This window comes from Cibotium barometz, chromosome 18 (assembly GCF_041138505.1).
Source record: "Cibotium barometz isolate CiBa-2024 chromosome 18, ASM4113850v1, whole genome shotgun sequence".
NCBI classification, from domain to species: domain Eukaryota; kingdom Viridiplantae; phylum Streptophyta; class Polypodiopsida; order Cyatheales; family Cibotiaceae; genus Cibotium; species Cibotium barometz.
The window spans coordinates 14116004-14184810 of record NC_141063.1 but is presented as its reverse complement, the minus strand read 5'-3'; the positions used below and the strand labels follow the sequence as shown (position 1 = coordinate 14184810).

The 68807-nt window shown below is 42.8% G+C and overlaps 1 pseudogene across 1 annotated transcript; it reads right to left on the bottom strand.

Moving 5' to 3' along the window:
- Window positions 1-8289: 8289 nt before the first annotated feature.
- Window positions 8290-45374, bottom strand: LOC147628974 (single-stranded DNA-binding protein WHY1, chloroplastic-like; annotated as a pseudogene). The gene is made up of 8 exons (XR_015267866.1): window positions 45244-45374; window positions 45049-45139; window positions 42625-42709; window positions 42413-42505; window positions 41779-41870; window positions 9138-9212; window positions 8951-9039; window positions 8290-8831 (listed from the first exon to the last, which is right to left on the bottom strand). The product of XR_015267866.1 is annotated as a single-stranded DNA-binding protein WHY1, chloroplastic-like (transcript).
- Between the last annotated feature and the right edge of the window lie 23433 nt (window positions 45375-68807).

The following is a 68807-nucleotide window of genomic DNA, read 5'->3' as shown; positions in this document are numbered from 1 at the left end:
AATCAAGCAAACAAGCATTCACAGACACAAGCATGCAACCATAAGCACGAGAGAGAGAGAGAAAGATAAAGACTCAATTGTGACAAATGGGATTGTCCCTTTTCATATTCCATAAAATCATTTATATGTATGAGCTCACTTTTTACAATGGTCGACCGCCCATTTATAATTGGGGGCCCAAAATTGGCTTCCTAGCTCTATGTACATCTAGCTCACTACGATCGGCATTACACAAGCCGTAAGCTCGGTCATCCCATATATCTTTTTTCAATAAGCACTTAGCGCGGTTACAAAATGGTAGATTACAAGAAGCATAACCACGCTTGAAAAATGATGTTAACCAGAGTGGTTAACATTAAGCTCTAGACTCAAGCACAATTAGGTTACAAGATTAAGACTTGTACTCATAAAGAGGCTTGAGAGCTTGCTTCATTTGATTGCTTGAAAGTGACCCCTTTTATATGAGGTGGATACATCTTGGCTTTGATAGCTCACAAGTAGAATAATTCCAGCTTGCTCATGTGGCTTCTTACTAGGTTTGGTACATGTTCGGCCCTACTCATACTCACTCCCTATCTTTCTTGTGCTCGCGGCACCACATTTCTCAACACCCCACGTTGGTGCCATATTCTTAGGCTTTTGCAAGGTGATTAGATGTGAGGTTTGTAAATACTTCACCCCTTCCAAGTGTAGGTGATTAGATGTGAGGTTTGTAAATACTTCACCCCTTCCAAGTGTAGGTGATAGGTGTATTGACATTTGAAATTGGACATTGAACATCTCCCCCCCTGGGTGCTTGACTAGCTACTCTCAAGTGGTTCAAATTGTTTATATTTGCATCACTGCCCCTAGGTGGTCTCTGGCTACTCTTAGGTGATAAAGCGTACTTACAAACACATAGATTTGCATACTCATTTGGTAGCTTACAACATATAAAATTGATTAGGTAAGGTAGTGGTTGGTAGCTCCTTTGTTGCTTCCTTGGCTCTCGGTCTTTCTCTTGGAATGGACTCCAGCTTTTGACGACTTCTTTGACGTGAAGATATAACCAAACATGTTCCCTAAGCTAAGGTGGATGATGTCTAAGTGCAATCATAATTATGAATAAACTAAACTAATTGATCTCTAGACTCAAGCACATTTAGGTTACAAGATTAAGACTTGTACTCATAAAGCGGCTTGAGAGCTTGCTTCACTTGATTGCTTGAAAGTGACCCCTTTTATATGAGGTGAGTATATCTTGGCTTTGATAGCTCATGTGGGATAATTCTAGCTTGCTCATGTGGCTTCTTGCTAGGTCTAGTACATGTTCGGACTTACTCATACTCACTTCCTACCTTTCTTGTGCTCAGTGAAACCACATTTCTCAACAGCTTTTTCTCACAAGCATTAAAGATCTTAGAGAGCAACTTGCATGTATTAATGAGAGATCTATTTAAATAATTCATTAGTATCTAATTTTTCTTAGAGCTTTATCGTATTCATACCAAGGTTTTACATCCACACTTTGGCTTATGATAAAAGGTAATCCTAATGTTCTTACATTTGATAAATTGGTAGCAGTGCTCTTGCAAGAAGACCCCAAAAAACCAAACTAGTATTTTCTTTAGAATTTATAGTTAGTCCAAATTGAATGACAAGAAAATACTTAAAAGACATGAGTAGATATGTCCTTACAAGTCTTTGATGAGAGATGATTAAGAATCCTAATTCTAGTTAATTATGATTATATTAGTGTTTGCATATTTATTCATTGTTTTTATTAGTTATGCATGGTTTTAAGTTACCAATTCAAATAATGCATGAAATAATATGAAATGCATGAACAAAAATTACTTGTCCCACTCTAATTCACACATAATAGAGCTTAACGCTTATTTTTGGGTGAATTTCACTCCTAATCACAATTGCTAAGCTATTCCTTGGCTCAATGCAATGAAATCTAAGACTTTTGGGCTCCAAAACCTTGCAAATCACCAAGAAACTAGAGTTTTTTCATCCAAGAGGTGAACATAGAATGCCCTAATATAACAAGCTTAAAAAATAAAACAAAAACAACAACCTAAACACATCGAAGGCTCCAAAACCATATGTTTCTCAGACTATGACGATTAATCCCAATAGTTGGAATGTGTAGATAGACGAAGCTAAGCCTTAGACTAGTCCCCATTGGTGGCCCTGAATATATTCAAGTCATGAGCTTACCTTAGCGCTGTCAAATCATGTGTCGTTGGGTTTACCTTAGAGCCACAACTACAATGTCCATGTGTGGATGCGCTAGTTCGTCCAGTGCATCCTTACTCCATTGCCACACTAAAATGCTCCTTTACCAATGAGGTAAAGGTAGAGATCTTAGTATGTCTAGATAGATACAAAAGGAGATTTTCCTTCACGATAGTTCTCTCTTTCACAAAAGGGGGGGAAATAAGGGAAAACTAATGAAACAAGAAGAAAACCTACGAACAATCCTATCAAGCATGCATCCATCAAGAAAGCAAGATTCAATAGCATATGTGCAAGCTAGAAGAGGGAAGAGGAGAGCTCACAAGTATTTGATTGCAAGGGTATTCCTTAATCTCAGTAATTTTCACACTAAACCGACCAAACTTAAATATGGTTCAACCACTATTACTAGTCTTAAGCAAGTATGTACATGAAGTCCTTATATTTTTCCTATTTGACATTAAGCACAAGGTAAGGCTACTTTATATGTTCTAGTGCCATCTTACAAAAGATAAGTGCTTGTTTTGAGCAAGTAAGATGGCAAAGCACCTCATGGTAGGTCAATCGAGTAAAACCATATTAACCTACAAAGTGGTTAACAAAGCTTTAGGAGTCATGAAGGAGGTAAATCACTTTTGAGAACAAGTTACAAACAAACAAAAAAAACAAAAAAAAAAATCAATGCTTCTATTGTGCCTCTCTTTAACTCCAGGAATAGTAAAAATGAGAAGCTACCCCAAGTGATATAAGTATTTATCAGCTCTTTCTCCCTCAAATTGTAGCGTCTCAAGAATAGAAACTCCTCCACATTTATCTATACCAATCTATATCAGTTCATGAGGCTTGTGTACACCAAATCTAGTAACATAGTCAAGGAGGATAGCTCACCACACCACGAGTAAGTATACAGCATTCACATGGCAAAGTTATATTTTTAATCTTGATTTATTGTGTGTCCATGTTTTTCCCACGTTTTAAACTTCAACTCCAAGTTAGGTATATTATGATTCATCACTTGTTTATTTTTAATCCTCTTTAATATTGTTAAAAATTTAAGATGACTTTTTAATTGAAAAAGTAAGGAATCATTATTAGACACCTTCAGGTAACCATCCATAGTTAACTTGCATTTAAAGCATCCCATGTCCCCCCACACACACATATGTAGAGGACTCACAAGCAACTCGAAGTCTCACCCAATCCAAACCATAGGTTCGACAACTCTAGACCATTCAGAAGGACTACATAGTTGTGTAAGAAGGGGAATATATTTAATCACAATGCATCTAGACCCAAATCCAAACCATACGTTTGACAACTCTAGACCATTCACAAGGCCTAAATAGTTGTTAAAGGTGGATATATTTAATCACAAGGCTTCTAGACCTTCTACCATTTTACCTATGTATGACTACCAGATGTGACCCCATACCGCACACATGGTGACCACTTAGTAGTTTGGAATTACATTATTGCTTCTACAATTATACTATAGATAAAGGCATACGTTGTGGTCCTACATTGAGCAATACATGCATGTGATTTACTATATAGAAGAGCATTACTATATATAGCAAAAAAAACAACATTATTTTACTACTTCATTAAATTTTGCCACTTAGAAGTGAAAGGGCATGTAGGAAAAATTAGAGAATCCCCAATCACACATTAGTGCAGTGGTAAGGAAGGAGTTTGAGAGGGTTCAAGTCTTCCTTATACAAGTGATGGCATCTAGTGTGTGTGAGTAGTGCACTTTCAAATTTCTAGACAAGCTGAAACATAACACCCCACCCCAACCCCCCCCCCTCCCCCCCCCCCCCAAAAAAAAAAGGAGAGAACCAAAATTTGCTAATTCTAACTACAATTTACCACTACTACAAGGCAATTTTCTATATAGCAAAGGGTTAAGAGTTCCGGGTGAGAGACATTAGATTAGTGGCGATAAACAACTCTTAAACAATGATTGCTAAGGGATTTTGGCAAAGAGGATTATACAAGCACAATGCCTCTATTCTTAGTGGCAATGCAGATCATGGCAACATAAAATCCCAAGGAGGATTAATGATAGGTTAATTCAACCATATTTAAGATTTCCAGATCAACATGCAGGCAACGTAAGCTCACCAAAAGGTTGGCAAGGAAATTGAAGCCATTTTGCTTACCTGGAAGCTTGAACAGCCATTTGCCTTGATGACACAATGTGTAATTGGAAAGGCTACACATTGCAAAAGTCTACATAATAGGGACATACAATGTGTGAAAAAAGGAATTCAATTAAATAGTTGGGATGATGTATTATCATTATTGTTGAAGGTTTTCTAAAACCTTAATTTGAATTTGATTTATACGGGAGAGGGAGTTGAACAGTTATCAAATCGTCTCGCATCTCTCGTCTACAAGAAAAAGCCAAACGACACGTCGTTCGCGTCCGCCACCTTCTCTCTCTCTCTCTCTCTCTCTCTCTCCTATGTATACATGCCCCATTTCCACCAACTGCCAGGAAGATGAGGAGGCGACACCAACTGCCATGAAGATGAGGAGGCGAGGCGACAAATCTTAGCAGTGTAGTATCCTGCTCGTTTTCGAAAGATACTCCCCATATTCTTGCAAGGAGGCACAATGGCGTTCTCGAGGGTGGTGTGCAAGTCATAGCGAGTGTCTAAGAAGGCGGTGCTGGGGTGCAAGCTACGGCTGTAGTGCACCATTGGCATGCGAAAAACATCACGAAGCTCGTTGTAAGCCGCTATGGCGAGGCGCGATATGAGGGTTCCAGAGTCCATGATGGTTTTCTCGTCACCATCAGGAGCAATGTCAAAGGCGAAATGAGGTATGTCAAGGAACTGATCGGACACAGTAAGGCCAATCAAGGGGGCGTAATAGAGGGAGGTGTTGGCGGGGTGGGAGTAGTAAGCGACGATGTGGCGCCGCCGCCGCGTGCGATGGCCAATGAAGAAGACGAGTACAATGCCCCCAAGGAAGACGGTAGCAGAGCAATGGCAGCTTCGATGACCTCGGGGTGGAGGTGCCCCCGCCTTATCGGAGCGCGTTCGATCATGATCTAGGCGATAGCCAGTCCCCCGCCATGTCCTCCCCCTTCGGCCAAGGAACGCGTGCTCACAATAGTATCTTCGCCAATGTTGTTAGTGCTTTTTCTCTTAAAAATTATATATTAATTTAATAATTTTAAAACTAAATGGTTGGAATAGGGACCTGCGTTGATGAGTGTGAGAAGAGCTTTTACGTTATTTTTTTAAAATTTGTGTATTCAAGCTCGTTATTTTGGAGTCTCACATTTCATGGTATGATAGGCTATTGTATGAAGGATCTTGATAAGCCTCATTATAAAAATGTATCACATAATATTAGTGCTGAAGATATTTCTATGGGAATAGAAATTTACATGCAATATGGTGCAGATGATTTGAAGAACAAAGTGTCTTACTCCAACAAGCATTTTTGATAGAGCATTGATGTTTTGGAAGTTCTTTTTAAAGCATTCTTTAGGCAATAATTTATGCACCACCATTCATAAAATGATCAAGAAGACAGGAAAGTACTACCCATCTTCTAATTGGATAACACCATATCAAGGAAGAGGAATGGAGCTTCAAAAAGTTGATGCTTTATGGAGGACAATGGTATATCCATCCAACACAACAATGAAAGATATCTTTGACATTCTTATTAATAAACATAATTTTGAGGCTTCACATCCAAGATTAGATTGGTTCAAGAATAGATGGAAAAGAAATGAGAATGAAGTTGACGATTTGAGGTATGCCTTTAATGAGGATGAAATAGTAGAGAATTTATATAAGACAAATAAGCAAACAATTGAGATAATAGATGAAGAGCAAACACATAGACCGGGTAAAGAAATAGAAAAAGAGAGACATTCCTATTGATATTGAAGGTGATGATAGTGACAATGAGGAGAACATCCACAAGCTAGAATATATTCCTTTATGCCAAAAAAGAAAAATTGATATTGTAATCACATGAAAGATCAATAAATGACATTGTAAATATGTTTCTACCAAATGTGAATCCATATGAATTTTTGTCATGAAAAATAAAAATATCTATGGTTTTATTATGGTTGTCGTCTTTCTTAAAGTAAGAGTGAATATTTTTTCCCAAATAGTAGAGTGAATATGTTTGTTTATGATTCATATAACGTAATTGGAAAGTCTGTTTCTACTTTATATTAACGTGTATTAGCATATAGGATGTACTATTTTGTCAAGAATAGTAGAACAATAGTTTACCCCCCCCCCCCCCCCCCCACACACACACACATACCCACATGTCAAATGTCCTCATTCATGAGGAGTTGTACAAACACATCAAATATTAGGATATTAGCACAGTGTTAAAACTACTACATCTTCACAAAGGGATCCACAAGGACATTCATAGAACCTATCCCCGGCCACAATAAGCCTTCGAGCCTCACCAACAATAGCATCCACCTTCTGTTCTTTTTGTGCTTCTTAAAATCCAGACGACTCTTAGGGAAGGTTCCATTTGCAGTTCAGGGAACAAAACGACATCATCTGGTGGTGAGTTTTGTATGAAGCCCTTCTACACAAGCATAAGTCGAGCACAAAACTCATAAACTAAATGTTTGTTTGGGAGTGCATATGCAATAATGATTGTTATGCTTTTCTTAATATTGCCTTAAGATCTTAGCTCGTTCAATTGTGCTGATGAAACATAAGGCTAATCAACCTTAGGGAGAAACGATAGTGTTTACTTAGTATAGAGTGCTTTATGGTTCTTGGGGAGGCATTTTAAACGGGACACTGACTGGCCACAACCAGAAGCTGTTTCTTGAAATATGGCCTTCACACCCATCATGGGTTGCCAGAACACCACATCAGCAAGAAAAATGCACGGTTTATGAAATGCAATAGAGGAGCCATGTCAATGATCAATCAAATGTATGTACTCCCCAGATCTTGAAAGGGCATCTTGGTCAAAATGTGCAAAAAGTCGTCTAATTGTACATGACCTGCAGACTGCAAGGCTCAAATCAAGTTGACCAACAATAATAGTAGCCAATCAGAGTAGCATCCAAAAAACAAGTTGAAAAATGCATTTGCAAATGGACTCCTACCTAATCATTAAATGAAGATGCTGTTGATTGCCCAAGCCATCAAACTCTTCACTAAAGCAGGAGGAAAAAAAGTATATTATGTGTTCTTTCAGTAAAGCCTCTTAGTTTGTTCTTTGACAAGATGGCATTTAGTGGTGGTTGAAGCATTGGACCCAAAAGGTGGCCACAGGTTCAATCCATGGCTGCTGCAGTGCCCAATTTTCATAATCTTCATGCACTCCAAATTTCTTTTTGATGCCTCAAGGTTTTGCCTTCCGAGTGTAAAGGAGAGTTTCGCAATAGTGTAAGAACCGAAAGCGTACAAGAAAAGCAACCCAAGACGGGAACCGACGAAGCTACGGAAGCGTAACCAGGCAAGCGGGCAAGCCAAGATTGCAGGGTCATTTGACGGGAATGGAGAGGCCGGTTTCTTCTGTTCAAGCTGGAGAAAGGAGTGAGAATGAGGAGCCAGCCTTACCGCGGCTAGACCTAACTAAGCATAGGTTCTCTTTTAGAGGAAGGTTGTGTGTTTCTAGGAAGAAAGCAAGGTGTTGTAAAAGGACTTTTCTCAGAAAGAATAAGGAGGCACAAAATTGCCATTATTGAGCGACTTGAGTCTCAAAGTAAATGGTCATTTGATATTGCACAATTACCATCACGAAGCAACCAGTCACACTAGCTACACCAAGTCCGAGTTCCATTTAAGGACATTTTTATCTTCAAAAATGGTACCATCTCATTGAAGAAAGCAGAGGTTTGTCCCAACCTCCCCCCCCCCCCCCCCCCTCCCTTTCTTGTATGAGGGTAGTTTCCAAAGGAGAGAGTAGGGGGTTGTCTCAGCATCACATAAATCACATAGCCAATCGATCTCAGAACTCATCCTAAACTTTCATATAGGTTTTTCCCTATGACTATATCCACCTAGGGGCAGACTTAATTAACAATGTTACACAATGTAGAGAGAAAACTAGCTCAAGCAGCAAAGGCATAGCCTTGCTGATAATTAAGGCCTGTTAATATAAGCAAGTTAAGCCTTCATTGCTAGGAACAAACTTATCTGTACAAAATTCACTTTTGTAAACATCAAAATGATAGCTATCTGGATATTAAATGGCAACCTCAATAATAGAAGAAAACCCACAGTAGGTGGGACTTCTTGTACCCAAACAAAAATTTGATGTGTACACCATCTGGTTGTGACACACCGTAGCGATATTTACATGCACACGGAACTATCAATATGATCAAATTAAGCTCTTGTACCACTAGATCTCCACAGTAAGCTGCTTTGACCACTCTGCTCTGGATTGACCTGGACAATATTGCTAGATCTCCACAATACACTACTTTGACCACTCCTGCTCTGGATTGACTTGTAACACTGCTAGATCTCCACAGTGAGCTACTTTTCCCGCTCTAGCTCCGGACTGACTTTACCATCGGAAGTACCAAGTTGGATTAGAGAGGGATTGGCATATGCATGCCAACCCATTAAGTATGGTATGATGAACTGTCAAGGACGAGAAGCACCTTAGTTTGTTGTAAGGTGACAATTAATCATAGTAAATGATCAGCCAAGCAATCAAATTAAAGAAACACTCCAAGTAGAACACACTTAAGTAGACCCACATTGAAAGATGATCTCATTACAGCAAATTCTGCCTTTGTCACAGGCACCGTGAAGTGCTCCTCCACGTTCTCAAGCTTGTTCACAACCACTAAAAAGTACACAAATCACATGTCATTGATTAAAATCAATTATGGAGAATCCAGTGACACTAACAAAACATGAAACAGGCATTGTAGTCCATCTTACTCATGTTGAAGAAGAAGCCTGCTCTATCAGAGCATGCCTTCCACTTTCAAAGTTTTCCTCACCATCCCAGCATTACTGCAAGAGACATGGCATCATGGCAGTTAGTTTTTGACCCCTCTTCCTCCCCCTCTCTCTCTCTCTCATGACACATAAGGTGATGCAAGGCACCTTGGATGATGAGAGATGCAGGCAGACAAGGCACTAAACCTTAGGTTCCTCTCAAATAAATACCAGAAAGAGACATCTTCATTAGAAAAACAAAATGAAAGTTATTAAAGAAACTGTGGGCATATAGGAGCTGGACTACAGGCCAGCCCACCTCCTGCGATGTTGGCACAGCAGTTCTCCTTCCCATAATCCCAGACAGGAAGTGGGACAGCACTTCTGTGGCCTCCACCATCCCGGAACAAGATTTAATGCATGTGAAATGTCCACAAGCTTTGAGGACGCCTGAAAATCTCAAGGATGGAGTGAATCTAGCATTATGGGTGTTTTATGGGTTTCACAAGTGGTGAGTATGAAATCGAGCTCTTTATTATTTTTATTATTCTGTGTTCTCAGGTGTAGACACCAAAGTGGCCATGACTAAAAGTTGGGAACAAGTGTTCAGGCACAATCCTTAGAGAAGTTCGACTAGCTTGGGAGAAGAAAAGGTGCCAACTTGTAGGAGAACAAGATAGCCCACAACTTGGCCAGCCTCTCTACCAAAGCCCTAACCACTGTATGGCCGGTTCTCAAATCTTAAAAGATAATCTCCATCCAGCTGTTTGAGAATAGTATTCTGTTTGGAATTGTTTATTGGGTTATCTTGAAAATCCATTTTCAGGTGAATTGTGACTGGGAAACCCCACATTCTTTCATTGTATATGATACAAGGATTAGGTTGAGATTACTGTGTATGATTGTGCTTGCAAGTCTTTTCCATTGCACATGTAAAACCAAGGTTATGACATTTAATACCACACAAGCATGGGTGACTAGAACACAGACGCAGTTTACGTTTAGAGGAGAGCCAGTTGAGTATGTCAGATCCTATGTGTACCTGGGGGTGACCTTCAGAGGGCCGCGGTTTTCTATGAGGGAGGCAGCAGAGGCTAGACTAGCATGAGGATTTGCAGCTTTGGGGACACTTGACAGAGTGCGCAGACATACAGTTTCAGGAGCCACGCACGAAACTACGGCTATTTGACATCTGGGCCTAGTCTTCTCCATAAGAGGAGGGAGCCATTGGCAGGACAGGACGGACCAGAGAGAGACTGTTACGATGGATGGCAGCATAAGGAGAGGCCATTAGTGATGATGATTGCACGCATGATTCGGAGCAAGTCATCTGTACCACATGAGATCATCAGGGCAGAGATGGGGGCTGCCCCAGTGGTTACTGAGGCTTTGTTCCGTGCAGTTACTTTTATCCATAGAATATGGGAGCTCCCTCAGCAGAAATACCCTCGCCTAGCAATCACTTCCTCCAAACAGCTTGCAGATGAGGGAGACACCCAGTGTTGGTATCCCAGATGCGCACATGGCTGGCCTTGCATGGCATGAGTATTGATGCACTCCCGCCCTTTGCTTACAGCCTGGACTGCCCGTTCTTAGATCTCAGCCGTTCAGAGCTGAATCAGGTGATCAGGATGGACATTGTGAGACTAGATACAGAGAGGACATGGGTCAGGCCCCCGCAGCCGTTGGGCACAAAAATGGCACACTACCATAGTCATTTTCTACGCCTCTTCGGACGGGTTTATTATACGCCATGCTTACATGGACACACACTTCTCACATGGTATTCAGAGTGCTATTGGACAGATTCGCACCTCTTCACACCGGCTGAGAATAGAGACAGGTCGATATGAGGATATATCACTAGAGGACCGCATATGCCAGCTTTGCCATCAGGAGGTGGAGTCGGAGGAACACTATATATGTCGTTGTACTGTCTACTATGAGATCCGAGGGAGGTACCACTGCCTGTTCCGTTAAGGCATTGGACCTTTGCGTCAGATCATGGACTTTGAGGTCCAAAGGTGCTTAGGGCTCTTGATACTTGAGCTTAGATGCCACAAAGAGAGCCTATTGAGGGACAGGAGGGCAGTGGGACCAGAGCCGCCTAGACAAAGAGCCCTCACAGATTTTTTCAGAGCCAGCACTGACCCCCATCTACAGGCCTACCTGGCAGACCACCCTCCAGAGGAGTCACCCTGGACATAGCCATTGCCATCTGTAGAGCGAGACACCCACGACCACGAGGATTGCGTCCACGACTCCCTCACCATCGGCAGATTCGAGCCATCATTGCCCGCCACTGGAGGAGTTTACCACGACGATTCAACGGTTCAGCTTTCAGCTCTTAGCTCTCTTAGGATGTTACTATTTTCATTCTTTCTTTCAGATTTGTTATGATGAGACATCATCATCATCAGTTGTACCTTGTTTTGGTCTCATGGGCCATTTCGGCCTTTAGGAGATGTTAATATATCTTTCTTTCTTTCTCTCTCTCTCTCTTAGCACTCTGAAGGCACTGGTAGTCTTTACATTTGGTAAAAGAGCCTAAGGTAATGGCAAAAAAAAAATCCCATGGGTGCTGCGTGTCTGACTAGCGAAGAATCACGGGAACATTAGGGTTTGGGAAGAGTCGGTTTTGAATATCTTGCTCATCCACAGTTTTCAAGTTCTTCGTCATGTCTTCCAAAAAACGGATGGCGGCTTCCATCTATATGCTGGCAGCGAAGATCGCATCTATGGCCCGCTCCCATGCAAAGCCATGGCCAGCCTACAAGCAGGAGATTGCTATGGGTCAAAAAGAACAACTACCTTTGGACGCTCCCAAATTGTCATCCATTGCTACCCATCACTCGCAGCAAGAGGATGATGGCCCAGGGCAGCAAGCCAGTTCCCTCCAGATTGCAATTAGAGCGCCACTCCCAGCCCCGAGAGCATTCTAAGATTCACTTGAGCCAACAAGGGAGCTGCCATTTGATGGAGCATCACTGAGGATCCCCTTCACAACCCCCAGCCCCACCATAAAACAATGTGCCCATCCCCAATTCATCGCGGCCACATTATAGGAATTCCGTCCCAACTCACATGCCATGAAAGGAGCCAAAGCAATTATTGAAGCTGGTTAAACCATAAAAGTTCACCACCGGGAAGGTGGATGGCAAAGTGGTCACAAAATGGACGAAAGAAATGTCCGCTACTCTCGCTCCTGAATGCTTTTCTGCAGTATCTTGTGCAGACAGTGTTGACTGGAACTGTGCTACTTTGGTGGGAAGACTATCTAGAACACTATGCAGTGGAGAACCGGCATGATTGCCATCACACAATTCTGGAGGAATTTACTCCCATGGATTAACGAAACAATCAGAGACTCTTTCCCAAAAGCAAGGCAAACAGATAGTCGGCCAATCCAAGTGGTCTTCAAAGGCTTATAAATAGCATTTGGCTGAGCTCTTGTGATTCATTCAGTCCTTCCTTGGATTGGGTCATAGACTTAGGATTAGATTAGGTGTTTCACCACATTTTGATGGGGCAGCCAGTTGGCTAGCCAAGATGTACCTTTTTGTACTATAGAATATACTGAATACTCAGCTATCTCTCTCTCTCTTCTCTATCTTTTGTATGCGTTTTGCATCAAGCATGTTCAAAGATGGTGTTTAGGGCTGAAAGAAGACTCCCAAAGCTTCCGCATGTGACAACCATCTCTCCACCTATGAGGGCCTACAATCTCAAAGAAGTCCCCCATAACTCTATCTCCAGCCTGGGTCGAGAAGGAGGCTCTGACATGCTATCTGTACTCCACCCTCCTCTCCTCCATGAATCTAATCTCTGTACTGGCGGCAGTAAGCTGACTCTCAATCCACGGGCTATCGGGAAAACTCTCCTGAAGACGCTGGAGAGAAGTAAGACCCCTCCAAATGCTCCTCTTCTGCTCACAAACCCCTCCAATATGCTTTGTGCTGCCTCCTACAAAAAACTGTTGATCTCGCCGAGACCCACATCCAAGGTGCACGCGGCAGAACCTGAGATAAAATCTAGTCCCACCCATATCTGCTCTATCCTGCTATAGATCTTAGGGTCCTGTATAAGGCTGTCCAGAATCCTAGTGCTCTGCTCACATGCTTGTCTTGCCTCCACGGGTCCTACAAGGATTGAATACCCGGAGCAGGATCAGAGAAAGTGGTGCCCGCCAAGATGCCAATCATGCCCCCGCAACCACAATCCCACTCATCCACATAGAATCTATCAACTTGAGGGAGGTTGGACAGCGAGAAGCACAGGCTCCAGGGGCTACACCCAAACTCTGGCAAATGCCAAGGGTCCTGTCCCTTGCGTGCCAGGATCAACTCCTCTCAAGCAGAGTACTATGCGCCTACAACTGTAGCCGTGTCTCCTCCGAGTCTGTCCTCTGTTGACTCGATCATGTTAAAGTCTCCACCCATGTGTAACTAGGGGAACCCGGAGCAAAAGACCAACACTTCAAATACCAAACAAAGCATGAAAACACAACGGAATAACCATAAACAATATAATAACACCGCGCTGAGCCGGAACGGCCGGCCCCTGTAGAAACTTCTTTATTCCAATGAATAAACTGTTACAAACAGACCAAGGTGCGGGTGCAATCCAGCACCGGATTTTCCACAAAGCTTAGCAAACACTTGCTCAAAGATCTGAGTACCAATCAGCACCATAAACCAGTACAAATCAGCCTCAAAAACAACAGCCCGGTATGGTGCCAAATACAACCCCGATCTCCGTATCAAAACAGCCCCCAAAACAGAGCCTCAAATCAGTCCCAAAAGAGCTCTCAAAACTGCCCCAGATTTCTCCATAACAGCCCCTGAAAAGCTCTCAAAACAATTCCAGATTTCTCCCAAAAGCAGACCCAAAAAGAGTGGCCAGAAGGGAGTGATGAAGAGAGAGAGAGAGAGAGAGAGAGAGAGAGAGAGAGAGAGAGAGAAACCTGTTGTACGACCAGCCTCAGTGGAGAAGTTGCTGTACGACCAGCACTGTACAGCCAGTAGCTGTACTTGTTGTACGGCCAGATGAGAGAGAGAGAGAGAGAGAGAGAAGAACCTACTGCTGTATGGTCAGCAAATCAGGAGAGGTGAAGAGGCTAGCGAATCAGAGTGGTGAAGATGCTGCTGTACAGCCAGCACAAGGCAGCCCAGCGCACAGCCACCCACTGCAGAGTACGGCCAACGCAAGGGGGGAGAGAAAAAGGACTGCTGTGGCTAGAGATAACAGGTCGCCTACTGATGATGCACATAACTCAACCCTTCTCCTGCTTTAATACAAGCAACCAGCACTGATTTTGGCCGGGTGCTTTTCCTTTTTCTGCCAAAAGTAGCTGATGTGCCCAAAATACCAGCTTTATGCTTTTTCCCTAGCTTGTTGGCCAAGTTTGCTCTAGGCGCCTCCTTTTGTCCACATAAAGATGCCCAAAATAACGAGTCCAACTTGTCTTTAGCACACACCAACTTATAAACGTTATAAGTCACTTTATTGATAAAAATCCCATATTGCTCATGTTCTATAGCCATCTTTCAGGCCAAACTTTGCCAGTGAATGCTTCAGCTTTCTTCTTTGGAAAATCCCCGTTCACACTTTCGTTTCAGACAGTGTGTGAAACACTGCTCAAGACTGGTGAAGGTACCAAATGGTGACACAATGCACCAAAAGTCAGCCTGAGAAAGGGCTTGATGGACTGACTGTACCCCAGAAGGTGGCTCTATCTACTGCGACGTTCGAGGCATAAACATTGAGAAAGCCCAAACAATGCTCTCCAATCCTAATGGTAACCCGCTACGCTCGCCCAATGACTATGACACCTGAGCCAGCCACTACCGGCGAGAGCTCCTCATTGATAGAAACACAAACTCCTCTCTGTGTCCATAAGGGACCGATAGAGGTAGACCAAAAAGTGTGGCTCCTGCCTGGTAAAATCTTCCCACAACGACAAGTACACCCCTCGGAAAAATGGTGCTCCTAGAGAAAGAGAATGTTGATGGGTCCCCCAACTGTAGCTCTATGAAGCTCTCCCCTCGCCTCTGAAATCACTGAGGCCGTCATGTGCACAGTGTGTATCTACCGTGTGCTATACGCACACAAGACTAGCTTCGAGGTTTGGGGAAGCTTGGAGCTAGGCAGGCTGATTGGCGAGCTGAGTTAGGGATAGACTAACCGGCGGGCACCCAAGTATGGACGGGCGGGCGCCCAAGTGTGGACGCTCGATGACCGGCCAAGAGCCTATAAAAGGGTGGCCAAGGTTAGTCATTAGTCATATAGAGTCTCGCGTGATTTGTGAGCTCTATGGTCAGGAGCCTGGATCTAGTGTAGACGTGCACCTGCTTCATGCAGCCGAGGCCGACAGCAGTCTCGAGGCCCGCGAGGGTAGCTTCGTGGCGGTATGGGACGTCATGAGGAAGGGATTGGTCGGTACGTCCATCTAGTTAACTCAGCTCATGGCTCGGTGGGGACAACCAAGTCTTATGGGCTTGCACACGGCTGTCGTGGTTGGGAGGTGAGTCATGCCTGCACCGCCTTCTAGTTCGTTTGTTTGTTGCAGGTTTTGAGTCATGTACCAGGAGGGTTCCACGAGGAGATCCGGTGGGGATTTGACAGTGGTATCAGAGCATGCCTCGTGAACGAGCAAGTCGGTAGGTAGAGAAGATGAGGTCGAATAAAAGGTATGAGTTCAAGAAGCTTGCTGTTTTTTCTATGCATACTGCTGTTTTTTCAGATTAGTATGTTGCTTTTTCATCGAAGAAACCCGTGATGATGGAGATGGTGGTCTAGTAGGGTTAATTTGTTTAGCAAGAAGAAGGCTAGATGCGCTTTTTGCAGCCGTATGAACAGTTGAGAGAGAGAAAACAAAAAGCATGTCGGCTTTTGTTTGTAAGAGAAAGAGAGAGAGAGAGAGAGAGAGAGAGAGAGAGGGGGGGTCGCCGACTGTTGTTGTGCAGCGCTGGTATGCGCAAGGCGGGTGCTCATCTGCAGACGCTGGCTAGGTCTTGCACACGAACAGTGGGCGCAATCTGTATAGGCGGGCATCACCAGATGTGTAGGCGGCGCTGGCGCACAGGTGTGCAGTCGGTAGCTTGGACAGGCAATTCAGCCGTATGCAGGCGACCAAGCCTATGTGCAAGCGGCCAAGCACGTGCGCAGGCGACGGTAGATTACAAGCGTGTACTCCCAGTTCGACGGGTGACAGGAAGGAGGCAATGGATTTAGCGAAAAGCAACGTAGCGTGGAGTTTTTTTTTTCTCATGCATTCGTTTTTTTCCTAAACCTTAGTAAAAGCTTTAAAAAACCTACTTTATGCTTAAAGGTGTTTTTTTAGAAAACAGAATATATATGTGTGTGTGTGTGTGTGTGTATGTGTGTGTGTCATGTGCACAGTGGGTATCTACCGTGTGCTATACGCATGCAAGACTAGTTTCGAGGCTTGGGGAAGCTTGGAACTAGGCAGGCTGATTGACGAGCTGAGTTAGGGAAATACTAACGGGCGGGCACCCAAGTATGGACGGACGGGCGGCCAAGTGTGGACGCCCGATGACCGGCCAAGAGCCTATAAAAGGGTGGCCAAGGTTAGTTATTGGATATAGAGAGTCTCGCGAGTTGGTGAAAGCACGGTATGTGTTAAAAAACTTGCTATTTTTTCTGTGCATTCTGCAGATTTCAGAAATAGTATGTGTTTTCCTTCATCAAAGAAACCCATGTTGTTGATGGGAGATGGTAGTGTAATAGGGTTGCTTGCTTTGCAAGGAAGAGAGGGAGTTTTGTGCATTCGCATGAGAGAAAACAGAAAAAAAGAAAAAAAAAGCATGATGCTTTTCGTTGTTTTTTGGCGAACGAGAGAGAGAGAGAGAGAGAGCGAGAGACGTGCTGTTCGTTTGTTTGGCTGGCGAGTATTACAGGCGGTGGTTATCCGCGAGCTAAAGGCGCCTAGGCCAGGCATGGCGGATGCCCAGGCCACGTGGCCTTGGCCAGGCTAGCGCAGCCAGCCCACGCGGCGCCTAGGCCAAGCGGGCAGCGCCCAGGCCTGCCCAGGCCTACGCAGGCGCCCCAGCCAGGCCTACGCAGCCTAGCGCAGGCGGCTCACGCCAGGCCGGCCAGCGCTCACGCCAGGCAGGCCAGCACCTAGACCAGGCCAGGCCGACGCTCTTGCCTCGATGCCCGGCCATTTCAGGCGCACGCGCAGAATGGCGCAAGAAAGCAAGCCGGCAGCAGCAAAGACGGCGACCACGGCACGTGTGACGCCTGCAACCAGCCGACGAGCGAATCCAGGGGGAGAAAAAAAAAACTAAGGAAAGCTTTCGTTTTTTTTTAGCTTTCAGTTTTTTGGAGTTTAAAATTTATTTATTTTTTTAAAGTTTTAAAAGAACCCCCTCCTCCAAGGTTTCTAAGGTTTCTAAGGTGTTTTATTTTTTTTAAGAAAAGAGAATATATATATCCATATATATGTATATTAATATATATATATATATATATATATATTCAAGAAAGAAAAAAAAAACACAAAAGCTAAAGCAAAAGCTAAGCCTAGCTTTTGTAGATTTTTGGCTTTTGGGAAACCTTTATAAACCCCCTCGAAGTGGGCTTCTTGCCACACATCTCTCAAGTTCTCAAGTTTTCAAGCTCTCAAGCTCTCAAGCTCTCAAGTTCACTCGCACTTTTGTTGTGCAAAGATCGAATTTTCTCTCCACGTACCCTCTTCACGATGTCGACCCAAGAATCAGAGTTGGAGCCCCTTGTGGAATGCGAAGGCTTGCCGGCTACGGAAGGTACCGATGCCGATCTTTTTGACGATTTTGTGTCAAAATCGGATTTCCAAGAGTTCAAAGTAGCTCTTGAAGCTTCTTCGACGGAACGTCAGGCACAAATCGTAGCCCAGATGCAGGCTTTGCAGAACTCCATCGCTCTATTGACCACTACCCTCTCTACTTTCTCAGGTATGGAAACCTTGGCTTCAGCTTTAGGCCCCAATATTACTCCGGAACCGTTTGGGGGCGAGCAAAAGCAGAGAACCAAGGAGATCGTGGACACGTGGCTACACAAGTGGCAAGTTCACTTTCAGTTTCATCCATATGATGATGGAAAAGAATCCAGTTAGCAGCAGGTTTCCTGTCCGGCAAAGCTTTGCTTTGGTGGAAGGAACTCAATCCTAAGCCAACGACTTGGGCACAATTTGAAGATATCTTCAAGAAAGAATTCCTCAAGAAAGAGGATGACTACGATGTTGTTGCCCGGTTTTCAGCTTTGACCATGACCTCGCAGCACCTCACTTATGACGTCTACCTCCAGAAGTTTCGTGACTTGCAGATGAAAGCTACAAAGATGGATCCCACTACTCTTTTGGGGTTTTTCGTAGCTGGTTTACCAGACTCGTACCGATTACAGGTTAAAAATAACAAATGTAAAACATTGGATGAGGCCATTCATTCAGCTCGTATCTATGATGATACGATGGTCTCTTCCAAGTCGAAACCCGTTACCGAGCAAGGGAACAAGCATAAAAGAAAGTTCTCCGCACCTATGGCTAACACGACAGAAGGCAAGTCTTCGGACCAACCTTCGAAGAATTCAAGTTCGACACCAGCGAAGAAAAAATGACTCCTTAGGGCTTTGAAGCTCAAGAAGGAAAGACGTTATTTTATCTGCGAAGAAAAAGGACACATGCGTAATGAGTGCCCGAAGCAAAAGGGTACCAAGTCAAACGCAGGACCCAAGCCAAAGGCAGCTAACCAGTTGTCTTTGACAGGTACGTCAATTACTGTCACCATTTGGCCACCCGAATGGTTCACTCTTGCTTTCACACTATGTACATATTGGATTAGTGTCCATGGCTTATGGAATATGCCTATGCAGGTGATTGACACGTGTCATGCTGTATAGTTGGATATGATATTCCGCTGGGACTTGATGTTATCATGCCCGAAATATCTGGAGGACTTGGCTTTCCGCTGGGACTTGTGCCTTTGTGTACATGCCCGGAAATGCCTGGAGGACTTGGCTTTCCGCTGGGACTTGTGCCTTTGTGTACATGCCCGGAAACGCCTGGAGGATTGGCTTTCCACTGGGTCTGGTATTGCGTATACTTGCCTAGAAACGCCTGGTCTTATATGGTTTCATGAACGGAAATTGCTCATGCCAATGCTGCATTGCATAGCATCTTTATGTGCTTGCTTGCAATTGAAATTGCGTGCTGTTTTCATGCTTGCTGGACCAATGTGTAGTTCCGGGTAAGGGGACGCCCGCCCGTGAACCGTGCATTGCATAGCATCTTTATGTGCTTGCTTGCAATTGAAATTGCGTGCTGTTTTCATGCTTGTTGGACCAATGTGTAGTTCCGGGTAAGGGGACGCCCGCCGCCCGTGAACCGTGCGTGTGAAACTGTCTGCTGACATGGTTGTGTGGCATGTGAACAGGTGGTAAGTATTACCCAATCTAGGCTCAAATAGCCCTTAGGACTTGGCCAATAGTTATAAGTGAGTGTGTTCCCATTTCATTAAAGTTTGGGCGCCCAAAAGTCACTTATAAATTATGACCTCTTCCAAGTTCACACTCACTGAAGTCCCGAGGCGGACAAGACTCAATGTCCAGGACCTGATCCTCCCCTTTTACTCATAAATGGACATCTCCCCATGTCCCTTCACCTGATTGGACCCCAATTCACTTACTTATTAAGAGAAATTCGTGTTTTCTCTTCATGAGGATTTTTGGAGGCTGAAAACTCTGTTTTTCCACCATTTCTCTCCATTTCCAAGCTCTCCATAGTCATACCCAACTTGCTAGGGTGTTTTCCAAGCTTCCAAGAGTGTTTCCAAGTGCTAATCACTCTCCTACTCACTCCCAATGACTGAAATTCAGCAAAACAACTCTCATTTTTGCTGTAATTTCTGGTCTTTTTGTTGAAAACCCTAATTTCAACCTTCCTTTCTCAAGTTGAACCATAGGGGAAGCTTTCCCAAGGTTCCCTTCATCCTCTTGAAGACTTTTGTCGTGAAGGATTGCGGCAAATCGAAGATATCAACACTTCTAAAGCTTCCAACGCGAAGGCTTCCGCTTGCAACAACTTCTATGAAGACTGGTAAGGTAATTGGACAATGTATTGTCATTACTTACTCAGTAGAAGGGCAGGACTCCTTGTTTAGCCGCCCTGTGTAGTATTTCTCTTGTCCTATGTGCTCTTGAAGATGTTGCTACCTTGCTTGGTAGAACATAGAGCCAATGGTAGAGAATATGGGCACTGAAGTCGGGCCGGGCATCAAGGCAGCTCCTTGGTGATCTACATGGAAATTTACTCAAGGGAGGGGTCGGCCGTTCCGGCTCATTGTGTGCCTCTTGTCAATTCAGCAATTTACTTCTTGTATTTGAGCAAGTGTCCTTCAAATCTTAGTGTATTTAAGGTATTGATTAGCATTGTGTTCAACCAAGTTACATTGGTATCAGAGCATACGGTTCTCTTTCACTTCTATCGTGAGAGACGATCACCGTGAACACTAGCTATCTCTACACTTAGAACATTATGGACAGCCATACAATGAATGTTGGAGATGCTAATACAAGAGGCAGGGACAATGAAATGCATGCCTCCAATGCTTTACAAGATGAGCAAACTCATGTGGTGCACAATAGGGAACATGAATATGTGGGACAGCCGTCCCGTGGCAAAGAGAAGATGCAAGAAGAAGAGTCCATAGTCTTGAGGGCTGAACTTACTCGTATGCAGGCTCTTCTCCATGCACAACAAGAAGAATTGAATCTCTATCGCCGCGAGGATCCATTGGTACATGACCGTTTGAACGCCAAGAAAGTTGAATCTTATATGGATCATGCAATGGCAATGATTGCTCAAGAGTTGCACATGCAACCGAGGGATGCAACACGTGCATACTTGGCTCGTACCGAGGATGCCTATGCAAAAAAGGCAACCATCCCACATGTCTTGGAATCCCCACAAGTGCCCAAACAAGAAGTTATGTCTAACAGGATGAATCTCCATGCTATGGGAGAGGAACAATCAGTGACTTCACGCCATGCAGGAATACCTCATGTAGCCCGTGAAGGATACAATGTTTATGGCAGTGGTCAAAATGTATGTCAAATGCCATTGCCGGCTGAAAATGTACATGCACAACACATGCAACATGGGCTGCAATTTTCTGTTGGTGCAGGTATTCCGCGTATCTCTCATGCCACTCATGCCTTCGAGTATGCTCGTGAGGGAGAAGCTATGGCTGAAAATGTATCAATGCATGTTGAGGGGCCAGCCATGCCTCATGCTTACAGGGCACATGTATCTATGCCTTATGCATCACCTTTTGGTCCAAAAATGATGCCAATTACAGGGACTGCCCCAATGGACAAACATGGGGGAAAACATGTTGAGATGCACACACATGCATCAAAGTCTCGTGACTTCAAAGCCGGAGACAAATCTGTCAAGTTTGACACATATCATGGAGAATATGATGCATCAAAGGCACTTGCTTTTATTGCCCAGTTTGATATTGCTTTCAGTGATGAGGATTTCACTCAGAAATCCATGATCCGGCATGTAAGCATGTTCATGAAAGGCACTGCTGCCCATTGGTGGCTCACGGAGAAGCTCTCACCGAATCCCGTTAGATCATGGAAAGAGTTCAAGGAGATGCTCAATTCTTGACTCCCAATGGATTGAATGAGATAACAATGAAGTGGGATTGGGTAAAGCAAAATGAGGGGGAATCGGTAAATGCATATGTACAAAAGTTTTGGAAAGTGCTCTTGGAGGTGTCTCCATTTATGCATGTCACCGAGGCGGAAAGGAAGAGAAGGTTTCAATCGGGATTGCAACCCGTGTACAAAGCGGGATTACAAATGTATCCTGGTCATACCTTACACCAATTAATCGCAGCCGCCCCACCGCCACCGCCACCGAGCAATTGGAACTCAAATTGAGTCGATCCAATAAGGCTAAACCCTCATTTCAAGGCAAAGAGAGGGCTGTCCAAAACCTGCAAAATGATGGACAGCCACCTAAAAGGAACCAAAACCAAGCTCTTCCCCATATTGTTCACCCGTCCTCTTGGTTCAAAAGAAGGATGGATCCTTTCGTATGTGTGTGGATTATAGAGCTTTGAATAAGCTTACCATCAAGAATCGGTTTCCGATTCCACGCATAGACGACATCCTTGACAAGTTGGATGGATCGGCATGCTTTAGCCGAATTGATCTCAAGAGTGGATATCATCAAGTGCGTGTAGTGCCTCAAGATGTACACAAAACTGCTTTCAGGACAGCATTTGGGCTTTATGAGTATCTTGTTATGCCTTTTGGTCTTACAAATACCCCGGCTACATTCAATAGAATGATGGATCGCATATTCCGTGGGTACAGGAAATTTACAGGTGTCTTCTTTGATGACATCCTAGTCTTCTCGAAGACCGAAGAAGAGCATAAAGCTCATTTGGCTATTGTTTTTGAAGAGCTCCATAAGCATAAACTCTTCATAAATGCAAAGAAGAGTGAGTTATCTTGGGCATATTGTGTCCAAAGATGGAGTGCGGATGGATCCTGCAAAGATTGATGCAATTCAGAATTGGCCCGAATTGAGTTCGGTGCATGAGATCCGTAGTTTTCTTGGATTATGCTCTTACTACCGCAGGTTCATTCGGCACTTTGCATGGATTGCTTCTCCTTTGCATGATTTGACAAAGAAGAAGGCCGTGTTCAAATGGACTAATGTAGAGAGAGATGCATTCCTCAAATTGAAAGATGCAACTACTCATGGTCCAGTGTTGATCGTTCCGGATTTGCAAAAGCCTTTTTGTGTGGAATGTGATGCATCTGGAAATTGCATAGGGGCTGTCCTTAATCAAGAGGGACATGCGGTGGCTTATGAGAGTCGTAGATTGCATGATGCAGAGCTATCTCTTGGCATTTATGAGAAAGAGCTCTTGGCTGTAATTCATGCACTTACTATATGGAAACATTACCTTCTTGGGGCTGATTTCACTGTGAAGACAGATCACCAGAGTTTGAGATATTTTCTTACTCAAACTAAATTGTCAGAGAAGCATATGAGGATGGCCAATTTCCTCTCTATGTTTCATTTTCAGATCTTGCACACCCCGGAAAAGAAGAATGTAGTGGCCGATGCATTGTCACGAAAGCCGTATGTAGCAGCTATCTCGGTTGCCTCTCATGGGGACTTGTCTACCATGCGTGATTTGTATCATACGGATGCTGATTTTGCCACTATTTGGGCTGATTTGATGGCTGGTCATGCACATGCCTCATATGTGATCAAAGAGGGTTATCTCATGAAAGATAATTGCCTATGTGTGGTATCTGACATGAGGCAAAAGGTTTTGGATGAGTGCCATGCTCCTCCATATGCTGGTCATAGAGGCATAATGCCTACTACGCACATGATTGAGCGGTATTTCTTTTGGCCAGGTATGCGGAAGGACATAGGGGCACATGTACGTGCATGTATCACCTGTCAAAAGGTCAAATTTGATAGGCAAAAGGCACCAGGTTTGCTTCAGCCATTGCCTATTCCCACGCAGCCATGGGAAAGTATTACAATGGATTTCATTATGGACTTGCCACGTACCCAACAGGATAATGATGCAATTTGGACAATTGTGGACAGGTTTAGCAAGCAAGCTCATTTCTTGCCGGTCAAAAAGACCATCAAAGCTGAGCATATGGTTAAAATATATCTTGCACAAGTGTTCAAACATCATGGAATGCCGAAGTCCATTGTGGGGGATAGAGATCCCAGGACTACAAGTCTCTTTTGGCGGGCCTTATTTAATAATATGGGCACCAAATTGGACTTCTCATCAGCTTATCACCCTCAAACGGATGGGCAAAGTGAAGCTACAAATTCAGCCGTGTTGGATCTCTTGAAATATTATGTGGTGGATCAGAAGTCTTCTTGGGAGAAGTACTTACCGCTTGTGGAATTTGCATACAACAACACGGTGCATGCATCTACGGGAAAGGCCCCGTTTGAGATTGTTTATGGTAAGGTGGTTTTGCCACCCATCCTTCGCACAAAGGATGAGATATTTGCAGCTGATGAGTATGTAAGAGACTTGGATATTGCTTTTGCTCAGGTGCGGACAACCATTGCAAGGTCACAAGACAAGCATAAAAAGGCTGCCGACAAGCATAGAAGGCAATTGGATGTTAAAGAGAATGATTGGGTATTGCTAAAATTTGAGAAAGCAAGACTTGCAAAGAGGCCTGGCAAAGAGGGTGCATATCCTAAGCTTGCAACCAGGTACTATGGACCTTTTCGAGTAATCGAGAAGATCAATGAAGTGGCTTTCAGATTGGCATTACCTAGTCATTGGCACATACACAATGCTTTTCATGTGAGTCTTCTTCGCAAGTATGTAGGGCCGGAGCCCAGTGAAATGGTCATTGAGGATCCACCAGAAGTGGATGAGCTTGAGGAGATCTTGCAGCCAGAGCAGATTGTGTATCACAAGGAACGCAAGCTTGCTGCAGGCAAAGTTGTGCTGCAGGCAAAGTTGTGAGGCGTTACCTTGTGAAGTTTAAGAACTATCTTCCCATTGATGCTAAATGGGTAGATGAAGAGTTCTTCAAAGATTGCCCGCATGTGCTTCAGACATATTTGGATGCATTTCAGTTGCGGACAACTATTTAGAAGCGGGGGGGAATGCCACCCGAATGGTTCACTCTTGCTTTCACACTATGTACATATTGGATTAGTGTCCATGGCTTATGGAATATGCCTATGCAAGTGATTGACACGTGTCATGCTGTATAGTTGGATATGATATTCCGCTGGGACTTGATGTTATCATGCCCGGAATATCTGGAGGACTTGGCTTTCTGCTGGGACTTGTGCCTTTGTGTACATGCCCGGAAACGCCTGGAGGACTTGGCTTTCCGCTGGGACTTGTGCCTTTGTGTACATGCCCAGAAACGCCTGGAGGATTGGCTTTCCACTGGGTCTGGTATTGCGTATACTTACTTGGAAACGCCTGGTCTTATATGGTTTCATGAACGGAAATGTGTAGTTCCGGGTAAGGGGACGCCCGCCCGTGAACCGTGCGTGTGAAACTGTCTGCTGACATGGTTGTGTGGCATGTGAACAGGTGGTAAGTATTACCCAATCTAGGCTCAAATAGCCCTTAGAACTTGGCCAATATTTATAAGTGAGTGCGTTCCCATTTCATTAAAGTTTGGGCGCCCAAAAGTCACTTATAAATTATGACCTCTTCCAAGTTCACACTCACTGAAGTCCCAAGGCGAACAAGACTCAATGTCCACGACCTGATCCTCCCCTTTTACTCATAAATGGGCATCTCCCCATGTCCCTTCACCTGATTGGACCCCAATTCACTTACTTATTAAGAGAAATTCGTGTTTTCTCTTCATGAGGATTTTTGGAGGCTGAAAACTCTGTTTTTCCACCATTTCTCTCCATTTCCAAGCTCTCCATAGCCATACCCAACTTGCTAGGGTATTTTCCAAGCTTCCAAGAGTGTTTCCAAGTGCTAATCACTCTCCTACTCACTCCCAATGACTGAAATTCAGCAAAACAGCTCTCATTTTTGTTGTAATTTCTGGTCTTTTTGCTGAAAACCCTACTAATTTCAGCCTTCCTTTCTCAAGTTGAACCATAGGGGAAGCTTTCCCAAGGTTCCCTTCATCCTCTTGAAGACTTTTGTCGCGAAGGATTGCGGCAAATCGAACATATCAACACTTCTAAAGCTTCCAACGCGAAGGCTTCCGCTTGCAACAACTTCTATGAAGACTGGTAAGGTAATTGGACAATGTATTGTCATTACTTACTCTGTAGAAGGGTAGGACTCCTTGTTTAGCCGCCCTGTGTAGTATTTCTCTTGTCCTATGTGCTCTTGAAGATGTTGCTACCTTGCTTGGTAGAACATAGAGCCAATGGTAGAGAATATGGGCACTGAAGTCGGGCCGGGCATCAAGGCAGCTCCTTGGTGATCTACATCGACATACCATTGTTTTCTAAATGCTGAATTTCATATGCATTGGCATGGAGGATTTGGCAATGGATGCCCGTGAAACTATGTATTGAATTTCTCCAATAGTAATACAATTTACTCAAGGGAGGGGTCGGCCGTTCTGGCTCATTGTGTGCCTCTTGTCAATTCAGCAATTTACTTCTTGTATTTGAGCAAGTGTCCTTCAAATCTTAGTGTATTTAAGTGTATTGATTAGCATTGTGTTCAACCAAGTTACAATTACTGTACTTTCTCGCCCTAGTACTTGTTCTGATTGTATGTTCAATTCTAAGGTATTTGGCATGCATGATCTTCTCCGAGTTTATGGAGAAGTGAATGGCCATAAGGTTCACATTTTGTTAGACCCTGGCAGTTCGCATAACTTTGTTAACTACAAACTTGTGCAGAAATTGAGTCTTGATACGACACTAATTGACCATACCTATGAGGTACGTCTACCTGCGGGAAGACAAGTTTGGGATCGCAAGGTGAAAATGCTTCCAATCCAGATTCAGGACTACAAAGATACTCTGGAATGCTATGTCATGCATCTGGAAAATGTAGACTTGTTATTAGGGATTGAGTGGTTTAAGACTCTTGACGTCCTCTTGGTTCGAAACTCGAATCCTGCAAACAAACGAACAAACAAACAAGCAAGGGGGTGCAGGCCTGACTCACCTCCCAACCATGACAGCCGTGGGCGAGCCCACAGTCTTGGCTGTCCCCACCGAGCCACGAGCTGAGCTAACTAGGATGACGTACCGACCAATCTCCTCCTCGCGACGTCCCATACCGCCACGAAGCTGCCCTCGTGGGCCTCGAGATTGCTGCCGGCCTCGGCTGCATAAAGCAGGTGCACGTCTGCACTAGATCCAGGCTCCAAGACCATAGGATCGTGTTGAGGAGGACGCTACATGGGAGACATTGACTTCTCTTCAGAGAGATTACCCTGGCTTTTTAGTGAGCTCAGGAGTGAGCTCTTAGAGGAAGGGAAGTATGTCATGTGCACAGTGGGTATCTACCGTGTGCTATACGCATGCAAGACTAGTTTCGAGGCTTGGGGAAGCTTGGAACTAGGCAGGCTGATTGACGAGCTGAGTTAGGGAAATACTAACGGGCGGACACCCAAGTATGGACGGGCGGGCGGCCAAGTGTGGACGCCTGATGACCGGCCAAGAGCCTATAAAAGGGTGGCCAAGGTTAGTTATTGGATATAGAGAGTCTCGCGCGAGTTTGTGAGAGCTCTATGGTCTTGGAGCCTGGATCTAGTGCAGACGTGCACCTGCTTTATGCAGCCGAGGCCGGCAGCAATCTCGAGACCCGTGAGGGCAACTTCGTGGCGGTATGGGACGTCGCGAGGAGGAGATTGGTCGGTGCGTCATCCTAGTTAGCTCAGCTCGTGGCTCGGTGGGGACAACCAAGACTGTGGGCTCGCCCACGGCTATCATGGTTGGGAGGTGAGTCAGGCCTGCACCCCCTTGCTTGTTTGTTTGTTCGTTTGTTTGCAGGATTCGAGTTTCGAACCAAGATCGATCACGAGGGGATCCGTGGGGATTTGACAGTATGTATATATATATATATATATACACAAAAGCAAAAGCTCAAGATTACTTTTGGGGAAGCCTATATATTCCCCTTAAGCGGGCTTCTTGCCACACATCTCTCAAGTTTTCAAGCTCTCAAGCTCTCAAGTTCTCTAGCACTTTTCTTGTGCAAGATCGAATTTTCTCTCCCCTTGTCCTCTTCAAGATGTCAACCCAAGAATCCGAGTTGGAGCCCCTTATTGAATGTGAAGGCCTGCCGGCTATGGAAGATACCGATGCCGACCTTTTCGACGATTATGTGTCAAAATCAGATTCCCAAGAGTTTAAAGTTGCTCTCGAAGCTTCTTCTTCGGAACATCAAGCACAAATCGCCGCGCAGATGCAGGCTTTGCAAAACTCCATCTCTCTTTTGACCACTACTCTATCTACTCTTTCGGGTATGGATACCTTGGCCTCTGCTTTAGGCCCCAACATTACTCCGGAACAGTTCGGGGGCAAGCAAAAGCAACGTACCAATGAGATAGTGGACACTTGGCTACATAAGTGGCAAGTCTATTTTCAGTTCCATCCATATGACGATGGGAAAAAGATCCAGCTAGCAGCAGGTTTCCTCTCAGGCAAAGCTTTGCTTTGGTGGAAGGAACTCAACCCTAAGCCAACGACTTGGACACAATTCGAAGATGTCTTCAAGAAAGAATTCCTCAAGAAAGAGGATGATTATGATGTTGTTGCCCAGTTTACAGCTTTGACCATGACCTTGCAACACCTCACTTATGAGGTCTACTTAGGGACTTGCAGATGAAAGCTACGAAGATGGATCCCACAACTCTTTTGGGGTTCTTCGTAGCCGGTTTACCCGACTCATACCGTTTACAGGTTAAAAGTAACAAATGCAAAACTTTGGACAAGGCCATTCATTCCGCTCATATCTATGATGATACAATGGTCTCTTCCAAGTCTAAACCCGTTACCAAGCAGGGAAACAAGCACAAAAGAAAGTTATCCACACAAATGGCTAACTTGACTGAAGAAAAGTCTTCGGACCAACCTTCCAAGAATTCAAGTTTGACACCAACGAAGAAGAAATGTCTCCTTAAAGCTTTGAAGCTCAAGAAGGAGGATAGTTGTTTCATCTACGAAGAAAAAGGGGACATGCGTAACGAGTGCCCGAAGCAAAAGGGTGCAAAGACCAACGCAGGACCCAAGCCAAAGGCAGCTAACCAGTTGTCTTTGACAGGTACGTCAGTTACTGTACTTTCTCGCCCTAGTACATGTTCTGATTGTTTGTTCAACTCTAAAGTTTTTGGCTTGCATGATCTTCTCCGAGTTTATGGAGAAGTGAATGGCCATAGAATCCACATTCTTCTAGACCCTGGCAGCTCACACAACTTTGTTAACTACAAACTTGTGCAGAAATTAGGTCTTCATACGACACCCAGCGATCATACCTATGAGGTACGCCTACCTGTGCAGGTCGGCAAGTATGGGATCGAAAGGTGGAGATGCTACCAATCCGGATTCAGGACTACAAAGATACTCTGGAATGCTATATTATGCACCTAGAACATGTAGACTTGTTATTAGGGATTGAGTGGTTTAAGACTCTTCAAGTCCAGATAGTTTCGTCTAGTCATATTTTTTCTTTTCAACATAGGAACACCCAGTATAGTATCTTAGATGATTGTATACATCCCTCTTAGGGACCTCTTGTAAATACAGTTGATTTTGGAAATATAATGGATTCTTCTTTGTATACCGCTTTCCATTGTGTATTGATTCCACTTTCTTCATTTCTCATGTTAGACACCTCACGATTGTCTTATCTATTTTAAGACAGAATCGACTATATGCTAAGTTAAGTAAATGTGAGTTTTTTATGACAGACATCATTTACTTGGGACACAAGATCACTAGAGATGGATTGAGCATTGACTATGACCGAGTTCAGAAGGTTCTGGACTGGCCTATACCACGAACAGTGAAACAACTTCGTTCTTTTCTCGGTTTTGTTGTTTTTCTTCGGAAATCTGTGCGGGAGTACTCTCAACTCACACTACCGATGACCGACTTGTTAAAAGGTCATGGACGTAAGTCAAATCAGCCTATCACTTGGAATAACGATCTGGATATGACCTTCAGACTTTTGAAAGATAAAGTCAAGGAAGCACCTATCTTAGCATTACCCAATCCTAGTCGGCCTTATGTTCTTGATACTGATGCTAGTGACTATGCCATCGGGACTGCTCTATTTCAAGATGGTAGACCTGTTGCTTTTGAAAGTAAAAAGCTAGACGACACTCAATCTCGTTGGCCAACCTTTGAGAAGGAGCTTTATGCTGTGATTCACGCTCTCAAGGTTTGGAGACATTATTTATATGGCTCCAAGTTTGTGGTATGGACTAATCATCAGTCAATCAAGTATGTGTGTGATGCGGATGATTTGAGAGGAAGGAAAGCTCGTTGGGCTGAGTTAATGCAAGATTTTGATTTTGAGATTCGTTATCGAAAAGGATCCATGAATAGTGTTGCAGATGCGCTTAGTCGAATTAGAGAGGTGAATACTTTGTCGTTCACCAAGATTTCTACTGACTTATTTCAGTTATTGAGAGGGCTTTGCAGGACTGATAGTTATTTTGGTCCGTTTTGGCAGAAGATCCAAGACGGGAGCTCATTGATTGACCAAGACTCGATGACAAAGCAGCCTACCATTCAGGCTACAGGAAGCCACTGGATGATTCGGAATGGTTTACTATTCCGTAATGAAAAAATTTGTGTACCACAGACCCTGAACATTCGGTCCAAGATTCTTAAGGAGTGTCACGATGCCCCTTCTGTTGGACACCCTGGGGTACACATGACATTATCGTTAGTGAAACACACTTTTTATTGGCCAAAGATGAAAGAGTATGTAGAAGATTATGTTCTCAAGTGTCAAGTTTGTCAAGCAAATAAAGCTGAACGCTTTAGACAGGCTGGGTTGTTGCATCCTTTGCAAATCCCAGGTAATAAATGGAAAAGTATTTCCATGGACTTTATTACCGGATTGCCAAGAACACATCAAGACCACGATTCTATTTGGGTTGTGGTAGATCGCTTGACAAAAATGGCTAGATTTTTACCGACCCGGAAGACCATTACAACTACGCAATTAGCACAGCAGTTTATTGAGCAATTGTTTAGACTGTACGGGTTACCGCAGGACATAGTCAGTGATAGGGACTCTAAGTTTACGAGTGATTTTTGGAAACTTGCTTTTGAGAAGTTGGAAACAACTTTGAATTTGAGTTCCTCAGATCATCCTCAATCTGATGGCCAGACTAAAAGAGTGAATCAGATTTTGGAGGATATGCTTCGAGCATATGTATCCAAAAGACAGAGTTCATAGGAGGATTATCTTCCTATGTTAGAATTTGCTTATAACAATACTAAGCATACGAGTACAGGTTTTAGTCCTTTCATGCTTATGCATGGGTTTCAACCTAGATCACCTATTACAGTGGGATTCTCAGGACTTCAACATGATGCAGCACGTAATTTTTTGCAAGATATGCAAGAAATGCTCTATTAGAAGTGCTCAAGACCGAGACAGATTTTATTCTAATAGACATCGTTCACCCAGAGAGTTCTCTGAAGGAACGATGGTGTATTTGCGAGTTCCGAAAGATTCCAAGACTTTACGGACAGGTTGATCTCCGAAATTATCTCCTAGATATTGTGGACCATTTCGTATTACACGACGGATTGGTTCAATTGCATATGAATTGGATTTGCCTTCTCATGTGAAAGATCATCCTGTATTTCATGTCAGTAGACTTAAGGAAGTACTGGGTGAAACAGACCAGTTAGTTACTCCTCAAGAAATCATAGATGTCGAGGACATGACATTTGTTCCACACGAACCTAAAAAGATTCTTGGATTTCGTGAAAGAAGATTGCGTAATACGCTTATCACAGAATACAAGATCAAGTGGTAGGATCGTGTTGAGGAGGACGCTACATGGGAGACATTGACTACTCTTCAGAGAGATTACCCTGGCTTTTTAGTGAGCTCAGGAGTGAGCTCTTAGAGGAAGGGAAGTATGTCATGTGCACAGTGTGTATCTACTGTGTGCTATACGCACACAAGACTAGCTTCGAGGTTTGGGGAAGCTTGGAGCTAGGCAGGCTGATTGGCGAGCTGAGTTAGGGATAGACTAACCGGTGGGCACCCAAGTACGGACGGGCGGGCGCCCAAGTGTGGACGCCCGATGACCGGCCAAGAGCCTATAAAAGGGTGGCCAAGGTTAGTCATTAGTCATATAGAGTCTCGCGTGATTTGTGAGAGCTCTATGGTAGTGCAGACGTGCACCTGCTTCATGCAACCGAGGCCGGCAGCAATATCGAGGCCCGCGAGAGTAGCTTCATGGCGGTATGGGACGTCACGAGGAAGGAATTGGTCGGTACGTCCATCTAGTTAGCTCAACTTGTGGCTCGGTGGGGACAGCCAAGTCTTGTGGGCTTGCCCACGGCTGTCGTGGTTCGGAGGTGAGTCATGCCTGCACCCCCTTCTTGTTTGTTTGTTTGTTGCAGGTTTTGAGTCATGTACCAGGAGCGTTCCACGAGGAGATCCGATGGGGATTTGACAGAGGTCCCCCCAAACCCTAAATGTTCCATGAGGCTATCCACACATCAATCTCTGTGGGAGGCGGAACTATCAAAACTGCCCTTCACTCGAAGAGTCTAGGGCGTGGGTAATCACAATTGGTTATGAGTCTTGGGGTAAACGCGTGCTAGGTGGGCGTAGTGTTAGAAGTCATCTCCTGTCTAGTTTTATATACCAGGGCCTTTGTTGTGGGTGTGCCCGCCCGTATCAGGTGTTTTATCATTTTTCCTCACTCCCCGTATTTTTCCCTATTTTTCCCCATTTTTTCTGTGGCTTGGGAGGCAACCCTGAGTTGACAGGAGGATCCATTTGCTGGCCGACTACATCTGATGTGTATACTGGAGCTGGCCGACTGTACCTGATGCAGTCGTGGACCCTCAGAGCTGGCCGACTGGCTGCATGTTGCTGGCCGACTGCATATGCGATCGTGGAGCCTTTTTCAGCAGGCCGACTGCACATGTGGGGGCATATAAATAGGCCCCCACCCCCATACCACTCATTGTATCATATCGGGATCTTCTTGTGTATATCAGAGCAGAGTTACACGCCTACATCTCTCTCTCTCTCTCTTGTGCTGTTTTTCTGCATGCGTTTTTTGCTCGTGTTCCCAGATCTGGTCATCATCTCCGTTGCGTATTCTGACATGGTATCAGAGCCCTAGGCTCTAGATAGGTCTTGGGATTTGTGTGAGCAAGAGGGGGACTGTTTTGTGGCTGATTGGTGGACTGTTTTGGACTGTTCGGGAAGAGGAGAAGCAAGAGGAAGGCGGGCTGATTTGCTGGACAGCCACTTGCAGGTTTTAGTTCTTCTTTGTTCCCACCCACCCACCCTTTTCAGAGTACATCCCCGCAATGGCAGATCTGTTTGAGATGGCCGAGAGACATGTGAAGATCCCGACACTCCCCACGGTCCACCGTCCCCACGTTCCCGGTGGACCGTCAGTTGGACGGGAGCAACTATGGCATATGGAAAGTGATGATGGAATCTGTTCTGGAGTCCTACCTCCTCGCCGATTTCGTCGTTGTTGGTGTTCCACGGCCGGAAGTAGAGGAAGGGGAGTTACCGTCGATCCGAAAGGACCAGGAGGCCCAGACACAGATGTGGGATCGTGTCAACGCCAGGGTCCGTTCGTTTATCTTTCTCAACTGCACACCACAGGTAATCAATCATGTAAAGCATATGACGCTGGCCAGAGGTATATGGCAGCACTTGGCCTCACTTTACAACAGGGTATCGCCCATGAAGAGGATTTCCTTGGAAGTACAGATGCGGGTTATGAGCCCTGCAAAGTCGTCGACGATACGGGAGCATATTAACAAGCTGCAGGCTCTTCAGCAAGAAGTTCTTCAGGCTGGGAAGGAGATATCGTCAGAGGACATGGCCATAACGTTGCTGTCGCACTTGCCCTCTTCGTACTCAGCATTTTACTCCTCTTTGATTACCAGTGGCAGGCTCAGCACCATCACGTGGGAGGAGCTTGTGCCCATGGTCCTGGACCAGGAGGAACAATTCACGAACCCTCCTCAAGGTGGAGGTTCAGAGGCCTTAACTAGCCAACGGTCGAAAGGCCGTGACTCGGGCAAAGGGAAGGCTTCATCGGAGACGCCTTCTGAGAAGAAGTCCAACGCTGACCGCGAGAAACTGAAGGCAGAGAGGACCTGTAATGATTGTGGCGAGAAAGGCCACTATTGGAGGCAGTGTCCCAAGCGGAAGACCGTGAAGGGTGAAGATTCCTCAGTAGCAATCATGAAGACTCCGGCTTTTGTGCACCTGGAGGTGATGGACACTGATGTTTCATTTTCTTCAGGCAGGGAGGAGATTGGAGGATTCTCCGCAACGGATACCCGGGAGTGGATTCTCGATAGTGGTGCTTCCAGGCACATGACTCCTTCCCGTTCCGGTTTACAGGATCTCTGCAGGCTTTCTGGTCATATTCTTACTGGGGATACGTCCACTATCCCAGTTCACAGTGAGGGCAGGATGGAGATAGTTCCCGATGGCAGAGGGGGGAAGCTTTCCTCCCAGGTGTTGTATGTTCCGGCACTTGGTTTTCATATGTTGTCAGTGCATCACGTTTGCAAGACTGGCGTACGGGTGGAGTTTGATGAGCATTTTGTTGCTCTCCAGGACAAAGCAAAAGGCCAGGTCGTTTGGGAAGGCGGAGTGCAGAATGGAGTTTACAGGCTTTCAGCACTCTCTCCCAGGTCCTCAGGTTTGTGATGAGTGGCAGTCTGGTAATGGCCACTTAAGTGTGGATACGCTGCAGGTGCGGGCTTTCCGAGACCAAGTGGTGGATAGCTTGCCAGTAGATGGCAGCAGTTGGCAGGAACTTTCCAGTACTGATGTTGGTAGTTCTTGTGTTCGTCAGTCAGAGGAAGCTCAACAGGTCACTTATGCTCTGATGTCTCGTAGTGTTCGAAACATAGAACCTCCAGTAGATGAGGATGTTCTTTCCACGGGGACCTTTCGGAAAGCCAGGCAGGTGGCAGGTGCTTACTTGCAGAAGGAGGTGGTTTCTCCAGGCTTTGTGGTTCCGGATTCAAAGGGGGTGGTTGACAGGTTTCATCAGGTTTCCAGGACTTGTTTGTGCACCGTAACAGGTGTTGATCCTTGTGAGCAGTGTGATGTCTCTGTGACTCAGAAGCTATATGGTTCATTGATCTGGTTGATGGACACCAGATTGGACGCGAGCTTCCTGATGAGGCGGTTGAGCTCATGGTTGCAAATGTCTCTTTGGGAGGCAAGATTGCGTTTCCTGTGGTTTCTGCGGCATGCGAAGGATCATGGACTCTTGTACACAGGAGGGGGATTGATGGATGGAATCCGACTCCACGGTTGGAGTGACTCAGTTTGGGGAGGAGATCCGGACACGAGGAGATCTACTTATGGCCCAGGAGCAGTTTTACGGAGCAGCAGGAGGTTACATTGCACGTTTGGGGTTCCACTGGAGGAACCCATGGTCATCCAGAGGCACTTTGTTCGTGAACAGATCATTGTTGATGACATCTTGCTGGAGTTCTGTTCGACGGAGGACAGTACGGTGGACCTCTTCACGAAGTCGCTATCTCAGGATTTGCTCAGGCGGCACCCCAGCTCCCAGTGGTTGGTTACACAGCCAGGTGCTGAGAGGGGGTGTTAGAAGTCATCTCCTGTCCAGTTTTATACACCAGGGCCTTTGTTGTGGGTGTGCCCGCCCGTGTCAGGTGTTTTATCATTTTTCCTCACTCCCCGTATTTTTCCCTATTTTTTTCCATTTTTTCTGTGGCTTGGGAGGCAACCCTGAGTTGGCAGGAGGATCCATTTGCTGGCCGACTACATCTGATGTGTGTACTGGAGCTGGCCGACTGTACCTGATGCAGTCGTGGACCCTCAGAGCTAGCCGACTGGCTGCATGCTGCTGGCCGACTGCATATGCAGTCGTGGAGCCTTTTTCAGCAGGCCGACTGCACACGTGGGGGCATATAAATAGGCCCCCACCCCCATACCACTCATTGTATCATACCGGGATCTTCTTGTGTATATCAGAGCAGAGTTACACGCCTACATCTCTCTCTCTCTTGTGCTGTTTTTCTGCATGCGTTTTTTGCTCTCGTGTTCCTAGGTCTGGTCATCATCTCCGCTGCGTATTCTGACACGTAGATCCTATCCTCCACGTGTCGCCACTTTGTCCGAGCGCGAGTAGACATACTCGGAACGCCATCGATCACAATGAAGGTATCTATAAGAGGGGGGAAGGGGTACTGTAACTGAGATATGAAGGAAAACAAAGAGCAGCACCTCCAAGCTGTAGGACACCACCTCCCACCTCCCCATACTGATCTCTATGGCCTAAGCCTCCCAGCTCCATCCTATTAGCACATTCATCCCCAGTTTCTGCCCATGTTTGGTGTCCTTTTGGTCCCTTTTGCATGGCCCTTGATTGTGGGCTGGCCACCCCTTGTTTACATATTTTTCTGGGATTTTTCCCAGCCCAGCTGCATTTTCCTAGTCGGCCAGCTTTATCATGCCCAATCAGCCAGTTCTAGCATGTCCAGTCGGCCAGCTCTCCCCACCTATAAATAGGTGGGCTGGCCTCGCACTTTTGTATCTTGCCTAGTCTATCTTTTGCTCCCTCACTTATGAGACTACTTCTGTCTCTTACTTGGGACTGTATCACTTCAGTATATTCAGCATAGTTGCTCCATCTCTCTTTCTCTCTCTTGCACTCTCTACTCAGCACACTCTAGTGCTTATTTGCTTCCGCTTTGTGCACTCTTTCATGGTATCATCGCTCCCGGTTCAGCAATTCCCTCTGCTGCCCGAGATTCAGCCCTATCTACAGCCCCTTCACCTCTGCATTTTTCTCAGATTTGCAGCCCTCCGGTTGCTGCGTTTTTTGGACAGCTTCTGCTGATTGCTTTCCCTTCAGTTTGGTTTCATCGCTTACAGCCAGAAGGTAATTTCTCATCAGCGTTTTTCTTCTACTTGGAGTTTGGATCTAGGCGGCCTGTTTTTTCAGGACAGCAGCCCCTCTTTGACTGCGTTTTCCTCTCCGGTGGACATTCCCTTTTGCAGAGGGGGTATTGTGGTGGTTCGGGCTTTGGTGGCAACCTTGGTACCTGTGGTGGACACTTCTTCTTCTGAGATTGTGCGTTTTTTTCTTGAGGAGAGCCCAAGATACAGTCCTAGTTGATGCCTTTCTCTCTTGCACCCTCTTGCAGCATATTCCCAAGCCCTGTGTGGCTGCCTTTTCTCTCTATATCAAATCTGCATTTTTTGCTTCCCTCTTCTGGTGGCCTCAAGGTTGGAGGTACAGTTGACAGAAGCTTTTGCGCTTTTTGTTACAGGAGGATTTTCGGGTGCTATCCAACCTCTTAGGGCTGCGTTTTGGTGGGAGGAAGGGACCTACATCAGCGTTTTCTGATTTGGACAGTTTTTTTTATGAGGTTTGGTCCTATTGGTTGGATCAATGATGACAGCTTCAGATTTGGCTCTCGTACCACTTTCTTGTTATTTCCTAGATGAGGCAGACAAGTTGGATGGTGGTAACTTTCAGTCATGGAAGTTGCAGGTTACTTCTATTCTCAAGGAGTATGGTTTGATGGAGTTTCTCTCATACAAGAATCGGTGCTTGCCGGACCTTGCCTCTGCGGAGGATGTGTGTCAGTGGAGGAAGACTGACGGACAGATCTATGGCTTTCTCCTCCTGAATTGTCAGGATTCAGTTCTTCGACACTTCATCTATGCTCCTAATGATGCTTCTACTTTCTCTGTGTGGCAGTTGCTTTGTGACCTGTATGGTAACGCAAGTGATCGGCAGATGGTTTCTACTTCTGGGTGCTATGCAGCCAATGAACTTGTGGATACTTCTTTTGGAGATGTTCCTGCAGCAAAGGATAGTGGGCTAGTTTTGCTCATTGCATCTGAGGAGTCTTTTTCTCTTGTTGCCTTGCCTTCAGTTTCTGTGCATACGTCTCCTTGCCAGGATGATATCTCTGGTAATGTTTTTGAGGAAGACAGTGGGCTATCTTTGCTCACAGCTTCTGAGGGGGATTTGTCTCCTATTCCTTCGCCTCCGACTCTTTCTTCGTCAACCAGTGACCAAGATGTGTTGTTGGTCCCTTTGCCTTCTATGGAGGAGCCTGCTTCTACGCTGTATGATGCTATTGAGGAGGCTACTACTACTTCAGTTACCACTACTGTGAATGTTCCTTTTTTCCTTACTCTGTGTGAGGATTCTGGATTGTGGTCAGGTGTGTCCGTGACCGTACCTGGGACCCAGTGGTACTTCCAGGGCTTGAAGGATTGGGATTTGGATTTGGTTGGGCTTGTGGAGTCCCGACATCAGTTTTTAGAGGGGGCAATTGAGTTCTTACATCTGGCAATGCCGACCTTCGAGGAGGATGCTATTGTACAGCATTTGGCTACTCTTGGTACACAGTTGGAGCATATGGACTCTTTCTTTTGAGGGTATTATCTTCTTTGAGCTATAGGCTTCTAGGGATTTCTGTGGCACTGTGTTTACATTTGGGTTTAGCACCGATATTTGGAGCAGCACGATGCAGCCTACATGGTTGTTTTCTTCTAGAGGAGCAGTGTACCTGGCAGCTTGTTCTGTTGCTTTTGTAGCTGAGTTGTTGTGGAGATTTCTTGTGGAGCTTTCTTGGTACCTGTTGTTGCTGCATTCTTTTGTCTTTGACAGAGGACGACTTCTTCCGCTTCTCGGAGTATGTTCAGCATCTGGTGCTGAGAGGGGGTGTTAGCACATTCATCCCCAGTTTCTGCCCATGTTTGGTGTCCTTTTGGTCCCTTTTGCATGGCCCTTGATTGTGGGCTGGCCACCCCTTATTTACATATTTTTCTAGGATTTTTCCCAACCCGGATGCATTTTCCCAATCGGCCAACTTTATCATGCCCAGTCAGCCAGTTCTAGCATGTCCAGTCGGCCAGCTCTCCCCACCTATAAATGGGTGGGCTGGCCTCTCACTTTTGTATCTTGCCTAGTCTATCTTTTGCTCCCTCACCTATAAGACTACTTCTGTCTCTTGCTTGGGACTGTATCACTTCAGTATATTCAGCATAGTTGCTCTCTCTCTCTCTCTCTCTCTCTCTCTCTCTCTCTCTCTCTCTCTCTTGCATTCTCTACTCAGCACACTCGTGCTTATTTGCTTCCGCTCTATGCACTCTTTCACATCCGAGCCAAGGGCCAAAGATGGGTGAGCACGTCGGTGATGCGCAGATTATGAAGACGGTGCGAGAGCTCTACTACACACCCCTCGATGGCGACGGCCACCGACTCCGAATCCCACTCCGTCCCTGGGCTACACTCAAGGGATAGGAGAAGATCATCGCACCGCTCTCTAGCATGGACGGCCTAGAATGATAAAACACCAAACAGATCCGAATGGGAGCCACTGTCTCCTCAAAATAATCGATTCCTTCCACCGGAAGACATCGGAAGAAACTATAATCCACTGGTAGCCCTAGGATCTTGGGGGGGCCACCTGGGGACTCTGGCAGGAGAGCCCTCACTAGGGAAGCAACGATGGTCATCTCTACCGGCTCCGAGAATCGACAAATCAAACAGCGGATGGAGCTCGCCAGCTGCCTCTGCTCTGGATCGAGCGCTGCCGGAGGGCAGCAGGAATGCTGAAGAGAGGCGAAGGGAGGGGGGGTGTGCAGGCTCAGAAGGAGAGGACGGGGCAAGGGGAACTGCTACGGGAAGAGTTGGAGGCGAGGATGGAGGATGAGGGGGGGGAGGGAGGCGGGGAAGAGGGAGATGGAAGAGGTTGTGAGTGATCCAACGGAGAGGGAGGGCGCAAGGAAGGGCTCACCGGGGAGCTCGGTGGGGCCAATTGGCCTCACTGGAATGAGAACCTAAGGAGTCGTCTCGACGTGGTAATGGCCGCTAGGCCGGAGGGGGGACCCTCGCAGTGACACGAAGGGGGGGGGGTGGGGGGGGGGGCATCGCCGACGGGTAGGTGCTGCAATAAATGCTCGAAACGGTTCTCTGACGTAACCAAATCCTCTTGTACTCTGCCAACTTGGCGCGCACGACGGCGCCGCTCAGCTCTAGACGTCGGTTGGCGGCCCTGGCACGAGCCACGGTCCGCCACGCTCTGGCAACACAGTCGTCCGCAGTCAGGTCCTAGTGCTCTGCTGCCTAAGGGCCTTCCTCTCTCCCTACCCCCTAACAATGATCTAAGCTGAGACCGCTCGGGGGGAGGGGGACCATCGGAGGTGGTCTCCTAGACTGGCGTCCAGGGCAAGCTCTAGCGAGGTGTCCCATCTGCCTTCAAATGAAGCATTGGCCAGGGAGGCCCAAGTACTCCACTCTCTACAGGATGGGATCTCCTCGGAGACAAGCAAGGGATATGACATGAGGCACTGTCTCCAGCAAGGAAATACAGATGTGAAGGGATGGAATCCCTGCCACCCGTGCGAGGCACAAAGCGGTAGTGCGGGGGGGGGGGGGGGGGGGGGGGGTCCATCACTCTCCCAATGGCTTCACCAATCACCAGGACAAGAGGAAGGTGAGACCTAGGAAACAGACTGTCACGAGAAAGCCTAAAACGCCAGCCAGTGGGTCAGATGCAGGGTCGAAGCCGTGCTGCCACCTCACAAAGAATGCCTAGGCTGTACACAATGTGATGGGGCACAGCTACTTAGTCTAGCTGACGCCGGCTGGCGAGTCAAACTCAACCTGCTAGTAGCCAAGCCCCAAAAGATGAATGTCTGTGATCTCTACAGTCACTCCAAGGAAGCTAGCCTGTAGAAGATCTCGAGTTGTCTGCACGCCGGACGGCTACCAACAATCTTGCACACTCGAGTGGAGGCCTCTAGAGATGCAACTGTCGTAGCGAGGAGCTGGAGGTCTGCTTCTGAGAAGGATAGGCAAGGGACGGCGGCCTCGGTCGGGGATGACGGAGCGGCTGCCATGGAGTCCTCTTGAGGGGTGAATACTACAAGAGGCCGAGGCTTGCCAAATGAAAATTACCCAAGAACAAGAGAAACTGCCTGAGACCAAGCCGAAGGGGAAATGGAGACGGGGGCACTGAAAGGCTGCGGGGGAGGGAAGTAAGAGAGGGGGAAGGGCACATTCATAGCCCTAGTGGTACTACACTTAAATCTTAATAATTTAATGCACAGAGAATGTGTGCATAATTGTATTAAAGTGCACGCAGAGGATAAGTGTGCACAGTAAATAATCTGCACTAGGTACCAAATGTAGCCAGTTTCCTTTTTACAACACTAATACTCTGCACTAGGGACCAAATGTAGCCAGTTCCCTTGTTACAACACTTACAAAATCCTAGTGAAACTCATCACTCGGGTCCTTAAAATTTTAAACAAAAGTCAAGTTTTCAAGGTGTTGATGACACTGCATTTGATGTTAATGAAGCCAAAACTCACCTCAGCTCTCTTCCTACATGGCTCACTCTAGGACACTACACATGTGCTGTCCCGTATACAGCCCCAGCCCACTTCAACTCTGCCCTCCACACAGCCTCATATCAGCCTTCAATACCTACAACAGTGTTGTACAGCCCCTGTACTGGTCCGTACAGCAGCGCAGCCTGACGGATAGACTTTAGCTGACCTTGCATTGACTCCTTAATTAATAACCCTTGAGATACATTAAGTCCTTAAATGAGGGATTAGTCTAACCTCGCCCTTAATTGCCAACTTAGTTATGTCTTCTCTGGAGACATAGCAACCCTGTAAGAAAAACCAGTGGGCATGTTTCTCAAAAGGAATGTAAGTCAATGCTCGAGCAACCATATTCAAACCAAGCATCTTAAAGTGTCCATACTTGACTGGCATGCAAAGCATCAAAACACCTGTAAATTTTCTAAAAGACATAATATGAATACTAAGCAGCAAAGACATTATCTTAGACTGAACTCCACTAAAGGATGCCCATCCATCACAGAGCTACAACCAAAAAGATACTTGCAAATGTCACGCACCTTAAGCCCATGTGTGGATCATGGAAAAACTCACAACTTTCAGACGTTGTAAGCCCAATAGCCCTCCCAACTCAACAACTGAGAGCAAAGATCTGCCACAAACCCCCCCAAAAAAAAGATAAAATTGATTGCTTACTTCAAGCATGAACTTTCAACTCGCCAAAATCTCCATGATTTATTCAAGCACAAAACCAAAGCAGCCATGGCACCCATGCATCATCTGTGACAACTATAAGTAGGGCAGGTCCCACATGACTGGTCACCTCATTGCTGGATGGCTAAGCTGACCATTATGTTTAGGCTGGTCCTGCCTGTGTGCCAGACTTCAATGGCCAACCTTGCCCAGGCGGTCACGATGCACATGACTGGTCAACTCATTACAGGATGGATCAGCTGGCCACAGTGTTTAGGCTGGGCCTGCCTACGCCCCAGGCTTGGACGGGCAACTTTGCCGTCCAGACAGTCACAATGAGAACCCACCATGGGCATTGCCTTTATGTGCTTTATGTGTAACGAACCTTAGGGACCAGTTGTTGCAAAGTGATCAACCTTAGTAGAGGCAGGTTATGTATGAAGACATGCCACCTTAGTATCGAACTCTGCATACATAACCGCAACAGCTGTAACATAATACCTGTTTCCGACTCCAATCATACTGACATGGGCCTGTGGATGGCGAAAACTCCATAAACATGGAACCCTCTCTTTCTAAGATGATAGCACCAGCCTGTTAGACGACAAAAAAAATAGAATGGACTTCAGCTCCATAAAAGCAGTAAAGGAAAAATCTTCAGCTTACAAAATATTGATATACAAAGGCTGTAGTGAAGCTTTTAGTCTATTTACCTCATTGGTCTTGAAAACTGGCCTTCCAGGCAGGACAGTGCAGACTTGCCTTTGTAAAAAGTATGTTGCGCAAATATTTTCATGGCTATACAAGTAACCCAAGTCAGAGGAGTAAAGACAATATAGGAGAGACAAGCATGTGCAAACAAAGGATCCATTTACATTCAAAAAAGTACAAAAGGCAAAAAATAAAAATCCCTGTGTGGCACAATATATCATAATATAGAGAAGAATATAGCATATTTTAGGGTCCAAATGAAACAAGCCTTCATAAGGGCTGTGGCACGTGTACTTAGCTTATCTTCAAGAAAACGTGTAAAACCTTAAGAAACAAAACAGACAGACTAGAGAGAGAAGACACCACACTAGGGGTCGAAATAGCCTTGGGCCGAACCCCCCCCCCCCCTCCGGCACGTGCGCGAGTTATATTAGATAAAACTCCTTGGAGAAGTCTTGAGTACAAGTTCTTGGAGCAAGAGAGCGATGCTTTCATGTGACTTGTAAATGATCTTGGGTGAACAAATATTTGGCAAGTGTACTAAGGTGCACATCTTGTATGTTTTTATATCCTCTGTATACTTATGATCCTTGGATGCATCCCTAGATCTTGTGTCCTACCAGACTTGCAAGTACACATTTGATAGCCATTTCATGCATCAAATAATTTAATGTTTAATTAATGTCCCACTAAAGGCACCAGCTTAATGTGTAAGTTAAAAGCTAATGATAACCCCTAATCATAGTTTACTTTATTACTTATGGTTAACACGTTAAAGTACTCAAGAGCAAACTTTTACTTGTAAATAATGCCTTTTTAATACTAAATAGTAAATGTCAAGTTACATGATTTGTAACATGTAACAATCTTTGGAATAACCAATCAATTTTGTGACCCATTGTCTAAGGACATTTCCCATCAGGGTAGGCTAGGATAGGTCAATCAGCACAGAACGTGCGAAGTCTTGCACTATCAATCAATGCAAAGTTTGGCACCGTTTTATAACTCACTTGATGTTGAAGTGTGCACATTTGTCCACGAAGTATTAGGCCGAGTGCCGGGCATCGAACAAGTGAGTGACAGGCTACAACCAAACTCGGTAATCGTTGGACACATTTGGTCCAGCTTGAATAGATTTGAGTAGGTCTAGACAGATCGGATGACAACAGCAGCAGGTTGGGCAACAGCCTGAGGCCAGCAGGCTGACCACAAGCAAGGAATAAGATTGCTTTCCCTCTCCCCATTTGAATCATCTGCAATCAATCAAATCAAGCATCTGGCATCTAGCATCTGGCATCAAGTTCTTGTTGCAAGAGCAGCTAGTTGTCAACGCAAATCAACCAAAACAACAGCAAGGAGCCTGCCTTTGCAACCAGCCTACTCAGATCATTGTTGTTCAGGGCTCATTTAGTGATACGAATCTCCACAACTCACAAGGCAGCCCACTCACGCACAGATCTTGCTCGAGTGTGCAAGTCCCACCTCTTGTTCAGCCTAGAATCCAGCCAGGAATTCAGCCTGCAGTCGATTCAACAAAAGAGCAGTCTATATATTTTGGACCGGTTGTACTCGTTTCCGCCTCAGTAATAAAGCAAATACACTGAAAGGTGAGGCCAATACTTTATTGGTGCTCTCTCTCTCTCTCTCTCTCTCTCTCTCTCTCTCTCTCTCTTTTCTTCAAACTAAATTAAGTAACACTCTGCTGCAGGCCTTACCATTCAAGCTTCCACAGTGCATGTAATAGCATCAGCACTAATAGATTTTATTTTTTTACATACTGCTCACGATACAGAAGACTCCATCGTGTGTAGGGTGCAGCTTACCATCACTGACAGAAAACCTCAGCATATACAGAGGCATCAAAGCAATTAAGGTTGTCAACCAGTTAAAGAATCCATCATGTGTAGATACTAGAGGGCATGCTTACAGGAATGAAAAAGAAACTCTATCAACGCTATTAGGTTTTTTAAACTAAACAGGAAAAACAGTGGTCAAAACATTAAAGAATCCTGTGTGTGTGTGTGTGTGTGTGTGTGTGTGTGTGTGTGTAGGGTAGGGCGGGGTGTCTGTATTACCATCACTAAAATGAGCCCCCAAAAAAAAAAACAAAAAAAAAAACTATCAACACCATTAGGGTTATTTTGAAGTAGAAAAACACAAATCAAAACACAGAAGAATGCAGCATGGGTAAAACGCATGCTTACCATCACTAAAATGAAAGAGAAAACCCTCTAAACATCATCAAGGTTCAGAAAACACATTTACTGAAACGTCACTCGTTTAACTCAGCAGAAAACACAATGTGCCATCAATAAAATGAACCCCAAAAAAATAAAACTATCAACATCATAAGAGTTTCTTAACTCATCAGAAAGCACAGCGATGAAAAAAAGGGATTTTTTATTTTTTTTGGGGGGTATGCTTACCGTTAATCTGGCTGGAGGCATTCACTGTGCAGAAGGACCTCTGAACCTTCAAGGAGACAAGTTCTGTATACGAAGCGAGCCGCCAAGCCATCTGCTGAAATGAAGGAACATGTTTGGATATCAGAACTGCACACATGCGCTTATTTCTTTCTGCAAATTAAGAAACAACCTTCTTGCATAGCTCAAGACGGTAACCTTTAAGGCCATCGACATGTTTGTGACTGCTGTGTGCACAAGGAATATAAATAATGCTGCATTATTATTCATATACTAAACACACGTACAACATACATATATACAACATAGACACACATTGTATACAAACATACATATACACAACACAAACACATTGTATACATAGAATATGCAAGCACACACATATGCTCACATACATAAACGCATGCACGCACTCATTCATGCACAATGGGTGAGTGAGTCCATACTCACATACCATTTTTTGGGTGTCTTTCACATGTATACGAAGAGTTGCCACATTATAGATGCATCAAATGTTTTATGTTACATTGGACAAAAACTTGTATCCATCATACAATGTAGCATTTTAAACACCACATGTTTCGAATAGAAATCCCAGTATGATTGTGTATGACATATTTTCAACTCTTACTTCTTATTTTTAAACACCACATGTTTCGAATAGAAATCCTAGTATGATTGTGTATGACATATTTTCAACTCTTACTTCTTACTTTTTGCACCTTTAAGGAATAAAATTATTATGAACTCAACACACGCAAACACACAGACACACCCCTTCCTTCTCTTGGTCTCTCTCTCTCTCTCTCCATACGCAACACAAAAACATGTATGTGTCAACAACATCTTCTAGCAAAAATAATGATAAACATCGTCTTTAAAACCAAGCTCATGACGTGATCTTTGCCTAATAAACAAAAGAGCTAAGTAGTCAATGATCTAAGTTATGAAAGGATCAATATAATTGCCAATAGCATAATGTAGTTTGCACTCTTGAGAGCACTCCAGTGTGGACAATACATACTTCGAAGCCCCAAAAAAAAAATCAAAAGAAAAAGGTAAATAGTCAATGTTTTAAGTCATTAAAGTATTAGTATAAGTGCAAGAAGCATAATGTAGTTTGTGCTTTCAAAAGTACTCAACTAAGGGTCAATGTATCACGTCCAACAACATAAGATGGTGATGCATCTCCATCACATTCAACACGTAATGTAGCTATCTTTTTCTTTCTTAAAATTTTCTTTTGTGGATCTACACACAAATATATAAGTATTAAAATAAAAAGACATTAAGGAATACATATGATGATTAACCTTACCACATAAGAAGGAAGACTTTGTCAAAGGTGCCATAGAGCTGCTATGTAAAATGCATAACAAAACCTAAAGCTCGTATATAATCTATGTCGGATCCACTCATATGGAATTGAGTACCCCTAAAAGAGGTGACATAGATCTCATAGTCACCAATAATCCCAAAAACGAACTCCTTTCGTAATAAGTAGACACCATACTCAACCTCAGGAGAAACGACCCCATACAGCTGAACGGCCTCATCAATGAATTTCACTGTAAAGGTACCAACCAATGGTAAAATCCTAAAATAAAATAGAAACAATGAAGCTGTATAACAAAATGTATAAAAAAGGTATCAAACCAATGGTAAAATCCTAAAATAAAATAGAAACAAAATGAAGCTATATAACAAAATGTATAAACATTCATATAATCACATAATTTATGTATAGTTTGCTTACCCGTCTTTATGGCCGTGAATCATGATTCCAACAACATGTGTGTGAGCTACAGGTGCACACCAAAGTAGTGGCTATGTAGAAAAACAAGTTACATAACACATGTTTCAAAAGCAAATTTAACTTTAAATAAATAGAAAATGTTAATATGGAACGTTATGCTCTCACATATCCAACGTGAATATAATATCAGACATGATTCATCCTAAGTTGAAACAACAAATTAGTAAACATTGACATAAAAAAATAACAACACCCACAACCACACACATCCACATACATAGACCTAAAACCACACATTAATACAAACACAAATTAGTTACAAATGCCAATACAAAAGAAATAGACCTAAAACCACACACATACACATTGATATACACATACATAGACTCAAACCTACATAGACACCCCATTCAACCCCACCGTTACACCCAAGTAAGACAAAAGACAAAAGCAGGTGTTACTGGCCAGATAACACAAATAATGCATATGGCCTAGGTGGTGTACTAATCACTGATTAGACACGTCAAATGATATGGAGGTGGGCCAAGAGCGATGACTTCGGCTAGCATGGGGCTCAAGTTTACCGTGATTGGTTAGAAGTGGGGTGGTGAATGGCAACCATACTATAGGTAACAAATTGCTTCTAGGTTGTTCTTATTGCCAGATGCAAAACTTCCTTATATACAACATTAGCAGTATAAACCATTTCTTCTGGACCGCTGACATTGGTCTCACAAGCATTGCCTTTAAGGAATATCTTGACAACATTCGATGATTGCACACGTGAGGAAGCAACATACAATTGCCCATGACTAAACATTGGTGTTGCCAAGTATAATCCTAAGAGTGACATCGTTTGGCCTTGTGATTTGTTTATTGTCATGCCAAATGCAAGTCGAATAGGGAACTACCTACTATTTGGTATGTATAGAATTATGAGGCCTTAGCCTTACAAAAGTATGGATGCCTAAATATAAAACCATAAAAGGTGTTCACATGTCTTTCAAAATATCCCATAGTGGTATGGACAACACATGTTCCACCCATGATTAACACATAATCTGCCACTCAACAATTGCCTTCATCCAAAATAATATTAAGTCAATGCACACATATGATTAAACACATTAATTATGACCATATTATACCAGCGCACATAGCTGACCAAACACATTAATCCTGGTAGACATCATACTAGTGCACACACCTTGATTAAGCACATTAATCATGGTAGATGATATAAAAAAGTGCATCCAAAAAATAAAATATCTCAAAAAGAAATGGGCATCCCCATAGAGGTTATGACTAACATTCCCTCTTGATCGGGTTGCAATTGACCTCAATAGCATGGATGATATGAGTGGATGAGATTTTAGTAAGAATGGAAAAACTTTTCTGACATCCATTTAGCATCTTCAATAGGATGGTTCTTAACAGTCACAAGATACTCAACAGAAGTGTTACTCGTGCGTGTAGTGGTGGTCCCATGGTCAATGATAGACTTAGGTATAAGATGTTCTTCTAATTTTACCATATGTTATTATTTATTTTTTTGTCTCTTTAATTTGTACTTTTATGCTTATCAAATCATTTTATTATTAAAATTATTAAAATTTAAGAAGCATATGAGGTGAAACTTAATTTTCAATAGGTTTAGGCATACCTGGATCATCATAAAGACCTTTATGTATAGAATTACCCTCTTGCTCGAGAGAAAAGTCGTCATCCTGATGGTTGAATAAAATATCTAAGAGGTGTGAAATCTTGATCCTTGAAGCTTTGGTTTAATGTGTGAAGTAACCTTCGAGAAAAACTTTTGATTTAGCTCTTGATGTTCTTGATTTGCTAGAGATGTAGCACTTTGGATATAGCCCTTTGGAAGAAGTATCAAAGAAATCTGTCTAGTAGAGAACGTTAATGACTAAAAGTCTATCAAACTTTCTAGTGTACAGTGAATTTTGAATTTGCCCAAGTTCCATTCATTTTACAGGATAGAAAGAATCTTAAGCATTAACCTGCCAAATCAAGCTACGTTGGGCATACACCCAAAAAAAATCCCTCATTGACTCGACAACATTTGTGTGTCTAGGTCTAGCTATGTGTAGGTCCAAGAACAAGTTAAAAACCAAAGAAGTTAGGTTCACTGGCCCTCTCCTTCTCAAAAGTCTCAAAATATTGGTATATGATCGTGACTGCCAGAAGTATTCCTCTTCCTAAGCCAACGGCTCCCATAAAGTCGGCAACAATAATCAAGGAACGTATACACATGCCACCAAATGCTGCCACTATAGGAATATAACAGCCAAGGATACATTTCAGCCGACCATATTTGTCTTTTTGACAAATATAGGGTGAGACCAAGCCACCTCTAGGGGGTATTTTTTAAAGTGATCTCACCCCACAATGGCAATACGACAAAATTACCCCACTGAAATGTATCCTAAATGGAATATAATGACTGAGTTCCTTCAACTGTTCCTTCAAATGAACCTTAGACTTCAATCCAAGTCTTTAAGAAGAGTGCTAATGGGGTGAGCGTGAACGTAAGATAGAAGAGTGCATGGAAAGGGTTCATTGCAATGTGGGCCAAACTTGAAGGTGAAGTGATGTAGTATCTAGCCATAGGAATGACAATGAGGAAGACGAGCATTATAGGAGCAAGCAAATTGATGATCACGTTTAGGGTAAAAGACTTCCCGTTTGTGTAAGGAGACAGCGGCTGGTAGTTTTGCGCCAGCAAAGAAAAAAAATAAAATAAAAGAAATAAAGCTTTAAAGTTGGTAGCACATAACTAAGAGAGCGGCAACGCAAATGAAAAGGGGAGCAGACAGTGAAGAGAAAAGGAAGAAGGATGGCAGCCACAACGCAAAAATAAGTGCACACCCACACATGCACATAATCATCTCTCTCTCTCTCTCTCTCTCTCTCACGCGCACACCCACACCCACACATGCACATGATCATGTCCCTCTCTCTCTCTCGCACACACACTCTCTCAAATGTTGAAACTCTCTCTCTTACATACACACGTGTGTGATTGTGTAATGTCGACTTCATGCATGCATGCATTGTGCAAGTGTGTTGATTATGTGTATGTGCTAGTGTGTGTATGGTGTAAGTGTGTGTAATGTTTGTGTTTGTGTGTATCCATGTGCGAGTGTGTGCATGTACATGTGTGTGAGCATGTGAATATGTCCATGTGTATATCTTTGTGTCTATGTGTATGCACGTGCACGTGTGTGTGTGTGTGTGTATGTGCATGTACCACATGTAAATGTGTATGCGTTTACGTCTACGTATACATGTGTGCATGCATGTACTTATGTATGTGAGTGTATATATGTGTGTATATGTATGTGCTTGTGTGCATGTATGTGTATGTGCAAGCTTGTGTGTGTGCATGTGTGTCCATGCGTGCAAGTGTGTGTGTGTGTGTGTGTGTATGTATTTATCTATGTATGTATCGGTATGTGTATTCTCTCTCTTACACATGCACCTAATATAATATTAGAAGATATGTGTGTGTGTGTAGGTGGATTGATAGAGATATCTATGCAAATCTAAGTGAAAAGGATTCATGCAATTGTGCCTCTGAGCACACTTACATGGGTTCGAGCCTTGCGGGCGGCGACGCTTGGGCCTTTAGGTGTTCAAACACGTGTTTGTTGAACACATTTGAACTGGAAGGGGGATGCCACGTAAGCTAGGCACCCTGAGTCTTAAGATTTAACAAAATCCGATTTATTGTTGTCCACACTTGGCTCTTCATGACCATGTATATTAAAATGTTGCAAACTAATGTGCACATAAAGTATCATTGCCATTGCCAGTCACATAAATAATCACCACGCACCATGCTTCAATAAATTTTCATCAATACAAGACCAGTGGATCCATGCACATCCCACACACTAACCCATTTGCACAAAATTCACAATATAAGCTCAAAATACGCGACAAGTCAAAACTAGTCATTCGAACTTGATATCAATTTTACAAAAGATAGATGCACCTTTAAGCTTGTCTAGCAAATCATCAACACGAGGGATGGGAAATCTATTCCTAATTGTGACCTTATTGAGAGCTCTATAATCAATACACATTCGGTAAGTCCTATTTTTCTTTTTAACAAGAAGAATAAGTGCACCAAAAAAAGAACTACTAGGTCGAATAAGTTTCTTGTCTAATAATTCTCTAATTTGGTGTTCTATTTCTTTTTGTTGAAGAGGGTTTGTACGATAAGGAGCTCTATGAGGTGGTTGACTACTCGGAATAATCTCTATAGTATGGTCTTCAGAACGTGAAAGAGGTAAGGTAGGAGGTAAATCGTCTACAAAACAATCCTGAAAGCTAGCCAACCATGAATGCTTGCTATGAAGGATTGAGATTATTTTCATATGCATGCACTTCATTAACTAAAATCATGTATGCATGTGATTTCTCTTCTGAAGTGCACATTTAGCTTGGGTATGGGATAATAATGGATACATCTCAAGATAACGATCACCAACTAATTACATGACAATACCATTATATGTGAATTCCATAGTATGCATGGAATAATCAATATGTGGATTGAATTCATGTCTAAATGGCATACCAAGTATGATGTCACTAGAATGCAAAGGTGCAATGAGAAAGTTTCATTTTTGTTTATAAGGTCCAATTTGTATCTCAAGGTTATGAACTTCACGAGTTCCCGTGTAGCATGTGCCTTGAAATGTAGATTTAACTTTATAACATGAAGAATGAGTCTCCAAATGCAACCTACGAACTACCTTTTCAGAAATAAAATATGCGTACTACCATCATCATGCAAAATAGTGATATCGTTTCCATTAATAGATCCTTTCATATGAAGCAAAGAGTGAGGAGTGATTGAAGTACCTGCCGATTCACTTTGCGTACCCACTTCTTCATTGTTGAGTTGATCTTCCGTCGTCCAATCCGAAGTTATATCACCATCATAGTATGTGTCATCACCATCATTGTTGAGTTGATCTTCCGTCGTCCAATCCGAAGTTATATCACCATCACCATCATAGTATGTGTCATCTTCGATATTGTGAAGTTGTGCCACTTGAGTAGGATAAAAAGTACACTTGTCGGCTCGATGTCCCACTTGATGACACTTGAATCATGTAGACACATTACCGCCTTGACGAGGTTGGGTAGGGCGAGGAGTTACTATTGTGACTAGAATTGGGTTTGGGGTATACATTGCTTGGGGTGGTAGCATTAAAATTGTTCTTTACATTTGAATTGGAAAGAGTGCGTGCATTGCTACTACCATTACCAAAATTACCATTATTACCATTCCATGGACGCCATTGTTGTGAAGGAGATTGATAAAATTGAGGGCGTCAAAAACAAGATATGAAACCTTGATTCCCCACAAAACAAGATTGTCAATTGGGTGGAGAAGCATACTAACCGAGGTAATTGATGAGGCAAACCTTTCCTAGACTCGAAATCATGAGCAAGAGAGATTGCATCATCAAGAGAAGTTGGCTTGAACATGTTCACATCCACTTAAATAGTTGTCTCAAGACCATCTTCATACTTTTGTTGGAGTGAATCTTAACATCCTCGAGCATACGAAGCATAAGAAGTGATTGCCAAAATCTCTCCGTGTATTGAGAAACAGTATCACGATCTGTCATGCGGAGAATATTCCATGCTCGACTAAGTGTTAAGGTGGAATTGTGGAGGAAGAAAAGAAGACTTGAATTTGTCTTAGAACTGAGAGAAACCTTGAATTTATTTTTGACGGCTCTAATACCAATGCTGGAAGCTCACGGTTGGCCCTCTTGCACATAAAATAAATATGCATCAAATAAATCCATAAATGCCAAATAATTCAAATAATTCCAACAACACCACTTCATATTGCTTTTTAAGATAATAACAAATTATGCACTTCATTTCATGCACACATAATGAGCTTGTGCTTGAATAGAGGTGGAACCTACACAATCCATACACCCCTTTCCCCCCTCTTCATGCATGAAGTAGATCATCCAAGAACTAATATTTTCATTATCTTTTAATGATACAATAACTTACTATTATAGCATCAAACAATAAAGTGCAAACCACTTTTGATCATATGAAGGCTCTATCGAGTTTTACATGGTAGCATCATGGGGTTTTTGCTAGCAATAAAGCTAAAAACAATGGAGATAAAAAGATACATATTTAAAAGGTTAATAGACTATATCAAGTCTCTTGTTTAGTAAAAAATGATTTATTGGCTCTTTTGGTTTGGTCTTAGGTTGGGGCGTGTGTAAAGACATAGAGGGAATTTCTACATGGGTTTCATCATCTACCATACTCTCATATTTAAAGTTATCTCCTACTTAATTGAAGCGTGTTCCCGATAGATAAATATATGACTAAACCTTAGGGGAGAATGTTTCACACTCTAAGGTATACCCTTGTTAGCTCACCCTTTTCACCTTAGAGACTAGTGTTACCTTAGAGAATAGTCTCCATGCACATGCTTTTGTTTAGCTCACCCTTGTTTTCATATGTTTGTGTGTGTGTGTGTGTGTGTGTGTGTGTGAGAGAGAGAGAGAGAGAGAGACGAGGGATAAACTTTCCAAAAGTAGTGGAACATTTACAAAACCTTTGAAAACAAAAAGATATGTTATGATTTTTCCATTTTACCTATGAGAAACAAACAAGAGGGATCTATACACAACTTTGGTTGGGGGGGATAGATGCAAGAATGTGAAATAAGGGGTGAAACAAATGGTTTCTAAGATGAAGGTAAAATTCTAGGGTTGCTTACATATGAGGGTGCCATTAAGTGTTTTCCCTTCTTGCATCACTAATTGCTTGTTACTTCTTGGCCATTCTTGGTTAACCTAAGCAAAATAATGGAACCCTATGATAAGAGCCAAAAATCTTATTGTCCCCTTCATGTAGCCAAGTGGTTAAGGGGTCGAAGTCCCAATGTAGATCACTTTTGCTAAAACCAAGACTACTGTGTTGAATAAATTAAAGGGATAAATAACTCATGGTGGTGAAAAAACCCTCTTAAAAAGGGAACCAAGATAACATATATATTGTATGCAAAAAAATAAAGTACAAAAACTATATTCACACTTCTATATAACACTTTGATATCCTTGGAATGAATTATATCAATTAGTATATTTATTCATGATATGCACAAATAAATTTAACGTTTAAATACTATACTAATATAATAAAGATAATGAATCCACTTGTTATAATCGTAAATATTTTATATCATATTGTTTAAGATATTAAATACAATAAGCCAATAGTTAAAAGTTCACTTCTTATATTCCATATGCTAGTGCAACAAGTTCCACTCAATTGACGAACCATTGAATATCCAAGAGGAACACAAAGTCATTGGTAGGGCTACAAAAATATCCAAGAGGAACACAAGATCCTTGGTAGGCTGCAAATGGCCTACCACAAAAAAATGGGCTATTAATTGCCAAATGGCCTACCACAAAATGTCACCACCCCAATTTAGGGATAATGAAATGGGGAAAATTATACATTCACCTTTTGGCATGCTTCTTTGACCTATTGATTAAATACTCCGTAGTAAAAGCATATTAGTATTGAGATGGGAAAAAGTTTATATTCACCTTTTGGCATGCTTCTTTGACCTGTTCATGAAAGACTCCTTAGCAAAAGCATATTAGTATTGAGATGGAACTTCTATATAGTCATGATAAAAGATGGGGGTAAGTGAGTCAACTCTTGGGCACATTTATCTTAGTGTGGCCGCTTTACACCCTTTGGGCACCTTTATCCTAGTGTGGCCCCTTTACACCCTTTGGTCATCTTTATCCTAGTGTGGCTATTTTACACCCTTTGGGCACCTTTATCCTAGTGTGACTGCTTTACACACTTTACACCCTTGTGTGAGATGAGGGAATGAGAGGCCCTAAATTGTATAGTGGAGAAATGTAAGGTATGGTCATACCTTTGTAGGACATGCATGCAACTTGAAGACATAGTCGTACAAGGCTACATTTATATGAAGGCCATTTGCACTTCCAAGCATTTCTTAGTGTGCCATCTTGAGGCTTTCATCGTATTACTCCCACCTCTCTCTCTCTCTCTCTCTCTCTCTCTCTCTCTCTCTCATTCATGAGATGTCTGAGTCACTCATAATTACTTTGCCATGCTAGACCCACTGACTTTTGTAATATCCAATGAGACCAAATGATTCTAGATCCACATCTCATGTTTTCATATGCCAGTGCAACAAATTTTACACTATTGACCTACCAGTGATGAATATTCAAGAGGAACACAGGTACACAAGGTCCTTGGTACGCTCCAAAACTAAATTGCCAATTGAACTACCACAAAAAGTAGCCATGCAATTAAATGCCAAGTGACCCACCACAAACTACCCCAATTTAAGTGAGGAAGAAGTGGGGTGGGATGCTTCTTTGACCTATTGACACCTTAGTAAAAGCTTACTAGTATTGGACGACAAATTTTACACTATTGACGTACTAGTGATGAATATTCAAGAGGAACACAAGTACACAAGGTCGTTGGTATGCTCCAAAACTAAATTGCCAACTGAACTACCACAAAAAGTAGCCATGCAATTAAATGCCCAAGTGACCCACCACAAATTACCCCAATTTAAGTGAGGAAGAAATGGGGTGGGATGCTTCTTTGACCTATTGACACCTTAGTAAAAGCTTACTAAAAGCTTACTAGTATTGGACGAACTACCAGAGACCACAAAAAGTAGCCATGTTTCTTTTACCGGTTCATCAAGTTTTGTTTTACTGGCTCAGCTCTGTTTCCAGCTGCAAGTAGTTTTGAAGTTCTTCCCTTCACCTGCAAGGTCTAACAGTCCGAGGCGTCTACCCATGGACCTTCCTCATGGGAACTTGTAACCTTTCCTTTTTTTAATATATTCAGCTGTTTTAACTAATAAAAAAAAGTAGCCATGCAATTAAATGCCAAGTGACCCACCACAAACCACCCCAATTTAAGTGAGGAAGAAATGGGGTGGCACCTATTTTGACACCTTAGCAAAAGCGTACTAGTATTGGACTTGAAGTTGCACCAATGTGAAGGTGAAAGTTGGGTGTAGGTGAGTTATTCTTTGGGCACCTTTATGCAAGTGTGGCCCCTTTATACCCTTGAGTGAGGTGAGTCAATGGGTAAATATGAGTAAGGCCGAGTCATACTTCCGTAGGACGCGCAGGCAGCGGGAAGACACGGTCGCGCAAGGCCACTATTATATGATGGCCGCTTGCACTGTGCGGCCATAGCAAATTTCCAACCATTTCTCTGTGTGCCGTCTTTGAGGCTCTCGTTGTAACACACACACACACTCTCTCTCTCTCTCTCTCTCTCTCTCATTTTCGCCTTCTCTAGCACCCTATACTAATTCATGGGCAAAGTCCCCAGCTCCTCACTGCCCCTGGCTGCCCACCGATCTATCTCCGTCCGAGAGAACAACCCTAGCTTTGCTGCTCCAGAATCGCTGCGAAGATCCGCCTCTGCCCACACTCCTCTCATAGAAGTGGGCTTACAAGGCTCCATCTTCTCTCTGATCGACCAGGAGGTATGCTCCTCTCAGCCTTCTCACGCGCCTGCCGCTGTTGAGTGTTGCCACTCTGCTCCATCAAGGAAACCATGGCAATTAGGAAGCAGAAACGGCAGCAGGCGGAATCCAAGCGACAACCATCAAAGCAATGGTAAACTGCAAGCAGTGTCGGAGGAGGAGGCAACAGTAAAAGCAGCAGCTCGTGGTAGAGTGCCCAAGTGGAAGCGCTTCTTGCACAAGGTCAAAGGCTATGTCAAAGTGGGCGCCCCTCGACTACCCAGAAGCGGCGGCGCTTTGAAATCAGGCTGGTCGGGAATTGAAGCAGGAGCTCAAGCACGCCGGGATGTGAAGCCGAGGGATTGCAGGCCCATCTGGGAGAGGAGGAATGTGGCGCAGGTAGCCCCTCTCCAAGTGAGGCGTCATCAAGGAGCGAGGGCCGCAACGGCAAGGCCTGCTTGACCTGTTGGGCGACCAAGGATGAAGCATCACCACGGATACTTCTATAGTAAGGCCTTGTCTACCCGGCCCATCATTTTGTATATATGGAACAAAAGAAATACATTATTGCATGCCCACCTTGCACTAATTCAGTGTAACCTCTTTAAATATTCTTCATACTCAGAACCTAAGTAATCTCTCTAGGATGAAGGAGACTTTCTTTACTTTCTTACCTTTGCCTACTAGTATTGCTTATATTGACGTTTTGCTTGGGTATTATAACACATCTAGTTTAGAGGCAAGATGGGATCCCATATGTATATCAATGTACACATTGCACAAAATTCTATGACTTATAACAAATTGATAAACGCAAATGTTATCTCGCTAGTTACAAATGCCATTCTAAAAGATGTTGTGGTCCTTAGCTTTACAAGTGAAATGACCATGGTTAATTAGGTGTGAATCGGTCATAGCAAATACTTTGGAGTAGTGTGCACTTAGGAAAACAAGTTGATATAAGCAAGTGTTGATTCTTCTAACCAACCAATTTGGCCTAATTGAAAATCCTTTACTAGGCAAGTTTGTTTCAATTCAAAATTTGCAATGCGCACACAAAGTCATAAATGTCCTCTTATGCATTGTGAACCATTTATTAAATTATTGAGTACAAAGTAACATGAATGACACACTTGACCAAACATATCTCTTGCAACATCCAAAAGCTATATACAGTTTGCCACCGAAGCCTAGCCACAAATGTTCTCTTGCACACCATTGATAAATATACATAGCTAAAGATTCTTTAAAAGCAATTGTTGGCATTAGGCCTTGACCATCCTATGTGATCGGAGATCCAATTCTCCTCCCATTGCTTGGGAGCTCACGACGAAGACTAACACATACTCCCACCTAGGAAGAGCAATGCAAGAAAACTATACGATCATAGTTAGTCCTTGATGAGATCTCGATGAGATAAAAAAATCGATCATATATTCAATGATGTAAGGTCTTTTGCTTGAGTTTTGTCCATGATGTAAGGTCTTTTGCTTGAGTTTTATTATAGTGTGTAATCCCTTCATGGCTACAGTGAACTCGCAAAAAATTATTCTATGGGGTGTTTGAGGGGTAAGGTAGCCACGCTTGGGTTAAGTCAAATTTTACTTTTTTACATTTCACATTTATTATAGGGTGTATATATCATGACATTTATAAACATTGCATATAAATTTATAAATATTTATATACATACATACATACATATATGCATACATAATACAAATACAAATATATATTTATTTATATACAATGTATGTGTGTACGTGAATATAATTACATGTATATAGTTATATATATAATACACACATATATAATTTTTATATAGATTTAAATATCTAATTATATGTAATTAGGTATATAAGTTTGAATATAATAGAACATATATATTTAATTTTCAATATATATGTTATATATATATATATATATATATGAATTATACACACACACATATTATTCCCTCTCTCTCTCTCTCTCTCTCTCTCTCTCTCTCTCTCTCTCTCTCTCGTCTTGTGTTCGAAACTCACTCATTTAACATGTCTTGGAGTTGTTATTTAACATGTCTTATGTTCGAATCTCACTCCCGTTGGATAGATCATATTTGATCTCTTGGGATTGTTCCTATGACGTTAAAAAGGGCTTCTTTTTCTTCTTCTTCTTCTTCTTCTTCTTCTCCTTCTCTCTCTCTCTCTCTCTCTCTCTCTCTCTCTCTCTCACACACACACACACACACACTTTGTAGTGAGTAGTGAGGGAATAGTTTGCTTTTTTTCCCACCAAAACCAGAGAAAAAATCCCAGCTATAGATGTTCATTACACTAGGAAGCATGTGGATACAAAGTTGCTTTTTCTCTCTCTCTCTCTCTCTCTCTCTCTCTCTCTCTCACACACACACACACACACACACACACACACACACACTTTGTAGTGAGTAGTGAGGGAATAGTTTGCTTTTTTTCCCACCAAAACCAGAGAAAAAATCCCAGCTATAGATGCTCATTACACTAGGAAGCATGTGGATACAAAGTTATGGAAACTAGTTTAGATCAAGAAGTTCAAACCAAGGTTTAAGTTACAATTATCTGGTCTATTGAAAGAATACGATGTAATTGCATGAAGCTACAAACATTTAAAAGAAGTTAAACCAAGTGTACATTAGCATAAGATTATATTAGAGTATAAGGTATTTTTGTGATTAAGCACCTTGGCTACTAGATGCATCTATGTAAGAAAGAAAGTGAAGGGCAAACTTGAGACTTAATACCCTAATAGATATGTGAAGGGGATGACACAATACAATGTGAATCTTTCAAAAGCCCTAGAACTAGCATTATATTGTAAAGCTACATAGATCCTTACCCTTGAAAATGCTAGCCATGTGTCTACACTTTGAACACTTATCCACACTTTTAATCACCCCTTTTCTACATGTGTTTTCCCTTTTAACACTTATCTATTTTTTTAACCACTATCTACCTTTCTTGTCCAAAAGGGCAGCCTTGTGTCCACACTTTCAACACTTTTTCAACCCTTTTGACTAAAGGGTGGCCATGTGTCCCTTTTGACCATTGACCATTATCCACCCTTTCAGATGGTCAAAAGGTAGACCCTACAATTATGCCCTTTCCATACCCTCTTTTTGTAGTGACAAACCACCCGTGGAAACTAACAAACAGGTCTTTGGAAAAAGAGGAAAAAAAGAAATAGAAGATACCACCAAAATGAGCATGTATCTATGCCAATGTTGATAAAAGAGAAGAGTAGCAAGTGACTCAAACAAGGGGGGGCACCCATTAAAAGAGACAAATCATCACGGTAGGCATCCTAACACCAATCTAAACTCAAAGGGATTCACAACTTGATTTTAAGAAGTGAAAGGATGTAAAACCAAACTTCATGGGGTTGAGCTACAAATGTTATGAAGGCTTTGATAATTTACTCATAATTTAGTAGCCTTGGACCATGTAGAAGGGTTTGAATCAAAGTGAAAATGAAAAAAAGGGGGTTTGTCAAGCAAAGCATTCGCACAACAAAATGCACCCAACTAGTGGGAGGGTGAGGATTTTGGAGTTCAATGTGTATAACAAATCACAATTTTCTTACCATGGCCTTGATCAAGACTAGACTCAAACACAAGTTTTATTGCAGTGAGTTTGAAAATGGCACCTTAAATGGGGGCACATGGGAAGGGGACTACATGCATAAAGGAAACCCTATGAAACCTCAATGTTTTATTATTAGAAAAAATAGTCATAGCTACCGATCCTTAATAAGAAGGTTAAAATCCTAATAAGGGGACTACAAATATTGCATAAAGGAAACCCTATGAAACCTCTAGGTTCTACGATTAGAAAAAATAGTCATAGGTACCTAGCCTTAATAAGAATAAGGTTAAAATCCTAACAAGGGTAGATGACATCAATAATTAAAAAAAAAAGTGGTGTGTGTGCATGTGTGCACGTGCACACATATGCATGCATATGTACGTGTTGTTGAAAATACAAGTGAATAGGGTGTGTGCGGGAACAAGCCCTTGGTTAGAGGCTGTAAAAGAGAATGTGTAAATGTGAAAGAACCTGTGAAAAGGTGAGAAGAATCTACTGGGAGAGAATAAAGGGTAGCATGAGAAGATTTAGGAAGTGTGGAGATATTCTGGGAAGTGTGGAGATATTCTGGGAGATATTCTGGGAAAAGTGAAGAGGTGAAGAGAATCAAGGAAAAGCGGTGGAGTGAATCATGGAGAAATCAGTGGGATTTGATGCTTGATGTAAACTCTATAAATTGAGGCATTTCCCTAATGAGAATTTGCTGGTTTTTGAGTATCCATGCCTACATTAATCTATTTGTTAATTATCCAAACCATTAATTATATCTTAATTATTTGCTAATCACTTTGTTAATGATATTGATTCTAGTGTTCGATCCACCATAGCTCATCACAATGCTCTAATTTCAACATGGTATCAGAGCCATGCTAATTTGTGAGCCCATTATCTTGCTAATTAGGATTAGTAAAAAATTATAATTTTTCCTCTTTTTTCAACTAGCCTTTGTACCCCAGCTGGTGGAGGAGCTCTAGCTCCTTGCATACTCAATCATTGGGCCAAACCCTTCTAGCCCAAGGTAGCTAACACAAAGGAGCTCCAGCCAATCCAATCAGCGCAGCAAACCGCCGAAGTGTTTAGGAGAAATCGTCAATTTCGCTGGCGCCAATTTTCTGAGGAGTTTTTGCTATTGCTACTTCATCAAATCAAATCTCTCTAATTCATCTTAGCTCCAGGGGTTTTCAAGCATTCTCTACAAGCTGGTGAAGACAGAATTCAGTTTCATCAAGTCTACAATGAGATCCAAGCTCTTCATCAAATCTACAGGTGACTTTGGTAAAATAGAGATTAAGCTTTCAATATTTGGTCAAATCTTGTTTTTCTTGGCTTAATCCTCTACTAGACTCATTGCTATTGATGGCTTTGGAAGTCTAAGACACCAGATCTGGACTCCCTGCATACTCTGTTTTTTGCACACAAAACAGTGGATTAATTTGCTAATCAGTGATTAACCAGTGCTAATCACTGTATTTTGGTACAATTGAGGGTTCAAATTAACCATTAGGTATCTCATATGGATCCCTATAACTTCAGATTGTAATTCGGAGTTGGTTTGATACTCTAACCATTCCGTACAAATTGGTTACCTCCTTGATTTAATGTAATTTTTAGAAAAATTGTACTGATAAATTTGTGATAATCATCATTTTGCACTTAACCCTTGGTTAATGCCTGTAAATCTCACTCAAAATCAAGATTATTCACAGCCAGATTTGCATTTGGGAATGTGCATGAGAATGAATGCTATACGCATTATGTATTGGGCACATTACATCAATGTAAAAATGGGAATAGACACTGCCCTTGTCCAGAATAAGGCAAGAGGTAAGACCTCCCGCATAAATTTGGGTTTGCATTGCATAATGACACAAGATGAACATCAAAGGAACTGTCAGCAAAACATTTAAAAATGTTACTCACATAGAGCAAGAAGACCTGACGGACAAGCTCATGACCCCAGCCATGAAAGAAGAAGAATATCTCTTTCCAAGAGGAAGATCCACACCAAGAAGATCTAAAGGAAGACATGGACACGAGAAGAGAAGCTGCCCCAAGAAGACTGAAAGAAGAGACGGACGCGTGGAGAGAAGCTGCCACGACAAGAAGACTGAAAGAAGAGACGGACGCGTGGAGAGAAGCTGCCACGACAAGAAGACTGAAGACAAGAGAAGATGTGAGGCTCCAAAGAGTGAGGAGCCATGTGAAAATCTCAAAGAGAGAGAGAGAGAGAGAGAGAGAGAGAGAGAGAGAGAGAGAGAGAGAGAGAGAGACCCCACAACCCAATGTAACCTACCTCAACAAAGTAAAACCACCTTTGAGCCACCGATGATGTAGGCCACGTGGTAGATGTATGTGTGAGCACTTTAGTCAAGGTCGCGGGCACTTATAGTAGACACATAGAGAGAGAATGTGTCAAGGACTATGGAGTTTAGGGACTTGAGGCACTGGTTCGCGGGCTATCAAGAGAGAAACTTGGTACAGGCTAAGATAACTTGAGGGGAGGTGTAGACACTGGTCGCGGACTATCAAGTAAGGGGAGGCAAACTTGGTATAGGGTCTAGATGTGCTAGGATTATTCACTTGAGGGGAGGTGTTGAAAATACAAGTGAATAGGGTGTGTGCGAGAACAAGCCCTTGGTTAGAGGCTATAAAAGAGAATGTGTAAATGTGAAAGAACCTGTGAAAAGGTGAGAAGAATCTACTGGGAGAGAATAAAGGGTAGCATGAGAAGATTTAGGAAGTGTGGAGATATTCTGGGAAGTGTGGAGATATTCTGGGAAAAGTGAAGAGGTGGAGAGAATCAGGGAAAAGAGGTGGAGTGAATCATGGAGAAATCAGTGGGATTTGATGCTTGATGTAAACTCTATAAATTGAGGCATTGCCCTAATGAGAATTTGGTGGTTTTTGAGTATCCATGCCTACATTAATCTATTTGTTAATTACCCACTAATTATATCTTAATTATTTACTAATCACTTTGTTAATGATGTTGATTCTAGTGTTTGATCCACCATAGCTCATCACAATGCTCTAATTTCAACACGTGTGACCTACATGTGCATGGGAAGGTGTGTTTGTTTGAGTGCATGCATGAGGTCAAGAGACAAATTCATAAAAAAGGTTAACTATTATGATTAGTTACTTTATAATGATAGATAGCTTATAATTGTAGATAGTTATATCTATATTATGGAATGTAAAAACCACCAACACAAAATTGTAGAATTAATAATATGATAAAAATACAATGGAGTTTTTTTACCTAGAGTATAGTCTTTGCATAGCCCTTTTATCACTTTTTGTTGGTAGCCTTTTTGATCTTGCCTTTGCTCTATGCTAAAATAATAACCACTCCATTAGTAATGGATTCATCATCACATTGACTACATTACTAATTCACATGAAATTTGGGATTAGAGAAGCCTTTTTTTTAAGTATCATAAAATTAGAAAAAATCAAATTTACACATGAATAAAAAGAACGATGGTAATGGCAAGCATTTAACTTGGGTGATGTCACCAAGTTTAGAAAACAAAGGTCATCGTCTTGTAAGCTCCTTTGATGTGATAAGCACAAAGACATAAAGAGACCAAAACAAGGTTGTTTAAGTTTATTAAGAGGAGGATTGTCTAAGTTCAACAAGAGAATTAATTTCCCCTAACAAGAATTAAGCATCCATCACAAATCAATTATTATCTCAAGCTTCTAATCGATTCCAAATAATATTGAATAGAAGACGATCCAAATTTCGCAGCCTGCATAATCAAAATCACATGGGGTATCTACATTGATCATAATTACATTAAAAAATAGCAAAAACTATAGAGTGATCACATTTTATAATGATGGAGCTAAAAGGGACGACTTTATTTAGCCAAGCACAACCATATGGATCAAGAAAGGGGTTTTGAATTCATATTGAAAACTCATCCAAAACTCAAGAGCACATGTAGCATATGGGTCAACCAAGGGGTTTAATATTACATGATCGAGGTCATTTTCAAGTGCTTAGATTATCATAAGAGGAATTGAGCATTGATACCTTTTGAGCACACCACGACCTTTTGAGCATTGATACCTTTTGAGCACATGTAGCATATGGGTCAACCAAGGGGTTTAATATTACATGATCGAGGTCATTTTCAAGTGCTTAGATTATCATAAGAGGAATTGAGCATTGATACCTTTTGAGCACATGTAGCATATGGGTCAACCAAGGGGTTTAATGTTACATGATCAAGGTCATTTTCAAGTGCTTAGATTATCATAAGAGGAATTGAACATTGATACCTTTTGAGCACACCACTTGATAAGAGGTCATTTTCAAGTGTTTAAATTATCATAAGAGGAATTGACATTAATACCTTTTGAGCACACCACTTGACCATTGCTTTTCAAGCTAATGATAAATTTTGTACTTCATTTCATCACAATGAGTTCTTGCTTGATTAGAGGTGGAACCTACACCAACACATAGATAATACACCCCTTTTCCCCATTCGCATGCATGAAGTTGATCATCAAAGGACTAATGCTATTATTCTCCTTTAATGATACAATAACTTATGTTTAGAGTATCAAGCAATTAAGTGCAAGCCTCTTTTTATTCTTGAAGGCTCCATGAAGTTTTATTACAAGGTATCATTACGGGACTACTACTAGAAATATGAGTGGAAGAATGAAGATAAAGATGATGTACATGTTTAAAAGGTTAATAGACCAAATCAAGTCTCTTAATAAAGATGATGTACATGTTTAAAAGGTTAATAGACCAAATCAAGTCTCTTGATTATAACAAAATGATTAATTGGTTCTCTTGGGTGAGGCAGAGTGGACAGACACAAATGCGAATTTTTCCATGGGTTTCATCATGTATCATACTCATATATTCACATTTATCAATACTCTCATACTTAATTGGATTGTGCACCCAACTAATAAGTATACGACTAAACCTTCAAAATAAAATGTTTCACTAGCTAAGGTCTCCATGCTGCACATGACTTTGTGTACCTCACCCTTGTCACCATCTAAGGTCACCATACATCACCCTTGTCCTCATCATGCAAGTGTAGCTTGTTCTCATCATTTATGTTGCACATGCCCATGCCCACTCCCTACCATTCTTGCCTTCGGAGAAAAAGCATACCTCCCTGTCATCTCATCCTCCTCTTTGTGAGAGCATATTTTCTCGATGAGCTTTTGGGAGCGAGCTTTTTCATTTTGGCGAGCTTTAGCAGTATGGTTTTTGCTGATGTGGATTTGATGTGTCCATGTCAACAATGAGCATAGCATGGACATCCATGACATGGACATGCATGCATACATGGCCATGCACATACATACATATATACATACATAGCTTGCCATGCACATGGGCATACATACATACATACATAGCTATGCTTGACCATGTATGTGCATACATGCCATTCACCATGGCCATGTACATACTCAAGATATGTGCATGGTCATGGTGCATGGCATCCTATATGACCTTTTAGAGACTGCTTATTTATGACATTTATACCATGCTGCTAGAGAGATGCCAATGTGCATAAATGCTTGTCCATAGACAAAGCATGTTGAGACAAGGCTTTTCATACACACAACTCCAAGAGGCTTGAACAAGTTCGTCACATGCTTGCATGCTCAAAAGGGTCTTTGTGTTTACAAGAAGGCTTTCATGTGTTCTCCGCATACTCACACACGGTTTTTCCATTGTTGGAAGAAAATTTCTCATGGTGTTTACATGCTTGTAAAGTGCTGCTAGTGTGCAAAAAGGCCTTTCCATGCTTAAAACATTCTAAATCAAGGCCTTCCATGCTCAATAAGGCATGTATATACTTTGTACATGCTTAAAAGGTGTTGTGTACATGCTCAAAAAGGGCATCAAATGCATGGTCATGTATGTATGTGCATGGTCATGGTGTATGGCATCCCATATGCCTTCCATTTATATGCTGTTCAAGTGTTGCCAATGTGCAAAAATGCTTTTCCATAGATAAAACATGTTGAGACAAGGCTTTTCATGCTCCCAATTCTAAGAAAGGGTTGCATAGGTTCATATGCTCAAAGGGATCTTTGTGTTTTCAAGAATCGTTATTGCTCATACTATTTACATGTATGTAAAGTGTTGCTAATGTGCACATAGGCTTGTCCATGCTCAAAACATCCCAAATCAAGTCTTTCCATGCTCTATGAATATGCTATGTACATGCTCAAAAGGTGCTTTGTACATGCGAAAAGGGCATCAAAGGCATGATAACCTAAGCATCCCTTGTTTTTAGAGTTTACAAGAAGGGTTACATGTGTTCTCAACATACTCACATAGGGAATTTCATGCTCGAAAGAGACTAATCGTGTTATTTACATGCTTGTAAAGTGTTGTTGCCCATGCACAGAAGGGTTATCCACACTCAGAACATTCTTGCTACCTAAGAGAGGCTTGTTGATGCTTTAAAGATTCTAAAATAAGGCTTCTCAAGGTTTTCCCATACTCAAAATTGGGAAAAAAGGTCTACCCATGTGTAGAAAATTAGTCTGTCCATGCTCAGAAAGGCCTTGCCCATGTGCAAAAATGCCCCTCCATGTGTAGAAAGGCTTGTACATGCTTGCACAATAATTTTTAATGATATTTATATTTGGGGAAAATCCACTCCTTTTGCTACGAGAGGCTTGGACATACTTTAATCATTGTAATATAGGGTTTCACATGCTCCCAATTAGATAGAAGGGGACGGATTATGCATAGAAAGGCCTCTCCATGTGTAAAAAGGCCTATCCATGCTCAAAACTTCCTGCTAAGATAAGGCAACGCAATTCCATGAAATGGTTGCACAAGCTCTTCACGTGCTTACATAGGGGTTTCTTATGATATTTATATGTTAAGAAAGGTCACACCTTGCTAAGAGAGGCTTGGCCATGCTATAAACGTTATGGTATAGGGATTTGACATGTTGGGGGAATGGCCTAACGATTCTAAGGAAGGGTTCCAATGTTGTTTACATGTTCAAAAAGGGCATCCATTATCCTAGGTGCACTTGTTCTTCACGTTCTTACAAGAAGGCATACACTCATCCTCCTTCACATGCTCCTATAGGGATGGTTTAGGCATGCATAGGGCGGGTATATGGTGGTACTAAGCATTTCTATCCACCCTTGATACCCTCTTTACCATCTCCTAAATCTTTCCCACACTGACTCTTTTGATGTGCCTGGTTGGATCTCATGATCATGGTGTCCCCATGATTTTGTTTTCTTGTTTGCATGTCACAACACAAATGGATAGATTTCTATCATGAATCAAAGGAAGCAGATGCCATGAGAATGGTCTTAGAACAACTCTTAGAGAATACATTAGAAGCTTGGATGCTAATAAGTTTGTTTATTTCTATGAAAGTATTGATCTTTTGGAGAAGTGGCTCTACCGAGGCTTTAAGGCTCTACTACAGAGTCTTGATATTTCCATTGTAATTTGATAAATATACCAAGTTTTTTTTACCAAAATGGGATAAAATAGGGCACACTCCCCCATTCTATCCCATTTTACCCATAGCTTCTAATATCTTAGTAATATTTGGGCACAATGTTAATAATAAAATAGTAAGTGTTGTGAAGTTGTTTGAAATCAAGGTCTTAACTCAACTATGGAGGAAACAGTTACCACCAAAATTATCTTACTCAAGGTCAGGTTATATCGAGTACCCCCACGAACAAAAGTCACACTGAGACTACAAAACAATAATTTTTTGTTAGATATTAAGTTCAAGTTGTGGATTTGGATCCAAGAACCAAGAGTAATGGCCTAAACTTATCTTTAGGATAACACTTTATGAGAATATATGCTTGGGATATGATAGCCCAAGGGGTATATCACAATCACTAGTGGGTAAAGAAAATGAGGGAATCACTTAGTAAAAAGTGTGTACACAAGTGAGTGACATGAACTTCACCTTGGTGAGGGAATCTCTTAGTAAAAAATGTGTACACAAGTGACAAGAACACCTTATAATACAATCACCGGAAGGTTACACAAGAACTTTGCCTTGGTGAGGGAATCTCTTGATAAAAAATATGCACACAAGTGACAAGAACTATACCTTGTGATACAATCACGGCGGAAGGTTACACATTAGAATGGGCGAGTGTGTGGATCAGCATCTAGAAGAGCACTAGAGTAAGGAGATAGGAGAGGAAGTGTGGAGAGTCAGAGAAGTTGAGGGAGCCAGAGGAACCCCTAAGGAAAAGCAGGGTGACATCAAAGGCCTGGGCAACCTCCTCGACGATGGCATAGAAACCAGATAATAAATCATGTGGACCATACAAACCACTAAAAATTTGTCATGCACAATGATAAGATACAAAGCCCATGTATCCCATAAACACCACATAGGGAATAAACCAACCACCCAAATATCACATCCATCCCATTCTAACCATATAGGCCACATTAGGATGATACTAAGCATGTAAAGATCTCGAACAACCCATTTTGACCATGTAAGCATTATATCAATCATGTAAAGATTAAGACATATAATGATATAATAAAGGTGATGAATCCACTTATTATATTGGTTATTATTTATATCATAATAATTAAGGTAGTCAAATACTACAAGCCAATAGTGACATTCACTTCTTTTGTGTCATAAGCAAGTGCAACAAATGTTTCTCTAGTGATGAACCATTCCAATAGGAACACAAGGTTTCAAGGCAATTAATCGCCAAATGGTCTTACCACAAAATGTCACCAGTCATCACCACCCCAATTTAGTGACAAAATGGTGAAAATATATATATATATATATTTATACACACACCTTTTGGCACATGT